Here is a 72,089-nt window from a genome sequence, read left to right as displayed (position 1 = left end):
TGGAATTTTTAACACTTAGCAACTTACCAAGACCTAACCCATAGATCACATAATTCGGGCTAAAGGAATTTAGCCACTCGTAATGTAATAATCGATGCAACAAGTTAAATTCATAATTTGAAAGATGAACTTACAGAAAGATGAATAGCAATGAGTGTTTCTCAGATTAGATCAAAGTAGAAATTCCAAAATATTGATGATAATCTCTTCAAAGTTAATTGTTTTCTTCAAGCCAAGAAACTAAAGAGAAAATAACAAAATACCTGTGTTTCAAAATAGGTTCAGAATGTTGAGTACCAGTCCCCAAGAAAACCCTAAACAATACTTTAAATACTTCAGCCTAATTATTGAAACAAAATCACAAAGTGCAGTGTTTTTCTCAGATCAGGTTACGACATGTGTGATGCTTTATCAGGAGGCTGACGACTTATCACGTATGTCGTCAGCTCCTCTTCAATTTTGACAATTTCTATTTAAGGATAACGGTGAATCCTGACTGCTTATCAAAACTATGATGACATATCAGACAATGTCGTCACTTCTCCACCTCAGCTTCCATGTTTTGTCTAAGGCTGACGGCGACTCTGACGGCTTATCACAAGGCTGATGGCTTATCATATGTCATCGTCACTTCTTCCAGCTGAATCCCATTCTCTTTTTAAGGCTGACGATAAAGCTGATAACCTATCTGAGTGCTGGTGACTTATCAGGAATGTCGTCAGCCACGCTTCTCTTCTATTTTCTTTAGATTTCAACTCTTTTACTTCCATCATTGTTGGCTCTCTTTCCTCTTGACTTCAACTGCAAAATCAAAGATAAAACAATTAAAAACAACAAAAGTTGCTTAATACTTTGTAATTATTCTCAGTTAAAAGCCTCAAATAAGTTAGCATCTGCTCACACATCATATACTAAAACACCTATACGTCTCCTATTCTTCAAAATTATTCAATACTTAAAAATTTTAGAGAGAAAAAGAGGTAATTTTCCTCTCCAAGCAGGAAATTGGGCTTTTTAACTTTCAACTTCAAAACTAAAGATTTCATGAAGGTGTAAGTCTCAGGTATGTGGGATTCATCAATGGGTTTCCTTCCACCAATTGAGTCCCAAATAATACTCAATTTCTCAAGTTTAATTCACCCTTACAGCTTAGGGTTTCTATGGGAAGCATTAATTTCTTAAGATTTTAGTTTATTTCTTTAACTAAACCCTGAATAAATATTTATCCATAAATTTAAGCATCTTCACATACTCAAAATTATAAAATCTCATTATATTGATAAATTCTTGATTTTCAGGCTTGACTTATGAAATTCGTTATGATCAGATTTTAATATTGCCATATTTAGTTGCATTCTTTAGAGATAGTGGGTTATGTATACCCGATGATCTAGGATTTCATGCATACACTTATGAATACTATTTTCTCCAGCCTACATGTTATTGAGCACTTTCAGATTATGCATTTTTAATCGATTTTTAGAATATCATTATTGAGCATTTTCAGTTATCAGTGTCATTCAGTCGAGAGTAGTCTTAGCACCTAGCTAATGCAGGGATGGGGGCTCACCCATCAGTTAGTTTGAGAGTTTTTTTAGAAGAACCTAAGTTCAAGAACTCTGACGACACCATAGGTTATAAATGGTCACTTGTTAGCCCAAGATTGACACCTTAGTCTTTTTGGACATTAGTTTAGTGGATCCACACCAGTTAGTGTTCGTACCCTTAGCAAGGTACTGAACACCTATACAAATAGGATTACAGGTTGAACCCCGATTAGCTTATATTGGGTATGTCGATTAATGATAGCTACCACAGTCTAGAGTTCATAGTTTAACTTCAAATTTTTGTATGAACTTGTATTCAGTTGTTCATCATATCATACATTACATGTTCATTACTTGGTCTTGCATTAGTTAAATATGTTACATGCATGATGTTCAGCCTATATTGGTTATTTCCCATCTCACATACTTTGTACATTCAAAGTACTGACTACATACTATCTTTGCTCCTCTATATTGTCTTATAATAAAAGTTTTGACACTTAACATCTAGATCACGCTTAGTATGATTCCGCACCGTATCAGCAACAGTGTTTGGTGAGTACTTATTCTTCTAGGACCAGTTATCAATATTTTTTTTTCAATACTTTTTTTCTAGTTTCAGATAGTTGGAGTTAGTTGACGGATTGTCCCAACAACTTATATGACTTAGAGGCTTTAAGACAGATAGTTATGTTTCAAGCATGTTGATTATGCCAGACAGTCTTAGTTGTGATATCCAGTACTGATTTAGATTTTATTATAATTAGGTCATTTCAATTTAGTTTCCATTTAGTATCATATTATTTCCTTAGTATTCTTAGTGTTTTTCTAGGTCATGGGTTAGCTTGGGGTCACTTATGACTCTTAGCACCGTGTTACGACTAGGGGTAGTCTCGGGTCATGACAACTAACATATGCCAACACCGTAATCTTGAAAACTAAGATAAATAAAGGTATAATACAACTATAAGGATTTAATCTGGAAATTACAATCTTTGTCACTAATTAGTATGATTATTTATATATTAAAGGGTCATTCATGTCAATCCATGGTCAAGCAAGTCCATCATATAGTGTAATAGGGTCCTACAATCTTAACAAGTATTTTAGGTTAAGGTGTGGGTCACTTTTCTATTCTTAGTTCTCTAAATAAGACAATTCACTATATTTTTAGGTACAAGTTTATCCTATAATCCCTACCTAGCATGCAACCTATACAGTTTAAAATCTCATAGAGAAAAGTCGGCCGAAGCCAACCTAATAGTTGAACCACAATCTTGAACATCCATTTATCACTCATCTTTGCGCCATGATTTCAAAAATAACATCGCACTATCTAAAGCATAATCTACACGTTAATAGGAGCAAAGAAATACCCATAATGCTATATAAGGTTCCAAACCAAAAATCAGATATAAAATGATCTCGTGGGACTCAATCATGGAATCTCAAAATTGAACCCAACAGTAGATCCCTCATGACTCAAGCAACTTGTGCCCAAAATTTGAGAACAATTCTAGCTTAATAGCTCACTCAAATTAGCCCCAACACTTAGGGAAATCAAGAAATTAAAAATGAGAAATTATGGGACGATTAGCCCAAAATGTATGGGATTCACATGAGATAAAAGTCACCTTGACATCCCCGTAATGTCCTCATCCTTATACTTGTGATTCCAAGCTAATTTTAGAGCTCAAATGGCGTCCAAGGTATTTTGAAAATGGAGAAATATGGGTTTGGGTCTAAGGGGTCAAGCCTATAAAGGAATCAGAACCATCGCCTAGGAGGCACTTGGTATCTCAAAGTCGACATCACAATGCCAGCTAGGACCTCACTAAGGTGATGGCATGCCAAGGTAATCTCAGCTCCAAGGTGGCACAAGGCTAGCCCAAGTGGCCCAGACTAGGCAGCCAAGTCGTCGCTTGGACGATGTCCATGCCAAGGTAGCCTACTCACCTAGATACGAAAGACACACTAATGCAGCATTAGCAAAGCGGACAAGGTATCATCAGGGTGATAGTACCAGCAACAATAAGCATCAACACTTGGCCAAGATGCAATGTATATGATCAACCCCTTAGAGATCAATCAAAATCCTGTGAGTGCGAACGCACACTGGCACCATACTAAATTTGATATTTTAGACCCAATAATGCCATTAAAATTTCAATCTGAGGTCTTTTCAATCAAATGTAGGGCCCATATCACAAAGGACTTTTTAACCAACTTTCGATCAATTTAAAAAAATGAGCTTGGAAGCCTCGAGACTTAGACCAAGGATTCCACTAGACTAAAATCTATGTTCTAGAGTAGTTAGCACTGTTAGAATTTCCATCGGAGTCTATTTATTAGGAGTTTTTATTCTAGACTAATTTCTTAATAATGAATGATCCAAAACAGGATACTATGCCAAATATTCAATCGAACTGACCGATAACTAAACCGATAGTTCTGGCAAGTCATAAGTGACATGTAGCCACTATGAGAAGGTTTGAAATACTAGAAACACGTGGAAATCAAAAAAAATAATGAGGAGGGTCTTTACAATATTTGTATCTATTGTAGTTCCAAATCATTATATGTGCTTAGCTAAAAAATAATGTTGTCCCCCTTCTGCTACATTTAGACTTGCACCTTTTATCTTGGTAATCAGTGATAAATTCAGTAAATAAAAATTAATATAAAATAAAGAAACATAAGACAACAAAATTTCACCATAAATTAATTGAGAAGGCATACCTATGTAGTACCTTTGTGGATCCTTGTCACGCCCCAAGCCGAGGCCCTGGACGTGACATGCATCCGATAACATTGCTAGTATGAGTGAACGCTCTAACATAACACATGTGAATACAACCAACATGAAAATATATACTAAAACAATATGGGATTGAAATAAGATTTCTTAAAGGAGAAAAATTAACATCAAGGTTTATTAACACCATTTAATTTTATACAATACTAATAGTCACGATAAATACTAGCTATTAATAAGTCTGTTTGACAAGTACATCACTCTATAAAACCAATAATAAGTACCAATACTGACAGGAAAGAAAATATAAATATGACATCATATCTCATCCGGCCTCTTGGTAGGAAAGAGGCTCACTAATGGCAAAAGATAAAGATCTTATGAGGTGCCTAACCGCAGAGTTGAGAGCCAAAACCTACATCATGAAATGATGTAGCGCCAAAGGCGGTCAATACATAGAATGTTGTCATGACCCAAACTATGGCCTTGGTCGCGACGAGAATACCGAGCTATGAAAGCCTGAGAGACCTCTCTAACTGGCAATCATACACATAATTCATATATTATCAAAATGCGTAAAATAAATTAAAAACATGGTCATCTTATCATTTCATTTAAACAATACAAAAATAAGTTCATAAAGACCCAAAACCATCTAACACAAGTCTGTGAAATCTCTACTAAACTGAAAATAACACTATTTTGAATCCGGGAAAAGGCCCCCGATCAGACTATGAACTAAAACCAAATGAAACATCATATAAACAAGGACTTCTCAAATAAGGGAGGCTCACCAACTCAAAACTTCTGACAATGATCTACTTCTTAGCGGGAGAAATATAGGGGGTCAATACAAAATGTACTGGTATGCAGAACAATCCCAAAAAAATAAAATATACTTTTATACGACATAGGTGAGAGCATTTCATAAAATATGTCGGCATAAAACACTTGAAAACACATGGGCATAACTTGATAAGCTTCAAAACATTTCTTTCAACTATTGTACAATTTGCTTCTGCATTACTAAACTAGATGGTACAACTTACAAGTTCATACTTCCACAGGCTACATGGAATCCTCCCTTAACTCGGGGACCAAGTCCCCAATCCAGGTTTGTTGTCAGGATTGGAGTGTCAATAAGGGGGACACGCAAGATCACAAAGTAGGGTGTCAAAATACCCAATCAAATAAACATGTCTTGGTAAGGCAGAAGATCACAAAACAGGGCTACTAACCATAGTCCCAATTTGGGAGGACATGAAACAAGGTACACAAGATCACAAAGCATGTTACCATAACCCCGTGTCGGCAAATCACAGTTTCAGCGTAAAGCCTTTCAACCCGTGCTTTCTTTGGGTAACCATCTAACCCTCTTTAAGACCATTTTTAATATTGTATAAGAAAACATGAATCATGCTTACTAACTATTATTTTCTTATTTTAGTCAAGGAAATTCACAACGGGGTATCGTCATACCCCGACTTGCAAGTCATTCATATTGCATCTTTCCACAGCCCTTCTCATCCAAACCCCTTTATATGATCATCAACAGAATTCCATTCATTCAATACATTTATAATGGTTATTGAAAACTTTAATACTCAAGAAATTTTCATCATTTATAAACTAGCCCCAAGATTGATTAAACGCAATTCTTATTTATAAAAAAAAAGGGCTCTTAAATCATGCTCTTAACAATTTACAATTCATTCCATACAAAGTTCATAAATATCATTATGGGATAAAAAGTGGTTCACAATTCACATTCAAAATCATCCTTCGAGTTCAAATCACATATTTATGAAATTATAAACAAAGGTTATGAAAAGAAACCCTATAATCATCAAATACTTTCATCAAATTGTATTTCTCCCTGCATGCTTTTAAAATGAATTTATCAAAATTCATAGGATATACGTGCGTATATGTATACATTTAAGACTTGTTGAAACTATAGAACCAATGACCATGTAGTTTAGGATAGCCCCACATACCTTGAAAGTATGTGCCTTGGAGCCTTGGAAGAAACCCTAATTTTTTTTCTTTTTCTTGAGAGTGGAGAGGGTTATCAGATATTTAAAACTGATTAGGGATGAATAATAACGCTTATGGTATGATTAAATTTGTGGGGGTAGGGTTTTGGGGTGAGGAAAAGACCAAAATGCCCCTCTGAAGTTGAATAATTTTTTTTGAAATTTTCCTTAGTTGATGACTTGGCTGATGGCTTATCAACTTGGTTGATAGCCTATCAGTCTAATCGTCAACTCCCTTTCATTTTCTACTTAAGGTTGACAACTTGTATGATGGGTCATCAACTAGTTGATAACCTATCAGCCTAGTCATCACCCCTTTCAGTGTTTCTTCCTACGATTGACGACTTGGATGATGAGTAGTCAACTTGTTGATAACCTATCAACCTAGTTGTCACCTTGATGACAGAAGGATATGCTTGAGGTAAAATGGTCATAACTTCCCACTCTAATATAAGATTAAGGTGAAAATAGATGCATTGGAAATAGGACTCAAATATCTTTCTTTTAGTATATAGTAGGCCACATAACTCATTATATACATGGAGTAATGGTCATTGAAATTTGTCCCAAGCTAAAACGTTCACTAAAGCTTAATCAATAGAAACATTCTCAACTTGTCTTTGAGTAATGAGATATTTATGTCCTTAATTCATATTCGAAAGTATTCTCACACTATAGAATTTTTCAGCACACATATATTAGCATGGAATCTTTGGGTTTGAGTCTATATGTATAGGAATGATGGTTTGAATTCTAGCTCGAAAAATGCAGGTTGTTACATTATATCCCCCCTTGGAATCATTCGTCCTAGAATGATGGGTAAGATTTTGTTCAAGGTATAGAATTATGGAATAAATGACGTAACCTCACACTAGGAATTCTATTTTCCACAACGAAACATATATAGGCATTCAAGAAGAGATTCATGGCATCACCAGGTAAATTGTGTAAGCACATATCATGAGATAATGAGACTTGACAAAGATAGGATCTTGGCATGTGTTCTATGGCACATGATCATAAAATTGTAAGGAATGAATTTTTCCTAAGAATCCTCAACTTGATTAAGATTGGTGCAAGACATTTGGTGAGGTTCTCGTGGAACATAAGAATAGATTAGAAACATTGTCTACCTCAAATGACACGTCTAACAGCCTTTAAATTTATTTGCAACGCTTCTCCACTATGATTTCAACTATGAATACCATATTTCAACATCTCAATCTTATAATTTCCCCACTAATTACATAATGACAAGCGCTTGAGTCTAACTGTATTGTACTTCCATGTTGAAGCCTAATGTGGAGTAAAAAAATGCTAGCTTAAGCAATGGGACCCCATATTCTACATCTTTTAAGAATACTTCTCTATCTTATCACTATAATCGAACAACCTCATGCCTAAAATCGAGGAGTACTAACCACATAGTGCATTGATTTTCATTTTCATTAATCACAACATCCAAGCCTATCATTACTACATCCACTTCATGGATCTCTTCACTAAGACCAGTAAATTCAATCACTCTTACAAAGATTTTTGCTACATATTTCTTTCCTAACTATTTCATGTTACGAAAGTTCATCTCTTTCTTCCCCCTTCTCCTATAACCTTAGCTAGAGAAATCACATCAAAATTTTTACCTTCAAGAACATCTACTGCCCTACCTAAAACATTACTATGCTTCTACAATCACCATCATACTAACATATGGAGGGTCATTGAGGGACTTGAGCATAAGCATCATGAATGGGAGTAACACTACTCAATTTTAACCTATATTTTTTGATCTACTCAAGGCGGGAGATACGGTGAATATACAATACAATAGACACGAAGTGCTTCATACATCATATGTCTAGATCATAAATAGAGAGTCGTTCAGGAATATACATAAAACAACATGAGTTCTTAGGATAGACCACAGTGGGAAACATGAGTGCATATATCATGAGTTGTATAATATGCATCATACTAAACATAAAATAATATGAGTTCTTAGGATAGACCACAGTGGAATTCATGAAGTTAATGATTGAGACAGTGATTGCTACTTGGAGCTATTGCTTCTCATTTTCAAAGTTGAGATAGTCATGAGTTTGCATGTACCTTATCACTTTGGGCTAGACCCAACATAAAATGGATTGGTAACATATTTAAAGCATAGTTTCTTAGAACCAAGCATTATGTGAGACATCGATTATATGGATCATGAGCAATATAACATAGAGCTTGGATAATTGGAACATTGGATCACTGAGGGACATTATTACTTCTTTTTTTTAGGTTGGAACATGACATAAGTCACATAGAGAACTCAGACCTTAGGCATAGGAAGAACTTGAATACATAAAACATTAGTAGAATGAATTCTTAAATTGAAGTAGGAGAAATATGTTTGAATTCGAATAGGTTTATCATGACTTCTCCCCGCAACCTGCCACACTAAGAAAAAATTGGGAACTACCTTTATTCACCATCTCCCCCTTAGATCAAAGACACAATCCTAGGCTTGAGACATAAGCTCACATTAAATCTACAAGCACAACACTCAACACAATGGGGTATCACCATACACATAAAGCTAAAATTCTCTTGCTAAACTATACTTTGAAGGCATTGCTTTTTGGGAATCCTACTCTTAACTTTCGCTAGCCTCTGTATCCATCACCCTACAACTCATGCTCTTATGAGCATACACATCAACACTTCTTATCACACAATGATCCATTTTCCACTACTCAACACACTAACCTTAGATCTCTAATCATATATCATACAACAGAACAAAATTTGTAAAACTATACCAAAGGCATATATTGCCTACCTATATTACCTCAATTTAACTCTAACTAACACCGTACAAAAACTCACTAGACTTATCCATACTACAAATTTCAAGAACACAATCTAGGTATGCAAAACACTTATAAAACTTTATCTAACAACATACTACCTGGGGGTTCAACTCATTCTTATATACCCATGCACTTATCTGCTTAATGACTCAACCACGATTCATCGTTCTAACATTAGTCTCATGTATATATATATATATATATATATATATATATATATATATATCATAATTATCCATTCCCTTTTCCATAAGTTGACAACCTAGGATATTACATAAATCAAATCAAGCCTACTACTTTCTCCCACAAAATATGCATCACCAATCTCAAGCTACTATTCTTACCATCACAATCCACATCTAAAGTTCAAGCCTATTGTCTAGAACTAACCATGTACCATAGATGAGGCATGAAATATATTGTACTAGTCTATCAAATTGGGATAGCAACCCAAATACCATATTTCACGTAACTACGACTTACAATCACATCCCCTCCAAGACATTACTACTACACCCCCCAAATGTACTACATACCTTCTCACGTCAGTACTAGTTTACAACCACTAGAGAAAAGATTCAAAGGGGGTAAGGTAACATAATAAGTATATTCGATCTTAATCTTATAATATAACCCATTACGATCTTACCAACATGTTCCACTTTCCCACATCATATTTACTTACCCATGCATACATTTAGACTACCTTCAAATTCCAATTACACTACTGAGTCCCTACCCATAACTTATTGACTAATCTACCCCTTTCTACTTATAGCCTATAAATGACCATAACTTTCAATTCTGAGATCCTTCCTTATAGTGAATAAAGAATAATCATAACCTGTCACTTCATTCATAGACTACCACACAACCTACAAATATTGTTACCATATTAGTGTATCACTATAAAATGGCAAACCATCCCTTAATAAATGGTTATATAACTAAAACTAGCTTATTAATGCAAAAGTCATCCTCATACTCTGACTCCTAAAATTGAGACTCTATATCACTAGCTTTTGGACCATTTTACTATTAATAGGTTATGACACACCATCATATACTACTCGGGAGGAAATAATGTTCCAACATTCTACCACACATATTACCCTTAAGCATGACATCTGCCATAAGGATTTTATAAAAGGAACTAGATATATTCCTTACCTCAGGCTTAAATGCACGACTAATGCAGATAGGGGTAAAAGATTAAATCAATACACTTTAAAGAACTCATGGACTCCTCTCAAGTCCTTATGCAATTTCATAATCATTTATGACTCAATTAGAAAGGACCATATTATTTAGACTCTAAGCTTATGCACTTTAATCCCCTCGACAATCAGACATATCTAATAATATTAGAGTAAGGAAAGAACCAGGATAACTTTCGTATCGATGACACTATAGCATGAACTAGAGTATGAAAGAGAAATATTCAGGCTCCATAGCACAAACTAGAACATGAAGAAAGAGAAACATTCCTAAATACCTAGTAGCTTCCTCCTTAAAAATGTGGCATGCTACACACCATAAAAAGGACTCTACCCGATGCGACTTTGCACACACCCTAGGACCATGAATCGTGCTCTAATACTAAGTTTGTCATGATCCAAACCAAGGCCTTGGCTAGACAAGTATCCCAAGCTATGAAAGCTAGAGAACCCTTTTTAATTGGCAATCATAGATATAATTCATATATTATCAAAATACAGAAAATAAACCGAAAACATGATCATCTTATCATTTCATTTAAATAATATGAACATAAGTTTATAAAGACTCAAAACCATCTAACACAAGTCTGAAAAATCACTACTAAAATAAAAATAACATCTGTTCTGAAACTGAGACATGGCCCCCAGTTGAACCATGAACTAAAACCAAATGAAACATCACATGAACAAGGCCTTCCAAAATAAGGAAGGCTCACCAACTCAAAACTTCTGACAATGACCTACTGCTTAGCGGGACTCTGGGACTAAGCCTCAAATCCTAAAATATTAGGGGTCAATACAAAATGTAATGGTACGCAGAACAATCCCAAAAAAACAACAATAATAAAACCAACAAACCCGGTATATTCCCACCTAGTGGGCTATGGGGAGGATAAAATAATGCAGTCTATACCACTACCTCTGGAGAAGTAGAGAGGCTATTTTTGACAGACCCACGACTCAAGAAAAAAGGAGAAAGGACAAAAACATCAAAAGCATGCAACAAGAATAAAATAACACAATAATAAAGTGCACAAATAGATAATAGACCCCCATCCCCAACCCCTAGACCTACCAACCAAGCTACATAAAACCCTCCTAACTACAAACTATGACTCGACCACCCACCTTAGCCCTCTACCCTAATGCTTTTTCTCCATACTTTCCTATCAAGGGTCATGTCCTCAGAAAGCTGTAACTGCTCCATGTCACGTCTAATTACTTTTCTCCAGTATTTCTTTAGTATACCCCTCCCCCGCTTGAAACCATCTAAGGCCAACCTCTCACACCTACAAATAGGGGCATTCGTGCCCCTTTTCATCACATGACCAAACCATCTCAACCTAATTTCTCGTATCTTATTTTCCACCGACGCTACTCCCACCTTCTTTTGAATAATCTCATTCCTAAATCTGTCAGCCCTCGTAAATCTACACATCTAATGGAATATCCTCATTTCTACCACCTTCAACTTTTAGACGTGAGATTTCTTAATAGGCCAACACTTTGCCCCATACAACATAGCTGGTCAAATCACAACTTTATAGAATTTACTTTTGAGCTTGAGGGCCACCTTCTTATCATATAAAATTCCCAAGGAAAGCCACTATTTAATCCAACCTGCCCTAATACGGTGAGAGATATCCACATTAATCACTTTATCCCCCTGAATCATAGACCTAAGATACCTAAAACTATCCCTCTTACAAACCACCTGTGAATCCAAATTTACTACTTTCTTTTCTTTGCACCTCGAGTCACTAAAGTTGCACTCCAAGTACTTTATCTTGGTCCTACTCAATCTGAATCCTTTAGATTCTAGGGTTTGTCTCAAAACCTCCAACTTATCATTAACACCTTGACGTGACTCATCAATCAACACTACTTCATCTACAAAAAGCATACACCAAGGCACCTCTCCTTGAATACTCCATGTTAACACATCCATTACCAAGACAAATAAAAACGAACAAAGAGTCGATCCCTAGTGTAACCCTGTCAAGATCAAGAAATGCTTGGAATCTCCTCCCACCATCCTTACTCGGGTCTTCTCCCCCTCATACTTTTCCTTAATTGATCGTATATACGCCATTGGTACCCCCTTTGCCTCCAAGCATTTCCAAAGAACCTCTCTAGGGACTTTGTCATATGCCTTCTCCCAGTCGATAAACACCATGTGAAGATCCCTCTTTCTCTCTTAATACTGCTCTACCAGCCTCTGCACAAGATGAATTACCTCTGTCATTGAGTGACCAAGCATAAATCCAGATTGATTCTCTAAAATAGATACTACCTTTCTCAACCTCTATTCCACCACCCTCTCTTAAATCATTATCGTGTGACTCAATCACTTAATACCACAGTAGTTGTTGTAACTCTGAATGTTACCCTTGTTTTTATATAAAGGAATCATCATTCTCTATCACCACACCTCAGGCATCTTAGCAGACTTGAAAATGTTGTTAAACAAATTGGTGAGCCACCTTAACCCTGCCCCACTCATAAACTTACAAAAGTCCACCGTAATCTTATCAAGACCCGTCACCCTACCCCTTCACATCTTATGAATAGCCTCACATACCTTATCTACCCTAACACTAATAAAAGATGAAATTATGATATTCCTCGGTATGCTTAAACTCTCCTAACACAATGCCTCTGTCCCCCTCATTATTCAAAAGCTTATAAAAATACGACTGTCGCCTCTTCTTAATAAGCACATCCTCCATCAATACTCTACCATCCTTTTCCTTGATATACTTCCCTTGGTCTAGATCCCGACCCTTATGCTCCCTAGATTTAGCAAGCCTAAACAACCTTCTTTCCCCACCCTTCTCCGCTAATCTTAAATACAATCTCTCAAAAACTACTATCTTAGCTACTGTAACTGCTAACTTATCCTCCTTCCTAGCTAACTTATACTTCTCCCCATTCACCCATTGCTCCTTTTCATCCTTACTCTCAACCAACTTGGTGTAAGCCATCTTCTTTCTCTCCACCTTATTCTTAACTTCTTCATTCTATCACCAATCCCTCTGATTGGTGAGAGCATTTCATAAAACATGCCAGCATAAAATATTAGAAAACACATAGGCATAACTTAATGAGATTCAAAATATTTCTTTCAATTATGGTATAATTTGCTTCTACATTACTGAGCTAGATAGTACACCCTACAAGTTCATACTTCTACCGACTACATGGGATCCACCCTTTAATCGATAGCTAAGCCCCCAATCTAGGTTTGTCATCAGGATTGGAGTATCGGTAAAAGGGAGATGCAAGATCACAAAGTAGGGTGTCAAAATCCCCAATCAAATCAACGTGTCTTGGTAGGGCACAAGATCACAAAGCAGGGCTCCTAACCATAGTCCTAATTTGAGAGAACATAAAACAAGGTACACAAGATCACAAATCCTAGTACCATAACTCTATATCGGTAAATCATAGTTTCAACATAAAGTCTTTCAACTCGTGCTTTCTTTGGGTAACCATCTAACCCTCTTTAAGCCAGTTTTAATCTCTTATAAGAATACCTGCATCATGCTTACAAACCATTCTTTTCTTATTGTATTAGGGGAAATTCACAATGGGGTATCGTTATACCTCGACTTACAAGTCATTCATATCGTATCTTTCCGAAATACGTCTCATTCAAACCCCTTTATATGACCATCAAAAGAATTTCATTCATTCAACACATGTATAATGGTTATTGTAAACTTTAATAATCGAGAAATTTTCATCATTTATAAACTAGCCCCAACATTGGTTAAACACAATTCTTATTGATAAAAAAGAGGGCTCTTAAATTATTCTCTCAACAATTTATGATTCATGCCATACAAAGTTCATAAATATCATTATGGGATAAAAAGAGGTTCACAATTCACATTTGAAATCATCCTTCAAGATCAAATCAAATATACACAAAATTATAAACCAAGGTTATGAAAAGAAACCCTATGATCATCAAATTGTTTTTCTCCAAGCATGTGTTTAAAATGAATTTATCAAAATTCATAGCATATGCGTGTGTATATATATACATTTAAGACTAGTAGAAATTATAGAACCTATGCCCATGTAGTTTAGGATAACCCCATGTACCTTTTTGATGAAAAATAATTTGAATTAGCTTATCTAGCCTTGAAAGTATGAGCCTTAGAGCCTTAGAAGAAACCCTAATTTTTTTATTGTTCTTGAGATTAGAGAGGGTTATGAGATGTTTAAAACTGATTAGGGATAAATAATAATGCCTATGGTATGATTAAATTTGTGGGGTTAGAGTTTTGGGGAAAGAAAAATACAAAAATGCCCCTCCAAAGTTGAATAAATTTTTTTGAAATTTGCCTTAGTTGATGACTTGGCTGATGGCTTATCAACTTGGTTGATGGCCTATAATCCCATTCGTCAACTTTTTTTTATGTTCTGCTCAAGGTTGACGACTTGTCTGATGAGTTGTCAACTTATTGATAACCTATCAGACTAGTCATCACCCCCTTCAGTGTTTCTGCCTAAGGTTGACAACTTGGCTGATGGGTTGTTAACTTATTGATAACCTATCAGCCTAGTCGTCACCTTGATGACGGAAGGATATGCTAAGGTAAAATAGGTATAACTTCCCACTCTGATATCAGATTACGGTGAAAACAGATGCATTGGAAAGAGGACTTGAATATATTTATTTTGGTATATAGTAGGCCATATAACTCATTATTTATAAGGAGTAATGGTCATTGAAAGTTGAAACAAGCTGAAATGCTCACTAAAACTTAATCGATAGAAGTATTTTCAACTTGTTTTTGAGTGAGGATTTATTTCTTACCTCAATTCAAATTCAAAGGTGTTCTCACACTATAGAATTGGTCATCACACATATATGAACAAGGAATCATTGGGTTCAGGTCTATACACGTAGGGATGGCGGTTTGAATTCTAGCCCAAAAAATGTTGAGTGTTACAAGTGTATTGGTTTACGAAACCATTTCCAGAGGCTAGTTTATCAAGTTATTAGAAATGAAAATAAAATTCAAATGTAAGTGAAGACAATTAGAAAGGAACAAGAATATAAACTAAATTCAAAATTGACCAAGGTAGAATTAATTCCTGTTGATTATTTGTCGGAGAAAGTAATGAACAATCATAAAATACCATGTGAGCGCATGGTGTCTGATCTCGGCCCGATCATCTAGGACTTCCTATACATTGCCGGTAATAGGCCATAACATGACATAATTTTCTAGAATGTATCCTTGGTTAGCCCTTTTTGGGGACACAAGAAAAAAAAGTAATCTGACTTGCAGAATAATCTCTATAATATGTCGGCAAATATAAATTTGGACATTTGTCATTAAAACCTATGTCTTCACGCTCAACTAACTAACTCCCTTAATCTCATAATGTTGTCTTATTATATTCCAAGTTCTTTATCAAAAAGTTAGTCTTATTAGTCTCATGTTCATAGTTTATGTTTTTTAGGCTCGTGCTCATAGTTTAGCCATTTTAGGCTCATTTTCATATTATAGCCTTCTTTTGTCTCATTTTCCCAGAAGCTTATTTCCAGATTTCCTAGAAAATTATAAGAGGACTGATTTAGTTGACAAATATGAAGAAATTTCTTCAACCCCCGACATATTGAATGCAATTTAAACTGAAAGAAATAGTAAAACTTATAGAATATGCGAAGGGACAGTTCTACATACCTCTAAACATTGAACTAACTTGAGACTGGAAGAAGAGATTTAGACTTGCTTTCTTGAATTAATTTTCTTGAAATTGTTGAGGGCAGAATTTTAGAAGAGAACGAAGATAATTTAGTCGTGTATAACTGATGGAGAAAGACGTCTGAAATTAATGGGGGAAAGATTTTAAAATCGTGTAAATATGAGGGAAAGATAAAGGATTTATAACAAGTAAAACTGATGGGGAAAACGTGATAAAAGCTGATGGAGAAAGTAAGGTTTTTAATGTGTAAACTTAAGGAAGACATGGGGACATTTAACGTAGAAAACTGATGGAAGAAATAGGGATTAAAATGTATTAAAGGTTATGGGAAAAGGAAAGGACGAAATCACCCTCCAAGAATATGAAAAGCAAAAAATAGAAAATTTTCGACTGGTATATGGCCATTCCGACTACTATTAGTAAACTAGATAGAACTTTTCTCTCGGGAGCCGGATTGATGAGTCGTTGGTGGCATTGGAAAGAAGATTCAAAAACCTTTAATTTGATAGGAAATGGGTAATGTAAATCTAATAATTCTAGGAGATATGCTTATTTAAACTTTATCCTTGTATGAACGTGTACGAAAACTTAATCATTAATGGACCTTTCAAATCAAATTTATTTTAGAGATTTCCCATTCCCTTAATTCATATACAATACTCCAATGATACTTTAGACATGAACTTTACACTTAGATACAATAAATTTTTTAGATTCAGATCTAAGTACATATGAAGAGTGGTTTAATTTATTTTTTTAGTTTGAAAGTTTAGGGTTTTACAATATTTCCCCCTTAGGATCATTTGTCATTGAATAATGGTTGGGGATAGAAGGAGTACCTTACATGGGAATACTATCATAGTCTATTCTCTCTTGGAGTATTTCTCAATGAAATGAACTTTCCCAACACGTGGACCTTTGTAACCAACCATGGAAGAAACATAGAGGCATAGGTTGAAGAATGCCCGAGACTTGACATAGATATGTCATAGGACTTGGGTTTCATGGGAAATGAACATAACAAGGTATGACTTGAATTTTGGTAGGAGATATATAGTTATCTGAGTAGGTTTTATAGAGCATGAATGACATGACAAAAACTTTGACGAAAGTCGCATTTGATCTGAAGTTACATAACATGAAACAGGGGTGCATTAAGTGAAGGAATACATGTATTTTCACCTTTAATGCTGGTAGTATTAGATCTTAGCAACACCTTTCAAAACTACTTTTTCCTCTTTGAATTTATCACTTCAATATTTCTTAATTACAATTATCACATGGGCACCTATAAGTACAAAAGTCTGATTCTAATGACGCAGTCTTATCATGTCCAAGCCTACTCAGAGGTACAAGGTGCCACACAAAAAATAATCATGTTAGTCAGAATTTTAGGACCACATAATCAATTTCCCTTTAGGAATCCTAATTTTGATTGTTGACTTGATATTAGGTTAGATCTAAACCTCAACAAGGTCTCTCTTGCATCTATAATTACACCCAAGGAAACTACTTTTTCTCATCATAAAAACAACCATCCTAGAACTCTAATAAAAAAGTCACAAATTGCATAGTGTATTTAGCCACATAGGTATCAATGTGATATCCAAACTTACCACTATAACAACTTTATGGTTTCTTCCCAGTTAATACTATATAAAAAGAAAAATCTTCTCCGCCCACCTTAGAACCTCTATCACCCGCAATTTTATGTACTCCTACTAGGGGACACACCATATAAATTCAAGTTTATTCCATGTACTCCTACCACCGGACAAACTATATGAATTCATATAACTATTACATATACTTAATTGTCATCTCACACTTCATCCATGTTTATAATCTTAGATAAATCGGTACACTACAATCATCACAACAAGGAACATCTACTCACTCCTATCCAACTATTACTCAACTAATATCACACCACTATAATGTCATAAGGAATACCACTAAAGGACTAGAATATAAGCATCAGGAATAGAAGGGATACTACTCAATCACTACTAATACATATCGTGACCTTGCTAATAAAGTTTGGTGTTGGAATAAATCATAATAGGCATGAATATTTCATCTATGAAATACAAAAACCCTGAATAGAGAGTCATTCTAGGCATAGGAATGACATAGAACAAGCTAGGAACATATCATAAAGTATGTTTTCTTAGGACTGAAACATAACGTAAATCATGGGTTCATGGCTCAGAAATATAGTAAGATTAGGATCATGGTGTGAAGCTATTGTTTTATATTCAAGTGTTAGAGCATGGGCATGAGTTTTCATATAAGATTTGTATCTTAGTCATATGTATGGAAGGAGTGCATAAGACATGACTAGAGTGTGATCGTGGTTGAATTACATGGAATATGCTAGAATAAAAATGGATCCCAATGGAACTCGCCATATCTTTTTTTTGGCCCCTTACTATCTTTATATCAAGTCCCAATTTGGTTCTTTACCTTATCATATCCTCCTTAGGTAAAATGTGATATGTAAAGTTAACGGACCTATTTTCATATCTGAGATATCAGCACCTTACTTCCACTAATAAACCATATAAATAGGTACACAACCCTTGCTAAGACTTTCACTTGGGGTACTTTCTTATCTTATTGTAGCTTCTGCAATCATCATTCTATAACTTATGGTCTCATTATTTTACATAACCACATATGTTACACTCGATCTTCTCTTCTTAGTCTGTTAACATCACACCTATAGATTCATACCCATCCAATTCAATGAAAATTAAAATTGTACTAAGAGGCTCCACATTGTCTATTTATAGTCCTCTCAATTCATCTCTCAAGAACATCATATATGATAAAAACATAACCTTCTCCACACTTAAAAAACTCAAGGGTACTAACTAGGTATATGTAGAACATAATAATTTAGAATATCATATAGCAACATATTATATTGGGTACCCTTTTGTTATAAAATATAGGGCTCTTCTTTATCTAAGGACTCAGCAAGAATTCAATGTCTCATCCTTATTCCACATATATATCATGTTTGATAGCTCACACTTTTCCTAAATTATCAAACATAAGCTCCTCTACATAATTAATGAAGTCTTCTATATCTATTTCCTAAAACTAGTGTTATCACTATTATACTGCCCTTCTTTAATAATTGTGGTTGTCTAAAGTTAAATCTCAGTGTGTAGTGATAAACATAGATGTAAACATTATCCAATTATATTAACCTGAATTATAGCATATAAATTAAATCAAGAACCAGTATTCCATCGAAAGTTCATGAAAAAATAGTCTTCCTAAATCGCACCATCTATTTCATTGCAAGCTACAAATACCTTCTCTGTTAAAAGTTGCTTTAAGGAATAATGCACGTGATTTATTTTTCATTTTTCTCCAACTTTTTTACTACAACTACTAGTCAAATTAGGATATTTAATTTTGGTAGGAAACTGATTAGTTATTATTTTTAGTAGCAAATAGGTTTTTTTATGGTCAGTTTAATATATTTTTTGTTGTAATAGCTCTATTTAAGGAGGAGTTGATGATGAATAATATCCAGTTTCACTAGAAAATATCATCTCTATTTTTAGTTTTTAAGAGTATTAAAACCAACAATTGGTATCAAAGCTATTTTTCTTAAGGGACCTATGAGTGAAGAGATGGATTCTAAAAATAATTTTTTCACAAATGGCTCCATCCATTTTTTATGGTGAAAATTATCAAATATGGGCCATGAGAATGGAAACTTACTTGGAGGCTCTAGATCTATGGGAAGATGTGGAAAATGGTTATGAAATTATTCCGCTGCCAAATAATCCCACCACAACCCAAATCAAGAGTCACAAAGAAAAGAAAACCACGAAATCTATGGGAAAGGCAACTCTATTTGCTTCTGTTTCAACAACTATTTTTACAAGAATTATGTCTCTCACATCACCAAAAGAAATTTGGGATTATATGAAAAAAATAATATGCTGGATATGAAAGAATCTGTGGAATACAAGTACTGAATTTAATAAGAGAGTTTGAGTTACAGAGAGTGAAAGACTATGAGACAGTCAAAGAGTACTCAGATAGATTACTTGGCATTGTTAACAAGGTAAGATTGCTAGGAACTGAATTTAAACATTCAATAATTTTTGAAAAAATTCTTGTTATAGTGCCCGAAAGATATGAAGTATATGTAACTACCTTGGAAAATACACAAGATCAATCCAAGATTACTTTGGTGGAGTTGTTAAATTTTTTTCAGGCACTGGAATAAAGGAAATTTATGAGGCATGATAGTATGGTTGAAGGAGCTTTAATAGCCAATCACAAAACTCAAAGAAGGGGTAAAAATATAAAAAAATTCCTCACCATGTGAGCACTGTGGAAAAATGGGTCATCCGCCATACAGATGTTGGAAAAGGCCAGACGCAAAGTGCATTAAGTGCAATCAACTTGGCCATGAAGTAGTGATTCACAAAAGCAAATTCAAAAACCATGAAGCAGATGTATGTGTGGTCAATGAAGAAGAAGAAAATCATCTTTCTATTGCAACATGTATCTCAAGTAAGGTTTCAAAAAAAATTTTGTTGATTGATAGAAGTTTCACCAACCACATAACTTATAATAGAAGTTTTCTTAAAGAATTAAAGCTTACTGAAATATCCAAAGTTAGGATCAAAAATGGTGACCAAATTCTTGTTGAAGGAAAAGGAACTGTTGTCATCAAAGAGAGTTCAGGTAATAAAGCAATTTCAGATGTTCTTTAAGTACCTGATATTGATAAAAAATTGTTGAGTATTTGTTAGTTGGTATAAAAAGGATACAAAGTATCCTTTGAGGATAAACATTGCTTTATCAATCATGGTGCTGGAAAAGAATTTTTAAACACTAAGATTGTCATACCACTTTTTAACAAAAAAGATTGATTTTAAGTTTGAAAAGAATTTTTATTATTAAGTAACAAAAGAAAAAAAATTGTTCCGAAAAAGGACCCTCAACAATCCAAATTTAGAGATGCTACTTGGCATAATCTGGTGGGCTAAGTCACCTTTGGAATATCCTTTCCAAAGTGGTTTTTGACTCTTTCAAAACTGGTCTACGAACAGAGATTCCAGTTAAGGAATTATGTTGATCGAGGGGAAGGTGTTAGGCACCCCTCGATCCCGTGGTTCAACCACGGTTGCTTCGTATAGTATATCGGCTAGAATTATGCTATTAAGTTAATAGACCAACAAAACACATAAAAAAAAGCAAACAAACAAATCAAACAAAATTCAAAACCAAAATTACATCCAGTCCAAATTATACAATCACAAAAATAGAAAAATGTGGAAATGTAAATCCTATTCTAAACTAATCCTAGACTATGATCTACCCGACGCCTCGGGCCTTCATTACGAACATCCTCTAGGTATAAGATACTTTGAGAAATTCCCCGGTGACTAAATACAAATGGCCTCGGGGCATTCTCCGACTAAATAAATATATTTTTTAATGCGAGAAGACCAAAACCATTCAACAATATTTCAACTATTCAATAATTCACAAGTTCTAAATTTGCCTACCCGAGCCTACTATTTTCCTACCCAACTCAACCTATAATAGTACTATCATGTTCAACGGCGTCAAAATTATTCAACTAATAAATTAGATATTCCAAATAAAATTATGAATTAGCAAATGTTCAACATCATCTCCACAATTAAGATTTATCCTCCAAATTGACCCAACTTCTTTGATTATCCAATTTACATCATCAGTAGATATCAACAATAAACCGCGATGATATAAAACATATCAAAATCAACAAAAAATATTCACATTCTAATAAATTTACCACCAAGAGTGTCAAACAATTAAGATTAATTGTGAATGAAATGAAGAATGGACCTTAATGTCGTTTTTATTCAAGTATTACTCAATTAAATGAGATGGAGTTCACATCGAGAACCTCAAATAGAAACTCGATGATGAAACTCAGAGTCCAACTCACAGTAACACCAAAATCTGCACTAATTTAAATCAACCCTCTTCTAACTTGGTCATTTTTCAATGGGACTTAATCAGAAAAACTGTAAAGGGCTAAAGTTTTGTTGATTTGGTCAGAACGGAGCTAGACTTCCTGGTTTTCACTTTGCTTGAGCTCCCGAGAGCTCGGTAATAATGAAAAATTAGAGAAAATGGCAGGCTGAAACCTTTTTCGGTGAGGTCTCATCGACAAACTTTCCTTCTCGCCTGATCTTCCTCAATTCTCTCTTTCACTGGTTTTCACTCTTCCCTTGTGCACAATTTCCTCAATGATTTCTCTCTAAACACTCAAACTCTCCCTCTATCTCTCTCTCCATATATGTATATGTCCTTTTTAGTGAGGAGTACACCTGTGTGTAAAGTTTATCTAGTGATTTTATATGTGTACCTCCTTTCTCTGTGTGTGAATTATGAATGGAAATCCCCCCACCTGCATATGGTGTGATGTGTGTGTATGTGAATTTTTTGGCGAAGGTATGTGTGCTCTCTTGTTGTTGAAAAATAAAAACAATAGAGGATTATCTATGTGTGTTGGTTTGTGTGTGATGTGTATGTTGTATGACCCTTCTGTGAGTGATGGTGTGTGAATATGTATGAGTAAAAAAACGTGGTGTAGAGGGTATGTGGGGTTGGGTAGTTAGGGTGGTTAGGATGAGATTAAATTTTTAAGGGTGAGGTGTCAAAAAATGGCTATGGATTTGTTTATTTGGCTTTTAGTAGGGGGATTATCACATGATTGAGGGTGCATGGTAAGATGGGGTAAATGGTGAAATTCAAATTTCGGGAGGGACAAAATTAGGTGTTTACATTATGCCTCTCTTTGGATGTAAACACAAAGTGTTTCCAGATATAGAAGTAGACTATGAGACCAAATTTTGATTTGACCATTATTTAGAGGTAGGAAACAGAATGAAGGAACGCAATCGATTCTTGATTTTAGATTTCCTACTTACCTAGATTATGAGGGGATTGAGTCATAGGTATTTTGAAAGGTTGGAAGGAAAAAGACCATACCGAGTTGGAGAGTTGAGTGAGTCCCTATCGAGGTTCTAATCTGTGGCTCTGTTATTACTTCAAAATAAAAATTACAAGTGAAAAATATAAATGAAAACACAGAAGTCCTATCTATGCAGCTTTCCTTTTCCCTTGACTTGCTATTTCATCACCTTATTCTCCAGGTGCTACCAAACTACCCAAGAACAAAACAACACAAACACTAAAATCAATCCACTAGTTCAAGAACGATGGACACTTTTGATGACCTCTCTCGAATTCGCAAGAAGAACAAGAAGGGAAGTGATATCAATAGTAAAACATACGAAAACAACAACAATACTTGATGAACAAGATGCAATAACAATAACACATGATTACAAGACAAGAACACAAACGGATTACATAGATATAGACAAACGATTACAAGAAAGTAAAGATAGATAGATAGACAAAGGGATGGTATAATATTAACAACCCAAAATATTATTCCACTTTTGGACCTTTAATATCACACATAACCTAAACCTATCTCTTACGTGAACTTAAGGGAACCGGAATCCCCAAACAATCTCCGTTTCCAAGCGATTCATCAACATAAGGATTCCACCTTGCCCAAGGATTCCACCTTGCTAAGAGGCTCTCAATAGAGGCTAAAAATATCATCAAAAATCTCCCAAAAATAACCTAATGAGGTTCTATTTATACCTAGGTTAACTTATTATAGATGACTAAAAAACCATTGCAAAGAGCAGCTGAACAGTGAATGCGGATGAACAGTGAAATAGTTTTGGAGCTTGTGGGACTTGTTCTCTACACTTCAAAGATTTTTCTTTAGATAGGAAGCCCCCCGAGCTCAAGTATTGATGCATTGGACCCCGATCATAATCGTGTCCGTATCATCCTCCCCTCCTTAGAAAGGATTCGTCCTCGAATCTGAACCTTGCAAAGCAATAAGAAGGAAAAGCAAACAAAAGTTCCTCAAGGTATGAGGGTTAGGATTAGTGTAATCAATCTTAGCATCATGCCAAGGTGGCTCAAACTTCACATATACCCAAACATCCCTCTTACCCAAATACCCTACCAAGGGAGAATCAACTAGTTTATCCACATAAGTGTGACAAGAAACAAGGAACAAGCATCACTTATTAAGTGGAAAACATAGACTCTTCTTGGAACAACAATTAGACTTGAAAGCCGAGAGAGAAAAGCCATACACTCCATGCACATTCAAGTCCTTCCAAAAGACATCCTCATCACCATACTTCAAATGATTACCGAAATCAAATGGGTAGAGTGTCCATGGGCACGGGTTGGGAATACACTTCCTTACCCCAATACTACTACAATAATGATCAAATGTCCCCTATATACTATCATGTTCAATAACAAAAATAACTAGAGGGTCATCCTTAGTCATTCGTCCAACATGTTCAACATCATTATTTTCACACACAAGTTGTTCTTCATGACTTCCATAAGACAATGTACTACCACTTTCCACAATGAATTCAACACTAGGTGAATCAACTAGTGTATCCACAATCTCAAGTTGTACATTACCATCACAAAATGAAGGCACATTCGGCTCACTTAAAGACAAACTATCATTCACACTTAGTTGGCTATTATCCTCATTCACTAAAGTGCAAAAGTTAGTTTAATTACCTTGTAGCTCATGTGGAGCATGGCCACTCACGGGAATTTGATTAGGAAGGCTTGGATGCTCCATTTAGTAGTCCAACTTCTTGCACAGAGAGCCTTCAGTCCCTTCCAATCTTCCTTCCATTCTGTCCATTATTCTCTTATCAAATGGCATTAAGCCTTGCCATGATGGATTTAACCCAACTAGGCATTATAGCTTCATTTGCCATTGTACCCATCAAGAGCTACTAAGAAAACAACATGAAAACAACAAACACATTAAAGATTATCAAAAATGAGTCCACAATTCATCACAAAATATTCCACAATCCCTCACTTTCACACTTTGGATTTTTCACTCTATTGGCCTTACAAGTGTTGATAACTCAATTATACTCCAATTACTTGGTTACAATTGTGACTCGAGGTCGGAGTAGATTCTTGTTTGAAATGACTCAAATAAGTAATGTACGAACTTGAACCAAAAAAGATACTACGACTAAAAAATGAGAAAAGCACACAACAAACAACGTTAACATGAAGAACGTACATAAAACTAACTTACAAGCTAGTAGGGTATTACTAGGTTGTCAATTAGTGTCGAGGAAACAAACGAAACTAGAAAACAATAAAATGAAACTAAGAAATCTAAAATTTGAACTCAAAAATTTTGCGTGAATAGTATTTTTGTGACATGGCAGTCCACTATTGGACTCAAGTTTTATCAAAATTTTATTTTCCAATTTCAAGTCTTGATCAATATACAATTTGGAATTGGTGGATTTGGTTAATGGAGGGAAAAGTGGTCTTGGAGCCTTTTTGTTCAAATTTCAAAAGCAAAACTTGACTTCTTTGAAATTTCTCCTTGAAACAAGGTCCTTAAATCAAGGAAAAGTAGATAAGTCTTTGAAGTGATAGGGACAAGTCTTTCACTAACAGCTACTAATTCACCTTTTTAGATCTAGTTTGCACTTTAAGGATTAACAAGATGATGAAAGGGTGAAGAACCTTAAGAACACAAAAACAACTCCAAGAACAACAACAATTTCAGTTTCCAACTCCACTACAACAAAACCATCAAATCGGCCTAGGTTTTGGTAATAACAATATCCAACTCGACCACACCTTGTTCACATCAACAACTTCAATAAGTTCAAGTTCAATCTTAGATTCTGACACTTTTTAGTGTTGATGAGAAAGAAAGCAACACTAGAAACACTCTAAACAAACAAAAGACTACAAGTTCTAGACACACAACAAAAAAATCTTGGCCAAGATAACAACAACACAATTTTTGGCCAAGAACACAAAATGGACAGATTTGTACTTTGGAATTTTTTTTTCAGTTTTCAACTTTTTTTGTTTTTTTTGAATTTTCGTCCAAGAGAACCCAAGATTGGTAGTGTAGGAACACAATCGGCCTTTATTTGATACCAAATGATACCAAACTCCCCAATAACATAACAACACAAACACCAAAATCAGTCCACTAGTTCAAGAACTATGGACACTTTTGATGATCTCTTTTGGATTCGCAAGAAGAACAAGAAGGGAAGTGATATTAGGAGTAAAACACACTAAAACAGCAACAAAACTTGATGAACAAGATGCAATAACAACAACACACGGTTACAAGACAAGAACACAAACGGATTACATAGATATAGACAAACGATTACAAGAAAGTAAAGATAGATAGATAGACAAAGGGATGGTATAATATTAACAACCCAAAAAATTATTCCACTTTTGGACCTTTAATATCACACATAACCTAAACCTATCTCTTATGTGACCTTAAGGGAACCAGAATCCCCAAAGAATCTCTATTTCTAAGCGATTCATCAACACAAGGATTCCACCTTGCCCAAGTATTCCACCTTGCTAAGAGACTTTGAAAAGAGGCTACAACTATCATAAAAACTCTTCCAATAATGACCTAGTGAGATTTTATTTATACCTAGGTTAACTTATTATAAATGACTAAAAAACCCTTGCAAAGGGCGGATGAACAGTGAACATAGATGAATAGTGAAATAGTTTTGAAGCTTGTGGGACTTGTTCTCTACATTTCAAAGCTTGTTCCTTGGATGGGAAGCCCCCCGAGCTAGAGTCTTGATGCATTGGACCCCGATCATGATTGTATGCATATTACCAGGTGAGCTCCTGACTTGTGATTTCCTTACTTTGTTCTCCGAGCGCGCTCCCAACTTGTAATTTCATCACCTTGTTGCTTACCTTCAATTTCTTCACCTTGTTCTCCAGAGGGCTACTAACTTCCTATTTCTTCAATCTGCTGACTTTCAATTTCTTCACCTTGTTGCTTGACTTTCAACTTCTTTACCTTATTACTTGACTTTCCATTTATTCACCCTGCTCTTCTGGCGGGCTCATGAAATCACATCAAAACTAGAAAGAAAGTTATCCCAAACAAAGGATATAATAGAAATCTCACTTTTCAAAAAATAAAGTCTCATTTTTAAAGAGGGTCATGCTTTCATTAACATGAATTAAATTATTTTCCCTAGTTTATCATCAAAAAACATTAGTGAAAGTCACATCATAACTACTTGAAAAACCCAAACAAGGAAATGCATCTTCTATGGGTTAATTGGAATGATTCTACTAGAAAGTTCATTTTCTAGGAGTCAAATGGAATGACTCAACAAGAAGGTACTTTTAGGAATCAAGAGGAATGACTCAACTAAAAGGTACATCTTCTAGGATTCAAGGGGAATGACTCGACTAGAAAGTACATTTTTTACGAGTCAAAGGGAATGACTCAAGTAGAAGGTACGTCTTTTAGGAGTCAACGGGAATGACCTAACTCAAAAGTACATATTCTAGGAGTTACGTGGAATGACTCGACTAGAAAGTACATCTTATAGGAGTCAAGGGGAATGACTCTACTAGAAGGTATATCTTCTAGGATTCAAGTGGAATGACTCAACTAGAAGGTATATCTTCTAGTAGTCAAGGGGAATGACTCGACTAGAAAGTACATTTTCTAGGAGTCAAGGGGAATGACTCAACTAGAAGGTACATCTTCTAGGAGTCAAGGGGAATGACTCAACTAGGAAGTACATTTTCTAGGAGTCAAGGGGAATGACTCAACTAGAAAGTACATATTCTAGGATTCTAGGAGAATCACTCTACTAGAAGGTACATCTTTTAAGAGTTAAGCTAGAAGGTACATCTTCTAGGAGTGAAGAGAAATGACTCGACTAGGAGGTACATTTTCTAGGAGTTAAGGGGTATGACTCGACTAGGAGGTACATCTTCTAGGATTCAAGGGGAATGAGTCGACTAAAAAGTACATTTTTTAGGTATCAAGGGGAATGAATCGACTAGAAACTACATCTTATAGGAGTCAAGGGGAATGACTCGACTTGAAGGTACATCTTCTAGGACTCAAGGGGAATGACTCAACAAGAAGGTACATTTTCTAGGAGTCCAGGGGAATGACTCAACTAGAAAGTACATCTTCTAGGAGTAAAGGGGAATGACTCTTCTAGAAGGTACATCTTCTAGGAGTAGGAGGTACATCTTTTAGGAGTCAAGGCGAATGACTCGACTAGAAGGTACATCTTCTAGAATCCAAGGGGAATGACTCACCTTGAAGGTATATCTTCTAGGAGCTAAGGGAAATGACTCGATTAGAAGGTACATCTTCTAGGAGTGAAGGGGAATGACTTGACTAAAAGGTACATCTTCTAGGAGTCAAGGGGAATGACTCGACTAAAAGGTACATCTTCTAGGAGTCAAAGGGAATTTAAGAAATGTATCACCTAACAATTGAAAACTAAAATACTTGGACAAAGAAGTGTGTCTCCGAGGGATATAGCATGATGCATTTTTACCATGATTTGATTATCACACTTGTGCAACAAAATTACTTCCTACATTTGTAGAAGTGAGGCAAGTCAGCCCTTGAGATTCATGCTCTGAAGTCCTTCATTTGAAGGTAATATGTTTCCTGTTTCATCAAAGAAAACTTGAGAGTTTAAAAATAAGGTGGTTGATTTGTGGCTTTAGCTTTTGTGGCAGTCACTTTTGCCCTCGTCTCATTTAATCTTGCTTACAACCATTAGCATATGTCATTGACTTGCTGCGCCATTGATCTAAAATCAGATTATTAGGAGTGACTGTGAAACAAGCAGAGATACTATGAAACAAACACAGTATCTATTCTTTTCCATGCTCTTCAGATAAACCCTTTGAACCTTGGTATTTTCATGTGTTCCCAGACTTGTCTGTTAACAATACTTTCTGCATGCCTTATTTCAGCTCACAATCATCTCTTTTATATGCTGGCCTTTAGTCTTGCTTTGTGCAATTGAAGAGGCTGGTATCCAGTTTTGAAATATTTTCTCACTTGCTTTAACACTTATTTGACTCACAGACACAAGAAAAATAACAATGATTTTTTTTATCTATTTTTAATTTGGATAAGTGACTCGAAAAATAAAAATAAAACTATATAGAAGAAAGAAAAGACAATGAATGTCTCCATTGAAAAAGAGAAAAGAAAAATTTATTTGAAAATGATAGTCAACTTTAATGATTATGACATGCATTTTAAATTAAATTGCTTGATCTTTCCATCCAAACTTTCACCAATTGTTGTTAAGTTAATGACCCTAAAATTGAGTTACTTTATTGGGCCAATTCGCATTTAGAGAACTCATTTGGCTAGTGACGCCTTGAAAGGATTTTACCAACAAGCCTCTCTTATTTTCTTTCTCTTAGATCATCATTGCCCTATGGTGTTTGTGAGGGTTTTCACCTATGAGACTCTCTTAATTTTATTTTTCTCAACTCATAGTCGTCTTACGGTGTCTGTGAGGGTCTTCACCAATAAGACTCTCTCATTTTTACCTCTCTCAACTTACCATCCCCTTACAGTGCCCATGAGGGTTTTCGTCAATAAGACTCTCTCATTTTTTTCCTCTCATGATTCCTTATGCTGAGGAAGACGAGTATTTCCCAAAATGTGTCATCATATACATTGCATGCTTAGGCTTAACATTTTTAAAGATTGATCTGAAGGTCTTTCTTTGATTGTAACTTGGATTTTGGATAAGGTTAGAAAGAAAGAATGACATAAGGCCCAAACAACACTTGAAGTGGGGTAGGACTTACAACTTTTGGAATCGACTTAAAAAATGAGGATTAACTCATGCCACAGTTTCTTTTGGTTGGGTGATTCTAAAATGTTTATTTGATTGGACCAATCTCAGAGTAGGGCAACATATGTATCTCACTCGCGAGAGAGAAGAATCAGGTTACACATACTTCCGGCAACTTGTTCTTTTGCTTGATTTTGATTTCTTCTTTTTTCTCTTTTATTGACTTTTTTTCTCTTTGAAACTTTTTTTGACTCTATTTTTCCTAACACTCTTCTTTTTCTTTCTTTTGAGATACATTTTTACCTTTTTTTTCCTTTTGAAGCTTTTCTGAACTCTATTGCTTTGCTTGACACCTTTTCTTTTGAACTTTGTTGATTCTATCTTGATTCCAAAAGAGACGCATGAAATAAAATAACACTAAAGATAAAATGGGATAAACAAAGTATAACATAATGTTTGGATGGTAGAATAAAATGCCTTCGTCATATCAATCCTTGAAAATGGAAGTACACATCATGCAATATGAAAGTGAAAGATGAAGATCATTTGTGATAGTTTTACAACACTAACTCTAACTAAGCTATGCATCACTACTTCTTCTGCAAACTCCACCTCTATTGTACATTCCTCATATCGAATGGCTAATGTATTTGTAGAGCTAATTTTCTTTCTATTCCTTTTGATATAGGATCACATATCTACTATTTGACCTAATTGAGACATGTCTTTTAATTGATGGCTAAGTTTTTCTTGTGATTCTCAAAATAATTTCCTTACTTTTCAAAGAAGACTTCAACTTGGTCACCAAATGTCTCAGCACTTTACCTATTTTCTCAGATATTTTCTAACTTTAGCCCTCTTATTCAAAGTTCATGTATAAACTGGATTTTAAGATTTAGCAGAAAATTCTGCCAGTATTTCATATCACTAAAACCAACATAAAATGTACTATGTAAAGAAAACAAACAAATAATCTTAAAATAAGACAAAACAACAAGGGACACCATATCTTATTGAAAGGAAAAATAAAAGGGTTTAATTAAAGATGATAGAGAAACAAAACAAGATAGATTTCAAACTACAACCCTGAAATAAAAATTAAAAAATAGGAAGGAAAAAAAAGACAAACTACAAACAATCCTTCCAATTAAGGGGAGGAGTAACTTCCTAATTTTTGAGCTTGACATCTTAGCCACCATCATGACTAGAGCTTTCACAGCTACAGACACATTCTATGTAATATTATCCTTTGACTTCCTTCTTTTTGAAAACTCTGGCCTTGATTGAAACTTGGACTTATAAGTTCCTTGATAAATATGTGGGGGTAGAGGAAGATATTGAGGTATCGGTGTAAACCATTGTGGATAAGAAGACGAATGAGTATACCGTTGTGCATTGTTCAAAGGATACTGAGGAACTGAAATAAAATATCTTGGATTTTGCAAAGAGGAACCTTGTTTCAGGTGAGCATGTGGATAAGCTTAGGATTGAGACTAACAATATTGCTTAGTTAGACCTCTTGAGCTCTGATTTCCCCTTGTAACAACAATAGCTACATTCTCCTTCTTCTTTTCTTCAGTCCCCCTTAATTGATTGCATTATTGTCCCAAGTGTTTCACGACATCTTCATGTCCATCATGATCCTCAAATTTTGATATCTCAAAGCTTGGAGGAAGGTTGACACTTAAAAAAGTGCCCCAGTTTTTATATAAAACATCCTCTTTACCCACAAGTCCTAGGGAACTTTTTATAGTATTTTATGCACTCTTCATTTTTTCAACCATTTTCTCTTGCTCTTCAAGCATGCCAGGCCTCTTAGTAAGAAATTTTGGCAGTTCAGTTAATATAGATGTGGGATCAGGAGTATAATAGTGATCATCAAGAGTATTGAACATTGATTTACTAGAAGATTGAGGAAGCACAATTATTGGATAAAAAGTCAAGGTAAAATCCGCAGTAAGGGGTTGAACAACAGAAGTAGAGATGATATATGGTGCTATTAATGTGGTAGATTTACACTGAAGAGCTAGAGAATGAGTGATGGAAGCATTGGGTTGCTTTTGGCTTGGAGTGAATTCCGAGGCATGTTGTGGTGCATCAACAACAATAGAAAACTAGCTTTGCAATTGTGATGGAAATCTCAAGGTATTTGTGGGATCAATACTGTGGAATGGAGGAGGAGGTAGCCCACTAGCCCAAGCTCGATACATTTCCATCATTTGTTGCCTTAATCTCACAATCTCTTACTTTAAATACTCATTTTCCTGACTCTTTGTTTGATCCATGAGATCACTCTCTATATTCTTGTTGGACATGACGAACTATCCCTTAGACTTGGTGTGATGTGAAGGACCAGCCAGGATGCCACAAACCAACCACCTTAAACTAAATAAACAAGAGATAACAAATATGTTAGAGTTTAACACTTTTTTTCAAAACCTCTTATTTCCTTTTTGAAAATATCACTGACCTCTAGAAGGGCGCCTATGTATCTCACTCTAAAGAAAGGAGAATCAAATGTGCGTAGTTCATGAAGTTTGGCTACAAAAAGGCCAATAAAGCTCTCTTTATTTTTCTTGAAACTTTAGAAGAAAAGGAAGTAACAAAGAGTTAATAGAATTGATGAAAATCTTTTTACATTTTTCAAGTTTAAATCCCTATACAAAATGAAATCTATAATTACCAAAGAAAAATCTTTTTGGGTTTTTGATTTTTAATTTCATGCGAAAATGAAAATTGAAGCTATTAAAGGAAAATCTTTTTGTGGTTTTCTTTTAAAGATGTATATGAAACACCTAGTCTAAATAAAGAGTGAAGAAAATATTTTTTTGGATTTTTTTAAATAAGAACATCGAACCCAGGGTTGCCTAGTATCTCACCCCCAAAAGAGGAGAACCAGGTGTAAGTAGTTCGTCCAGCTTGGACAATTAAAGATTAAAGAACAAACTAAACCCTAAATTGAGAAACACAACCACAAACAACATAAAAAAAGGTCAATAAAATCTTTTTTTGAGTTTTCAATTTGACACCTCAAATAAAAATGACACTAACAACTAGGAAAGATAAATCTTTTGGTATTTTCATTATACGAAATGTAAAAAACTTCTATCATTTTTTTTTAATTTTCTTTTATAAAAATATCCTATTGAAAAATCTTTTTGGAATTTTCAAATTATAAATGCATGCTAAAGGAGACAAAAGAAAAATCTTTTTGATGATTTATTTTTTGAGTAAATGAGTGTAAAAGGTAAAAAAATCTTTTTGAATTTTTGAATTATGAAAAACAAAAACCATAAAGAGCACTAAAACTACGAAACTCTTTTTTTTGACTTGCTTTTTATTTTTTCCCCCTTTTTTTTTGAATTCTTCCTTACCTACGCACTTTCCTTTAATTCTAGCATATGTTTTTCCCCAAATCAATTCGTCAAATGACAATGTTACCCTAAAAGATGCAACAATTAGCACGTTAGGATGCTTAGAGGGGAGTCTTCTACAGAGGACCAATCAAGTCCCGCTAGGTCTCAATATGATGCATATAAGAATGACCTAAAGGCTAACCTACGTTGGAGTCCACTAATAAGGCTATTCGGGAGAGAGTATTATTGATAGTGGTTGTGATAGCTTTTCACCTACTTCATGCCAGCCGACGACTCCCCCTCCTAAAATAAGGGTGACTCAACTAGAGGTCGTGTACACAGCATGTACTATAGGGATTTTTGTGAAACAAAGGACTCAAGTTATGCAAATGATGACAGATATATAGTGGTAACACATAAGAAAAAAATTGTAAATACGTAGTACGTAGGCACTCAATAATGATAAAACAATAACACAAACAATAACATAAATAAGGCGTTTGTACACCAATAGTGTTACACTAAGCCGATACAACTCAAAACAAAGCTTGAATTCTAAAAGTCCCAAGTAGAGTCACCAGAGTTGTCACGCCTCTTTTTTGATAAAAAGATTGATTTTAAGTTTGAAAAGGGTTTTTATTATTAAGTGACAAAAGAAAAGAATATGTTCTGAAAATGACCTTTAACAATCAAAATTCAGAGTCGTCACTTGGCATAATCTAGTGTGCCAAGTCAGCTTAGGAAAATCCATTTCAAAACGGTTTTTGACTCTTTCAAAACTAGTCCACGAATAGGTATTCCGATTAAGAAATTCTATTGATCGAGGGCAAGGTGTTAGGCACCCCTCGATCCCATGGATTTGCCTCGGTTGCTTCGTGGAGTATATCGGTTAGTATGATGCTATGAAGTGAACAGACCAAAAAAACACATAAAATAAGAAAAAAAACAAATCAAACAAAATTCAAAACTAAAATAACATCCAGTCCGAATTAAACAATCCCAAAAATATAAAAATGCGAAAATGTAAATCGTATTCTAAACTAATCCTAGACTATACTCTACCCGACCCCTCAGAACATCATCACGAATGTCCTCCAGGTAAAAGATACTTCGGAGAATTCCCTGATGAGTAAATACAAATGTCCTCGGGGCAATTCCCAGCTAAATGAATACATTTTTTAATGCGAGAAGACCAAAACCACTTAACAATATTTCAACCATTCAATAATTTATAAGTTCTAATTTTTCTTCCCGAGCCTACCATTTGCCTTCCCAACTCTACCTATCATTTACTATTATGTTCAACGACATCAAAATTATTCAACTAACAAATTAGATATTCCAAATAAAACTAACTTTCAACATCATTCCCACAATTAAGATTTACCCTCCAAATTGAGCCTAACTTTTTTTATTATCCAATTCAGACCAGCAATCAATATCAACAATCAATCGTGATGATATAAAACATATTGAAATCAACACAAACAATTTAAATTAATTGAGAATAAGATGAAGAATGGATCTTACTACCGCTTTTATTCGAGTATTACTCAATTAAATAAGATAGAGTCCATACTGGGAACCTCGAATCGAACCTCAATGATAAAAATCCAAATCAAACTTGCAATAATACCAAAATCTTCAATAATTTGAGTTGACCCGACTGACCTATTTCCAACTTGGTTGTTTTCCGATGGGACTTAGTCGAAATTGACTAAAAAGGGGTTGAGTTTTGTTGATTTGTTCGGAACGGTGCTACTCTTCCTAGTTTTCACTTTGCTGGAGCTTTGGTGAGCTCGAAAATGATGAAAATTAGAGAAAATGGAAGGTTAAAACCTTTCCAGTGAGGTCTCACCGATAAACTATCCTTCTCGCCTGATCTCCATCCATTCTCTCTTTCACTGGTTTTCTCTCCTCTCTTGTGCATAATTTCCTTAGTGGTTTCTCTCTAATCACTTAAACTGTCATTCTATATCTCTCTTCGTATGTGTATGTGTCTTTTTCAGTAAAGAGTGTGTCTGTGTGTAAAGTTTCTCCAGTGATTTTGTATGTGTACCTCCTTTCTCTGTGTGTTAATTATGAATGGAAATCCCCCCACTTATGTATTACGTTATGTGTGTGTACAAATTTTTTGGTGAAGGTATGTGTGATGTCTTATTGTTGAAAAATGAAAAAATAGAGGATTATTTGTGTGTGTCAGTTTGTGTGTGATGTGTATATATTGTGTTCCCCTTCTGTGAGTGATAGTGTGTAAATCCGTATGAGTGAAAAAAAATATAGGGTAGGGGGTATATGGGGTAGAGTGGTTAGGATAAGATTAAATTTGTTAGGGTAAGGTGTCAAAAAATGGTTATGAATTTGTTTAATTGGCCTTTAGTAGGGAGATTATCACATGATTGAGGGGGCATGGTAAGATAGGGTAAATGGTGAAATTCAGCTTTCGGAAGGGACAAAATTAGGTGTCTACAAAGATAAGAGTTAAACATTTCTTGTTTGATCCAATGGAAGATGTTTCTGTAGAACATGAAAAAAATCATAGACTGTAAAAATTAAAAGATGATCCTCTAACTGAAAAAACACAAGTAATATGTGAACCTCCTAGGTTTAAAGGAGATTTCAACGTTCCTAAAGGAATTGAAGCAATGGAGGAGTTATCTATGTTTTGGAATAATAAAATGGGTAACTTCAAATTCAAGATACAAACGAAGCAAGAAGACATGCCAAAAGGATTTAATAGTCAAGGGTTGCATTCAAGACATGAAGTGAATTTTGTTCATTACAAGCCAAAAGATGAATCTAAAGATTTATTCGCAAGGTCACTTCGGTTATCGAGTGTGGAGATCCCAAGATAGAAGACCACAATTTTCCAGTTCCTAAAAAAAAGAGTGTTAAAAGTTGCTTTAAGGAATAATACATGTGATTTATTTTTTATGTTTCTCCAACTTTTTGACATACAACTCCTTGTCAAATTAGGATTTTTAGTTTTGGTAGGAAAGTGATTAGTTAGTATTTTGGTAGAAAATAGGGTTTTCTTTTATGGTAAGTTTAATCTATTTTTAGTTGAAATAGCACTATTTAAGGAGGAGTTGATGATCAATAAGATCTAGTTTAACTAGAAAAGAAAAATGAACTTCTCTGTGTCTCTTCTCTTCTAACTCATCTCTATTTTTAGTTTTTAAGAGTATTAAAACCAACATTCTCCTTCAAAAAATTACAACCGCTCCCTACAGACATAATGATGAACCTTAATAAATTACTTCCCTAGAATGACTATTCTTCTATGTTATTTTATCCAACAATCCTTTCTTCAGTTACAACCTTCAGATTTAGACCAAACTTATTACACCTTAGCCAATATCTAAGGACCTATCACCCTATTTCTTAATGGATATATCACCCTAGCTACATAATTCGATTAATTTACCGTCTCCGCCTTTAGTCCACTATGCTTTTGAATTCATATTTCTAGCTCTAGAATATATTCTTCTACTTATGACTTATAACCCCTAAATCACACCATCTCTCGGGTGAAAATACTATCCAAGCACTGAAATACATAACTTCTTGATAAAGGTGTCATTTGTAACAGGGTTTACAAAATGGTGTGAGAGTATATCTTACTTTGGCACAGACGTACAATTAATATGAAAAAGTGTGCATTCTTTTGAATCCATGGGTTTAAAAAAACTAATGGTTTCTTCTTAAACCCTCGTGTAGTCTTTTAACTTTTTGTTAGATCTGTATTAGAGAACTCTATCGATAGGAATCTGACCTTAATCTGACCTTTAATTCTTCTACCACCTCAAAGCTGAGGCATAGTAAGAGGAATTGGAACAATGTACAAATTCACATCAGTTTCTAGCGCAACCCTATATCTAGAGTATGAAAATAGGTACATCTCTTAGATGTCTTATAGTCTCCCAATTATAAGTGTGGCGAGCTTCATACCAAAAAAAAATCTCTTCTAGACACCACTTCACAGATATCCTAGGACGCTTGAACTCTGTGCACTGATACCAAGTTTGTCATGCCCCAAGCCGAGACCCTGGATGTGAAACACACCCAGTACTATTGCTAGTACGAGCGAATGTTCTATCATATCTCATGAAAATAAAACCAACATGAAAGAATATAACTAAAATAATATGAGATTGCACTAAGATTTCTTAAAGGAGAAATATTTTCATCAAGGTTTATTAACACCACTTAATATTATACAATATTAATAGTCATGATAAAGACTAAAAATTATGAAGTTTGTTTGACAAGTACACCAGTCTTTGAAGCCTCTAATAAGTACAAATACTAAAAGAAAAAGAAAATATTAAGATGTCATCATATCTCGTCTGGCCTCATGGTAGGAAAGAGGCTTACCAATAGTAGAAGATAGTGATCCTAATAAGGCACCTAACAGTGGACCTGAGAGACAGAACCTACATCATGAAATGATGTAGCACCAAAGACAGTCAATACGTGGAATGTATTGGTATGCAAAACCATTTCAGAAGGGTAGTACATTAAGAGATTATAAATGACAATAAAATTCAAATGTAAGTGAAGACAACTAGAAAGGAACAAGAACATAAACCAAATTTTTAATTGACCAAGTAAGGTATATTTAATTCCTTTTGATTATTTGTGGGAGAAAGTAGTGAACCATCATAAACCATAGCGTGACCGCATGGAGTCTGATCTCGGATCGATAAGCTAAGCCATCATATACCTTAATAAGCATATGACATATCATGACATAATTTGCTATCAAGTATCCATGGTTAGAACCTTTTTGGGACACATTAAAAAAGAGTCACTCGAGTTGTGGAAAAATCTGTATCCTATGTTGGCAAACATAGTTTCTGGTATTTAACGTTTAAACCTATGCCTTCAAAGTAAACTAATTAACTCCATTAAGCTCATAATGTTGTCTTATTACCTTCTTAGTTCTTTATCAAAATGTTAGTCTTTTTAGTCTCAAGTTCATAGTTTAGCCTTTTGGGCTCGTGCTCATAGTTTATCCATTTTAGGATCATTTTCATATTTTAGCCTTTTTTTGGATCATGATAAGAAGTTTACCCTTTAAGACTCATTCTAGGAGATCAACTTCTTTTAATTCATACCTTGTAAATTTTTACTGTTTTACTAAGAATTTTTGGAGAGTTCATGAAAATTAAAGTGTGGCTACTTTATAAAAATATTTAATGTCACAGTACCCATCGCACATAATGAAACTAAGGAACAATTTGACATATTCTAGTACGGACTCCTAGTTCACCTTTAAAAATTGAAGCTTACAGTTATGATGCCTTAGAAAACACATAAAAACTTATATCCTTTAGTGGTAAGGAAATCAAAAGAGATTTCATGATAAGAATTATAAATTGAAACAATCCATTAACCAACAAGCTCCTAGGGTAAAAGAATAAAAGAAAATTCGATAGAATGTATAGTTCATGCTACAATTCCAATCCATTAATCAGTTCTCCCAAGTTTCATGGATTCCACTGGTTTAATGATATAAAAATAAAAAAGGTTCAAAAATCTCGCAATAATTTATAGGATTTAATGAGTTTATTGCAAACTGAATAGTATTCATGAACTATAGTGATTTTCCAGATTTCACAGAAGCTTATTTCCAGAAATACCAGAAACTTATTAGAGAACTGATTTAATTGACAAATATGAAGAAATTTCTTCAACCCGAAAAATCTTGAGTGTAATTTAAATTGAGAGTAATAATAAAACTTACATAATATATGAAGGGACAATTCTCACACCTCTAAACGTTAAACTAACTTGCGATTGAAAGAAGAGATTTAAACTTGATTTATTGAATCAATTCTCTTGAGATTGTTTAGGGAAGCATTTTAGAAGAGAAAGAAGATATTTTCGTCATGTATAACATATGAAGAAAGTCGTCTGAAATTGATGGGAAAATGGTTTTAAATAGTGTAAAGCTAAGGGAAAGATAAAGTATTTATAGCGTGTAAAACTGATAGGGAAAATATGATAAAAGCTGATGGAGAAAGTGAGGTTTATAACATGTAAACTTTAGGAAAACAGGGGGCTTTTAACGTAGAAAACTGATGGAAAAAATAGGGATTATTTAAATTCAAGGGGACTTTTAGTGTAGAAAATTGATGAAAAAAGTTGAAGCCTTGGTTTCTATTTTGTAGAGGTTCAAATGGGCCATTGGACTATCCATTCCTGGCATTATTGGAATTCCACATGGAATTTGCACCCACAAAATCCAACTCAACCAAGATATTATACCTAGAATTGGTCAATAATGTATTTTGAATCTACCCTTGCAAGAGGTTTTAGAGAAAGAGATACTTAAGTGGTTGGATGCAGGCATGATTTATTTAATTAGTGACAGCAAGTGGGTTAGCCTAGTCCAGTGTATGCCAAAAAAGGGTATAATCATTTTGGTTCCTAATGAAAAGAATTAACTTATTCTCATGAGGCCATTCAATCTTAGACCATCTTGCTTGTAGAGGAAGGTATTTTTATCTTGATGTCTATTTGGGGTATAATTAGATTTTTATCACCCATGAAGAACAATCGAAGAACACCTTCACTTGTTCATATGGGGCATTTGTATTAAGGAGGATGTTGTTTGGTCTATGTAATTCTATCGCTACTTTTCAGTATTTTATGATATTCATATTTTATGAAATGGAAGAGGACAGTATTGAGGTTTTCGTGGATAACTTTTAAGGTGTGGGTGACTCAATTGATGATTGTTTGGCACATCTCTCAAATGTTTTGAGGATATGCAAGGAATGTAACTTGGTGTTGAATTGGGAGAATTACCATTTCATGGTTAAAGAAGGAATAATGCATGGTCTTAATATTTCAAACAAGGGGCTTGAGGTTGAACAGGCAAAGATTGAGGTAGTGAACATTGCCTTCACCAATTTCTATGAAGGAGATTCGTAGCTTTTTAGGGCATGCAAGTTTCTATCAAAGATTCATCAAGGACGTCTATAAAATTGCAAATTAATTGTGAAAATTGTTGGAGAAGGATGTAAATTTGTGTTTGATGAGGTGTGTCTTAATACATTTGAGTGTCTAAAAGAGACGTTGATTTTAGCCCTTATTATTATGTCTCCCAATTGGACCTTTTCATTTGAGGTTATGTTAGATGTTAGTGGCATGGCACTAGGTGCAGTACTAGGCTAATGGTGAGAGAAGAAATTACATCCCATCTACTATGCTGGCAAAGCACTTAATCCTACCCAAATTAATTACACTGTGACTAAACAAGAGTTCTTTGCTATCGTGTTTGCACTCAAGAAATTTTGGTCTTACTTACTTTGCAGTAAAGTGATTGTGCATACTGACTATGCAACTCTTAGATATCTCATGGTGAATAAATATGCAAGGCCAAGGTTTATCAGATGGGTACTCCTGATATAGGAATTTGATTTTGAGGTCAAGGATCGAAAGGGTATTGAGAATCAAGTGGCCGACCACTTACCATGCCATGAGGATGAGGCAATATTGAAACTAGGGGATGACCTTAAAATTGATGATACTTTTCCAAACAGTTAATTATTGGTTGAATCACAAGACTTAATTCCTTGGTTTGCAAATTTTGCAAACTAATTGGCAAGTAATCGAGTTTTGGAAGATATGATGTTTTAACAGCGAAAAAGGTTCATACATGAGATAAGAAAATTATTTTGAGATGAGTCATATGTGTTCCTCATTTGTGCAGATGGGGTGCTATGGAAATACATTTTTGAGTTTAAGATGATGAGCATATTAGAGGCGTGTCACTTATTAATAGTTGGGGGTCATAACAGAGTTGCATGGATTGGCATAAGATCTTGCTATGTGGATATTACTGGCCCACCATTCACAATGATGCACATGGTTATGCAATAGCCTATGACCAATGACAAAGGCAAGGGAACATAACGCGAAGCCATGAACTTCTAATGACTGTTATCCTTAAGCTTGAGTTATTTGATGTCTGGGCTATTGACTTTATGGGCCCGCTTTTGAGATCACATTACATAAAGTATATATTGGTGGCCTTCGACTATGTTTTGAACTGGGTGGAGGCAATTTCACTTTCTAACAATTACATTAAGAGCATCACAACTTTCTTGAAAAAAACATATTTTCCAGATTTGGAGCACTTAGGGTTATCATCATTGATGGAGGATCAAATTGTTGCAATTGTCTATAAGGCCATTCTTGAGAAATATGTGGTGAAACACAAGGTGGAAACACCTTACCATTCTCAAAACAAGTGGGCAAGTTGAGGTCTCCAACCAAGATATCAAGTCCATTTTGGAAAAAAATGCGAGTTTCGATAGGACAGATTGGGTTAGGAATCTAGATGATGCACTATGGGTGTACCAGACAACATTCAAAACCCCTATTAGTGTGTCACGCCTCAAATACTATTGGGGCAGACTGGCACACGTAACCGAGGAGGCCTGGGAGAACCAGCTCATAACCTTATACTTCCCATGCATACCTCTATGACAACCCGAAATTCGGACAGCATCATGTCGCATATAAAAGGAAATAATCACCTGTATAAGCTCGATCACACACACACACACACATATATATACAATACTTGGCTATTGGAGCCATCACGTCTATTAACAAAACACCACCTTGACTGTACATTAGGTCTACAAAGCCTCTAGACAATACACAGAGTTTAACTAAGGTCGGGACACACCCCGCCATATGAGTAACTTCTATACAATACCAAAAGTGACTGGATATAACACGGAAAGCCTCGAAGTAAACTGGAGCTCACCAAAAGTAGCTGGATATCCTGGCTCCTACTTGTGCGGTATATGAGCTAAGGTACCTGTGCCTGCAGCATGAAATGCAGGTCCCCCGTCGGGGACGTCATTACGAAATATGTACTGAGTATGTAAAGTTATAGATAATCACATATGATATAGGAGCTCAATAGAAATCAGAAACAAGTGAATAAATCATAATAGGAGTGGACCAAACTTACTAGAACTTGTTACAACCTGTACACTATATTTATTCAATCACTTTACCTTTGTTCTTATCATCTTTGTAATCATTACTAGACTGTACTATGACCATTAGGCTGCCTCCAATACATATCAAATGGGATCGACCCATGATAGGCTTATGCCTCGGGATACCACCCATAAACACATAAATAGGGATCGACCCATGATAGGCTTATGCCCCTGGGATACCACCCGATAAGAGAGAACTTCCATCACTTAGTTCAATTAGATGAAATTTATCTTTCTGAAAAATTTAGGCCATCGGGAGATTTATTAGTATTTTTCATGAATTTTTTACCTTAGTTAGATCTTACTATAATTGTGTTTTATGTCATAAGAATTTTCTTAGAGGAAAGGTTTCCTTTTTAGAAAAGATGTCTTCTTTAATTTTTTAATTCTTTTGGTGAATAATAAGTTTTGGATTTCTATAAAAGGAAGATACTTTATTCTCAAACACAACATAAAAACAATTCACAAAGTAGTAGTTAAAAGTCTTATTTAGGGGGAGATTTCTCTCAAATGGTTTTTATGATTTTTTATATTTGTTTAATACTATGTAATTCACTTGACCAAACCTATCAATAATATGCCTTTTTAGTTTAATTTTATGTGTCCTCTAATTCATCATCATCATAATTTTCAACTATTAGCTTCTGCTTGACGCATTTCAATCCCAACAAAGATATGAGTGTGATATCGGTGATTGACTCCACTACGAGGCCATTGAAGTTACTGTTTATGAGGAAATGGTGGTAGAAACATTGTTGATGGTGTTAATTAATTATGATAGAGATGGCACTAAAAATTGAGAGGAGATGGTCAACATACTTGTTATTTTAGGTTCTACTTGCATTTAACTATGCCCCAAAATTTTGATCTCGATTTGAATCATTGGGTGTCTCTTCCTATAAAACCTTCACTACCGAGCCACCACCTTTGAATCTCAAACCTCTTGCATCACATTTAAGGTATAAATTTCTTCGCACAAAAATTACCTTATACGTGATTGTTTATGGAAAATTGAAGGAAGGGCTAATTGAAGCTTTATTGTCAATATTGAGGATTTACATAGAGGAAATTGGATGGTCAATTATGGATATCATAAGAATATCCTCGTGTATTTGTATGCTCAAGATTCAACTTGTAGATGATTGTATTAGAATTGTTGAGCACCAATGGAGGTTGAACCCTCCATGCATGAGGTTTTGAAGAAAGAGATTTATCATGTGGTTGAATGCCGTGTGGGTTATGTAATTTACGGTAGTACCAATGTATTCTCAAGAAAGAAGTTGATTCCAATACCAAACCAGCTTCTTCTGGACCATTTTTCTCCTCATCAACCAGATTCAAGATTACAACAATTTAATTGTTAGAGATCACATCAAACTTTCATACTTAAAAAATGCCTTCAAGTTAACTAGTATAGTTTTGTTTTGATTTTGGACTTATTGGACTTCACTCTTAGGGTGGCTAATGCATCATATTTGTAGGGCTCATAAGCTAATGAGAATTGCAACCACTGACTTGCGATAATATCAGTACTAGATTTATGACAACTTAGTTGACAGAGCAAATGCCAAAATGCAAGATCCAAACATAAGATGATCACCACTTTTTAGATACACGATGATAAAATTATACAAGCAGACTTCTATCTTTAGTTGATTGGGACTTCTACACACATTACAGCTGTGTATTTAGTTTGCGAACAATGAGTCTACCTCACAGGATGGGGACAATGATGATCTGATAAAAGCTGTCTCATCCTTAGTTAATCTGAAATGACCAGAGTATCAATTCAATGTGAAATGGAGTAGATCCTTTGGTACAGTTCATCTCCATACCCCATAAATAGTAAGAGCTTAGTTTGTAGGCATGTCCCCATTAACGAGTTGGTACAGTAAATAAACATGTGGAGCAATCAGATATTCTTAGTTCAAATTTAAGTGCCTACTATTACACCAAACACTTCCATGTTAGGTCCAAAAAAATACTTTAAATAAGGCGATTGAGATGAGTAAACATTTAGGATTCTCCGAAGTTAATTCTTAGCCCACCTCACCAAAACATAGAAAAAGAACTCATAATCAATATTCATGACGCATCATCATCATCAACTATCAAGAAAATGATCAGGCACGGTTTTATAATTCGATTTACCGTCAAAATTAACGATGCTAGCAATTCTATAATGCAGCAAAAATACAGGCAGAAAAATTAAATCAACAGAAATTCCCACAAGCTAATAATATTATTAGCACTTTCGCAGAAACTGACATCTCAAAGGTTCTAGCTGCTACCTTACTTCATACTAAAAAGGCACCAAACTTTAGTTCATACTAAAAGGGCACCAAAACCGAAAAGGTAAAACAACCATTTTTCATGCTAAAGCTGAAAAATGATTGGTCTGATGACTAATACAGAAAGCAACAAAAGATGACCAAGTAGAAAACAACACCATTATTCAACATAGTCTATCATTTGGAGAATTCAACTCCACCATCGTATACTCTGTCAATTAACAAAACATAGAATAATGAAGTGTGTCCACCATGCCAATCAACCTAAAATAGGACTTGAGAAGTTGGTTGGTCGAAATGAGAACCAGATATTACTATCTTATGGTTGTTAGGAAAGACGGGCTCTCAATCAAAGAGCCCGATAGGGTAGCAGCGGAAAATACCCAAGACTAAACTTTCCCTTTCAACTTGAACCAAGAGGAGACAAATATACCCAAGAAAAATAGAGTAATATACAGAAAACAACTTAACCAAATGAAACAAGACAGGAATAAAGGCAATCACACGAGGCACAAGATTTACGTGGAAAACCCTTCAGTGTGAAGAGTAAAAAACCACGGGACCAAAACCTCCACTATAATCACCAAAGAGTTACAATATTATCCTCCAAAATGGCCACCAAACAAGTGCCAAACAACAAGAAACAATACATAAACCAAAGAACCAAACACTAGAGAAATAAAAGAGTGAAAGCACAAAAATGCAGCTACTGTTTGAGAATGAAGACCAGGAGATAAAAGCCACCAAATCAAGATCCGTCCATTTATAATCAAAGATTGAGATGAGAAGAACAAGCAGTCCAAATTGGACAAGAAACGAAGTGGGACTCGCAATTTGAAGTTGATAGCTATGGCTGAAATTTAGGTGCGAAAATCAACTTTGTTTTTCTCTCTTTGGCTGCTGAAAACTCTCTTTTTGTAATGGTGAATAAGACCTAAAAAGATCATATATATTCCCCATAGTAATGGGCCTATGGGTAAAAGTGGGTTGGTCCAAATTGGGGTTCATTTATCCACATAGAAAGGGAAAAAGACCCAATAATCCAACAATTCTCCCCCTCCCAACTATGTGGAGGAGACTGCCATCCCGGCGATCATGCAACATTCTTCAAACTTTTCTTTTGGAAAAGCTTTAGTCATCATGTCGGAACCATTATCATCCGTACGAATCTTCTCAACTTCAAGCAACTTAGAATCCAATGTATCCCGAATCCAATGGTATCTCACATCAATGTGTTTAGACCGACATGAAATATAGAATTCTTGCTATGATGTATGGCACTTTGACTGTCGCAATAAAGCACATACCTCTCTTGAGCACAACCAAGTTCCTCCAAGAATCTCTTCATCCAAAGTAATTCTTTTCAAGCTTCAATGGCAGCAATAAGCTCAGCTTCTATAGTAGATAGAGCAACACATTTTTGCAACCTAGATTGCCAAAACACAGCCCCCCTACAAAAGTAACGAAATACCCTGAAGTAGACTTGTGAGTATCAACATCACCGACCATATCTGAATCATTATAACCACAAAGAATAGGCTTTCCTGTACCAAAACAAAAACTCATACTAGAAGTGCCACAAAGATATCTATCCACTTTACAACATTCCAATGTTCTCTTCCCGGATTAGAAAGAAAATGACTAACAACCCCAACAGCATGAGCAATATCCGGTTTTGTGCAAACCATTGCATAAATCAAACTACCAACAGATGAAACATAAGGAACTTTCTTTATATCTTCCTTCTCATCATCACTGGAAGGACACTGCTTCGTTCTCAACTTGAAGTGCATAGCTAAAAATGTACTGACAACCTTAGCCTTGTCCATGTTAAACTTTCGAAGTACTTTTTGAATGTACTTCTCTTGTGATAACCACAAATTCTTGGCCTTTCTATCATGGACAATCTGCATGCCAAGAATCTTCTTTGCTAGTCCTAAGTCTTTCATAGAAAAAGACTTACTCAACTCTTGCTTTAACTTTTGAATCCTGCAAGCATTATGACCAACAAAAAGCATGTCATCAACATAAAGCAACACAATAATAAAGTCACCATCAGAGAATTTTTGCACAAAAATGCAATGGTCTGAAGTAGTCTTCTTGAAGCCCTGCTGACTCATAAAGGAACCAAACTTCCTGTACCACTGCCTAGGAACTTGTTTCAAACCATACAAGCTCTTCTTCAATTTGCAAATATAATTGTTTTTCCCTTGACTTCAAAACCTTTGGGTTGCTCCATATAAATTTCTTCATCTAAGTCACCATGGAGAAAAGCAGTTTTAACATCCATTTGCTCAACCTCTAAATCTAGACTTGCAGCTAAGCCTAGAACTATACGAATGGATGACATCTTTACAACCAGAGAAAATATCTCATCAAAATCAACTCTTTTTTTCTGGTTAAATCCCTTTACAACTAATCTATCTTTATACCGTGGAATTGGATTACCATCTTCATGCTTCACCCAAAAAACCCACCTATTTTTCAAAGCTTTTTTGTCTTTAGGCAACTTAACCAAATCAAAGGTATGATTATCTTGCAAAGATTTAATTTCATCTTCCATAGCATCGAACCAATTTTATTTTTCTTTACTTTCCATGGCCTCATTAAGACTCTCAGGTTCTCCCCCATCAGTCAAGAGTACATACTCACTGGGAGAATAGCGAGATGAAGGTATTCTCTCTCTTGTAGATCGTCTGAGAAAACTCTCTAGAGCATCAACAACTGGGTGCTAATCAATCATATCAAATTGCACTGGAGCATCAACAACTTCTTACTGGTCATTCTGAACATGATCACCATCTTCATTATCAACTTAATTTTCATCATCATGAAGATTTTCTTCAGGAGCAGTAGTCAAAGGAACTGGATCAATATCAACTGGGCTCTTACTACTTTGAGAATCAACCTTCTCAGCTTTGTCAAAATCTTTAATTATTTGGTCTTCAAAGAACATAACCTCGTGGCTTCTAACAAGTTTCTTCTCAACTGAATTATAGAAACGATAGCCAAATTTATCTTGACCTTAACCAATGAAGATACACTGTCTAGTTTTAACATCCAACTTTGACCTTTCATCCTTAGGAACATAAACAGAAGATTTACACCCAAAGACTCTATGATGATCATAAGAAATATTCTTACTAGACTAAACTCTATCAGGGACATCACCATTCAAAGGAACAGTAGGAGATAAATTGATAACATAAACACCTGTATTAAGTGCTTTGCCCAAAAGTAATCTGGCAGCTTAGCAACTGAAAGCATACATCTAACTCTCTCAACTAGAGTTCTATTCATCCTCTCTGCTAAACCATTCAACTGAGGAGTTTTTGGAGGAGTTTTCTGATGCCGAATACCCTACTCTCTATAATATCTATCAAATGGACCAATATACTCACCATCATTATCTAAACGGATGTATTTCAATTCCTTCCCTGTCTGTCTTTCAACCAAGGCCTGAAAATTCTTGAACACATCAAGTACTTGATCCTTGGACTTCAAAGGAAATACCTAGAGTTTGCGAGAATGATCATCAATAAAAGTCACCAAGTAAAGTGCACCACCATGAGATCTTTCTTTAAAAGGACCACATAAATCAGAATGCACCAACTACAGCAAATCAATCTTTCTTGAAGGCGGATGACTCTAAAAAGAAACTCTTTTATATTTACCGGCTAAGCAATGAATACACTTCTTCAACTTTGCTTGTTTTACTCCAGAAAGCAAATTTTTCTTAGCAAAACTATCAATCCCCTTCTCACTCATATGACTCAACCTTCTATGTTAGAACTCTGATAAAGTATTATTCTCCACTAAGTTTATCAAGCCTCTAGAAGTAAATCCCTGAAATACATACAAGTTAGACAACTTGTCATCTCAAGCCACAATCATCGAACCTCTAGTAAGCTTCCATTGGCCAGCACCAAGGGTATTAACATAACCCTCATCATCAAGACTTCCTATAGAAATCAAATTCAGGCAAACATCTAGAGCATGTTTGACATTATTGAGAACTAGTTTGGAACCATTATTACTTACCAAACAAATTGTGCCAATGCCAAGTACTTTAACTCCATCATTATTTGCCATTTTCAACATCCCAAAATTACCTGGAGTATAAGAAGAAAATAATTTCTTCTTTGGCGTAACATTAGAAGTAGCACCAGAATCCACAAACCAGTTAGACTAATCGCAAACAAAATTAATGGCATTCTCACCACAAGCAACAAGAAGATTATCATTAGCAACAAAAAAAACACAATTTTCATTATCGCCTTCTTTCTTTTGCCATCTTATATCTCTCTTATGCTTGTAATAATATTTCATGATATGCCCTTTTTTGTTGTAATAGTCCCATGTAACATTCTTGAATTTGGATCTTAACTTGCTTCTACTTTTACCTCTATTATTTGAATCTCTGGACTTGTTTCTCCCTCTCTCTTCAGTAACCAAAACATTAGAGCGTAAAGATGAAGAAGATGAGGCCTGAGATCCTCTTCTCATCTCTTCATTCAACACACCACTCTTAACATATTCCATAGTTACAAACCACCGGGAGCAGAATTATTCAAAGAAACTCAAAGAGTTTCCCAAGAGTCAGGCAGAGTATTAAGAAGCCAAAGTTCTTGAATTTCTTCATCGAAATTTACACCCATTCCGAAAAGCTAGTCAAGGACACCCTAAAAATTATTAATATGATCAGAAATAGGACTGCCCTATTTATACATGATATTTATCAATTGCTTAAGCAGGAAAAACTTGCTATTGCCAGTCTTCAAAGCATAAAGTATCTCGAGCTTGTCCCACAAACTTCTAGCATGTGTCTCATTCATAATATGATTTCTAATATTATCTTCAACTCATTGTCTGATATAGCCACAAACCTGTAAGTGCTTAAATTCTCAATCCTCATCTGTCATGGATTCAGGTTTAGCATATGCAAACACAAGTAGATGCATTTTCTTGATATATAGAAGATCTTTTATCTTGCCTTTTGAAGTATAATAGTTACTACCATTCAAACACACCATCTTGCTCATATTTTTCTCCATCATTTAAATCGACAATCAACAACAACCAACACTTTGATACCATTTGTTAGGAAAGACGGACACACAATCAAAGAGCCCAATAGGGTAGCAGCGGAAAATACCCAAGTCTAAACTTTTTCTTTCAACTTGAACCAATAGGAGACAAATAAACCCAAGTAAAATAGAGTAATATACAACAAACAACTCAACCAAATGAAACAAGACAAGAATAAAGGCAATCACAAGTGTCACCAAAGATTTACACTATTGTTCTCCAAAATGGACACTAAAAAAGTGTCAAAAAACAAGAAATAATACATAAACCACAACACCAAACACTAGAGAAATAAAGGAGTGAAAGCTAAAAAAATGCAGCTACTGTTCGGAAATGAAGAACAGGAGCTATAGGCTACCAAATCAAGATCTGTCAGTTCCTAATCAAATATTGAGATGATAGGAATAATCAGTCCAAAAATCAGCTCAATCAGACAAGAAACGAAGCGGAAAACCCAATTTGAAGTTGACAGCTGTGGCTGAAATTTAGGTGCAAAAATCAGCTTTGTTTTTCTCTCTTTGACTGCTAAAAACTCTCTTTTTGTGATGGTGAATAAGACCTAAAAAGATCAATATATATTCCCCATAGTAATGGGTCTATGGGCAAAAGTGGGTTGGTCCAAATTGGGCTTCATTTATCCACATAGGAAGGGAAAAAGACCCAATAACCCAACAATGGTGTCAAAGCAGTCCTTTTACAAATAGGACAAGAATTCTTGATCTTCAGCCACTTCCTGATGCAATGATAATGGAACTCATGACCACAATAAACATTTCCTAGTTCCTCTCCAACGTCATAAGATCCCTATACACACCCGGACAGGAAAGAAAATAATTGAATTAGGTTGCAAACAAACATAAAAGTGAAGGAGATCTCCACCAAAGTTTCTTGCTCCTTACCAAGCAAATGCAGTAGGAGTCACTGCAATCATTCATCTTGGTCAACTGATACTTGTGCTGCATCAAAAGTGTAGAAATAAATTTCTTCTTCAATCCGGTTTCTACATCACCTATACGCTCTTGGAGTGCTAGCAATGCCTAAAACACAGACCATCCATAATTTGAGAAAATATTTGATTGGTTAATCTAATCATATCACATGTTTATATATTGTGTTTTAGTGTATTACCTCATATGACATATCCTCATCATAGAAAATAAAACGATGTTGAGCATCATCATCTTCATCATCCTGTAACTTTAAATTCTCAGTAGAAATGGTCGAATTTTGCTAACCATTGGCACCATAAATTGCATGAATTGTATATATGATAAGAAGAATAGTATATTTCACTTTGTGTTACACCAAATAAGTAGCATATCCAATATTCCAATATTAGCATTGCCAACCATAATTTTTCTTGAATTGTCAACTAAAAGTAAAGATTAACACAGTGAATAAACATATCTTTACCTAGTTAGACAAAGCAATCCAAGATATCATGCAAACATAATATTAATGGGACCAATGATTTAGGAAAACGTGAAGATCATAGCTCTACATATTAGTATTAAAAAAGTCAAATAACGATAAAATTTGAAGAGGTCGAACAGGCAACTGAAATCATAATAAGTAAAGTATGTAGAATGCTGACCTCAATAAGAATAGGATCATCCCTATGACCTGGCTCCCTATAACTGACACTCTACATGTCCAAGTTTATTAAAGAAACACCCATAATTATAAGAAAACAAAAATAGTAGGATTCAAATAGGCCCAAGGAGAAGACCGATGATTTAGTTAACAAAAAGAATCTTATCAACATAGGCCGCATTTATGTTATGATAGAGACACTAACCGTGGACAGTTGCCTCTCTCTGCTATCCGCAACAACAGTACTTTCCCTAATTACAAGGGGAAGAAGTGGAAGATCAATATTATTTGCTCTCAAATATCTTTCTGGACCACTTGGAGGCTGGATAACAACATTCTATTGATCCCATAAAGCAGATGAACTACAACCAGAGAAGTTGGTATATTGGTCAACAAACATTTGATATGTACTATTTTTCACAAGATTTATCCTTGAATTTCCAGGAAAATGCATAGTATGAGAAGATGAAGTTGTTGGAACATTCCATAAGGTTTGCATTTGAAGAGAACTTCTAGCATTATTTGGAAAAGTTCCTGAGAGTATGAAACCAGTATCTCTAACACTAATTACATTGTCACTCACTGTACGAGAATTTCTATTATTTTCAATATTTATCCTTGAAGCACCAAGAAAGTGAGTCTGAGAAGATGAAGCTACTGGAGCATGCCATAAGTTTTGCATTTGAAGAGAGCTTACATTATTTATGACACCAGTTACAAAGTCATTAACTGTTTGAGAATTTTCATACATTGAAATCCCTCCATTTGTGTAATTGCTCAGTTTATTTAGATATAATCCCCCTTCCTCAGTGTCGTCATAATATATGGAACATTTAAGTCTATCATAGATAATGTCCCATTTATAGGCATATTAGCTAGATTTAAGTTGCTACCGTTAAGAGTTTGGTTGGAAGGTCCATTTATAGCATTAGAGCTATATCTTCTCATCCACGAATCCATCAAAAATTATGCTTACCTAGAAGAGTTTAACAATTCTGTCGCAGCTAAATTCAGAAATTGCTCAATGAACCTGAAATTGCACCATGAAAAGCAGTGTTAGAGTTAATAAATTCAATCAAACACTACTTTGCAAATGAAAATAATCACATCTTCATATCATAGTTTCCAGAATAGGAGGGTTATGCACGAATAGAAAAAAATAAAAAGGTCTTAAGCATGTGACATTTATGAGTATACTTAAAACACACAACAGTTCTATATATGTCTTATACAAGGATGTAAGATGTTTTAAATTTCAATTTAACACAACCAATAATCATGAAATATCATGTTTTAAATATTAATAGTAGTTCATTAGAAGTGGGAAGTATGATAGGACAAGGTGTTAGAGTTCATCAATCTCAAGTAAGGTAGTATGAGTGTGAAAGAGTATTTCCTTAAGTTTACTCAATTATCCAGGTATGTTTCCCATGTAGTAGCAGACAATAGGTCGAGAATGAGAAAGTTTGTGTTTGGGGTGTCAGATAGTATGGGTAAGGAGTGTAAAACTGTGATGTTAATCGAGGAGATGGACATCTCTAGGCTTATGCATAACAGATTAAGGAGCAGAAGCTTAAGAAGAAGAATAGAGAGAACAAGAGAGCTAGAACAGCTAGTTTCAATTTCAACTAGCCTAAGTCAGAGAGCGGTAATTGTTCCTAGTTTTATCAAAAATCTTTAGTTCTAGCTCCGTCCTCAGCTAGTGCACCAGTTCTAAAGTTCAGGAATGGCAGTCATAAAGGGGCGCCAGGCTTCAAAACCCAGAGTAGTGTGAGTAGTGGTCATACCCATCCACTTTATGAATAATTTGGTAGACATCACCTAGGTGTGTATAGAGCTGGCAGTGATGTATGTTTTGGATGTGGAATGCCAGGCCACAGGATATAAGAGTGTAGAGTAATGGCTCAGAGGGGAAGGGATTTGCGCCAACAAGGTCAGTCCAACCGTTCTTCAACTCAGTTCGGTCGCCAGAACCAGTGGGGTGCCACCTCCAATGCCACCAATGGGCAACGCTAAAATAGGCTTTATGCCCTTCAGTTCAGACAAGATCAGGAAATTTTTCCTGACGTGGTCATCGGTACATTACAGATCTTCTATTTACACATTTATGTCTTATAGATCTAGGAGATTCTCTATTTCTTGTAATCGTTGCATAGCAGTCAACTATAAAGTTTGACTGGAAATCTTAATAGAACCTTTCTTAGTGCTTACCTCAGTGGGAAAATCTATTCCAGCCAGAAGAGTATACAGGAATTGCTCGGTTACAATATTTCAGAAAATCCCTTCAGTTAATTTTAGTAATATAGTCGTTCTATTTTAGTATCTTAATGAACCAGCCCTTGGATGAAGGGGTAGTGCCTCAGTTTTAGATGATTTAAGTTTGAATCTTTTAAGATTGAGCTAGTAGAAAGAAGAGTTGAGAATTCTAAGATATTTAGTGTTGAAGTTGTTATATGATGATTGTTGGGGCAATAAAAAGCTAAGAATTTTATGTTAGAAGGAAGTACTAGCAGTGGACCTTATATTATCAGGTGTAGCCCTTCGGATGAGTTCAGTGTTTATGAGTATTATTGTATCTCGGGCTCTAGAGTAAATTGGTTTCAGTTCGATTTAGAATTTATTAAGAGGTTCACAGGCTTAGAATAACGGTTTTAAGCTAAGGGGGAGATGGTATAACAAGTAACCAAGTAAGACTTTTAGATTTTAGTAGTAACGTCAGCATATGTAGAGAAGTAGTGAGAGATCTTGATGCCTAACCCATCCTTACCTCACTGCAAAGTTTTGCACTTCAACTATCACGATATCTACTCATGACTTACATGTCATCTCTATGATCATAGTTCCTATTCGTGCACATTGTTGAAAATCATGTACGTCTACAAGTTCTAGTATAAGGAGTTCCATTTTCCTCAGTATTACGAATCATGTTCCATGAATGTAAAAATTCCAAACTCAAGTCATGCAGCTCATGACTCATGTACTCATGCCTTATAGTGTGCTCAATTTCCATGACTTATGTTATACTCTTAATGATCAGTTCAATTCAGATTTATATCATGTATATCCTCAGTTTAGATCTCTCGATAAATCCATGAGGTTAATATTCTATTCCTCAGGCCTCAGTTAAGTGTCAAGTTCAGTATAGTGTCCATTTATGCTTCAGGTCCTCATGTTTAACCTTCAGTGAATTCTCCTTATTAAATAATGTAGTGATAAGCAATTGCTTAAAATGGAGAGAGTCGATGTTTCATGTTAAGAAAATACTGTTACATGCTAGTTTTACACGAGGATGTAGTTTTGAAGATAGGCTTGAATATCATGTTGATGTGTAAGTGGATAAATGCATTTCGGAGATTTGAGTAGGGTTGAACATAGTGGGAGAATTCAGTCCAGCTCAGACCTCAGTAGGTAGATTTATTAGTGCCCATATTATAAAATTTTACCCATGTTGTGATTTCTTATTCAAATGCCTCATTCAGACCTTGCCAACATTTCCTTGCTCACTAAAGTTAGTAGAACTTTATAGAAAGAGTGTCAAGAAATGCTCTAGTTGAGTATAAGTTTTCAATATAAGTTAGTCCGTAAAGCCAGGAATTCATTTTAGCAGTCGGGCAGACAAGTTCATATGGTTTCCCATCTTTCCGCCTAGTCACCCTATTCGAAGTCTCCTGAATATGCCCATTCCAAGATGGAGCATCTTAGTAGTTACGAATTCACCCCAGTTCATGTATCATGCCCCAGTTTCATATTCCAGATATTCAGTCATGATTCAGTTTGTAGGTTTCCCTTGATCGTCTCAGTTTTTCCTCAGTATCTTAGCCAAGTCAGCATTCTTCAAGGGACATAATGTTTCAAGAGGGAGATGTACTGTAACCCCCAAGCTTTTATGTCATAAACCTTCCATTTTATCTTCACCTGACAAGATCCAGTTTGATGTAATGGGTACTCATAAGTTAACTCTCTCATTCCAATCTCAGCCATATGACCATTCCATGGTATGACATGTATTTAATAAATTAGTTCAGTTCATGATATTCAGTTCATATATCATGTTTCAAACTCAGTCATGATCACATGTTCCCGTTCATACATGTTCACTAAGTGATCTCAGGCTCATTAGTATTTTTAGCTTAAGGTGACAGTCTTTTTTAGATTTACTTGATTCCATGTCCAATTACAGTTATAAACTTGGTATTCTTTACCGTTACATATCATCTTCACGCTAGTCATGCATTCACAAATTAGTTTTGTCATGTATTCATGCATAAGATATGCGTGTTCAGTATGAAAACTCAGCTCATCAGTAGCTTCAGTCATGTATTCCATGCATCAGATATGCACATACAATGTAAGAACTGAGTTTGTCAATAGTTTAGTCATGTAGTTTTGTTTCAGCGTGCATGTTCAGTGTGTAAACTTAGTCTACCAGTGTTCCTCAGCTTAATCAGACTTATTCGAGGATAAATGTCCCCAAGGGAGAAATATTGTAATACCCCATATTTCCCTAGAAAAATTAACTCTTATTCCATGAGTTATCTAATGTAAAAATTTTGAAATACTTAGTATTTTTAAATATTCGATCTCGCCAATACGTAGGAAATTCAGCCAGCTTTTCAACAATATAAAATTTACCCAAATCCGATACCTAGGTAAAGAGTTGGAGCCTTTTTTGTGAAATAGTATACCACCTAGTACTTCAGCGCGTCGTGGAGGCAGCCCAAATTGTAATTGTCATTTTCCATTGAGCCAACGTGATACCACTGCATTGTGCCACCAGCCATTTTCTCGATTGTCTCTTTTCTAGTGTTTCTCTGCAATAATGGTGCATTGCGCCAAGGCTCAGTTTCCCATCCAGTGAGACGCAGCGATGGTATTCATTTCCAATAGAGTTCCCAGTAAAAGCCCAATAATTGACCTCTTCAAGGCCAATAAGCACAATGATATGTGAGCATATGCTAAAAAATTTGAGGCTTTTAACTGAGAATAATTGCAAAGTCTTAAGAAACTTTTTTCATTTTTGATTTTGTAATGGAAGTCAAGAGGCAAGATAACCAACAATGATGGATGTAAAAGAGCTGAAAATTGAAGCAAATAGAAGAGAAGTGTGGCTGATGGCATTCCTAATATATCGTCAGCACTCTGATAGGTTATCAATTTTATCGTCAGCCTTAAATAGAGAATGGGATTTAGTTAGAAGAAGTGACGATGACATGTGATAAGCCGTCAGTCTTGTGATAAGCCATTAGATTTGTCGTCAGCATTAGATAGAATATGGAAGCTGAGGTGGAGAAGTGACGACATTTTCTGATATGTTATCACAGTTTTGATAAGCCATCAAGATTCACCATCAGATTTAAGCAGAAATTGTCAAAATTGAATAGGAGCTGACGACATCCTTGATAAGTCGTCTACCTCCTAACAAGGCATCACGCATGTCGTCGCCTAAGCCAAGAAGAACACTGAACTCTGTGATTTAGTTTTCATAATTAGGCTGAAGTATTTAAAACATAGTTTAGGGTTTTCTAAGGAGAATTCTGAACCTATTTTTGAATACATGTATTTCGTTATTTTCTCTCTAGTTTCTTGGCTTGAACAAAACAATTAACTTTGAAGGGATTATCATTAATAGTTGGGGATTTCTACTTTGATCTAATATGAGAAACACTCGTTGCTATTCATCTTGCTGTAAGTTCATCTTTCAAATTATGAATTCAACTTGTTGTATCGATTATTACATTATGAGTGGCTAAATCCCTTTAACCGGTATTATGGGATCTATGGGTTAGGTCTTGGTAAGTTGCTAAGTGTTCAAGATTCTAAAGGTAATCAGACTCCTTGTTAATTCTGAGGTTTTAATTATTGTCTATTGGTTGCAAATGACAGATAGCACCTGCTTTGATTTGCTTAAGATAAGAAATCAACTATAGTAAAAAGTGAATTATTGGCAGGGACTTGGAAGCTACCAACCTTCCATTTAATAATTGATGTTGTAACAAGGTTAATTAACCTGAGGTAAAGTCTGGTAAATAAATATAAATTCCAAAGTCCGAAAGGATTAGGTAATTAAATGCTTAAGTAGGTCAAGAGACATTTAGGCATAGCTTCGATAAAGACAACCTGTTGTTCCTACCTATCGTGAGAATCTTGAATCACTATTAGCATCTGTAAAGTACCAAAACCCATAGAGAACATAATTCTAGTTATCCATAAACTCTTGAACACAATTATTTACTAAATTCTCATAACCCCCAATTTATCGGAAACTACTAACTATCAGTTGATTAACTCGCATACAACTCAAATTCATACCATATTCCCTGTGGGATTTGACCCCAACCTAGTTGGGTTATATATTGACAACAATCGCTTACATTCTTATTAGAGAGGGGTAGTTTAAGTTTTATCAAAAATGGCACCATTGCCAGGAAATACGGTGTAAATTAAAGTTTGTGTGCACTAATTGACTATTAGTCAAGTTTCCTAGTTTTACGTTTATTTATTGTTTTTGTTTATTACAGGATGTTTGTATTGTATGCCAAGATCCAGAAGTTTTGTAGAATTATTATTACCGTAACCGCAAAGAATTAAAAGAATGGCAGACCAACATAAGGCTAACAGGTTTGTAGCCTTAGCTCGAGCTCAGGTGAATGTATAGATGTCGGTCAATAAGTATGATATCCAAATCCTGAGGATGAAGATTTAGGAGACAAGGAGGTTCTAAACCCTGGTAACCCAAGGCGTGCAGAGCAAGTAGCTATACCAGTACTACATAATGCTAATAAAACCGTTCGTTCCAAGGAAGGCAAGACTACCAGCGGTTCTAGTATGACCTCAATGATGATGATGATAGAATGGATGGAGTACGTACATCGGGTTAAATTATTCCTCCACTATTGTCACCTGGGGAAAATTCAACATTAAGAATACTATGAATCAACTCCTCAATCTTAAGGGGTTGTTTGGTAGCCTTCCTGGGGATGAACCGAACTTGCATCTGGTGAACTTTATCACCATCTGTAAATTTTTTGATAACCCAGGAGTGGGTCAGAATGCTATCCGTTTGAGATCGTTTTCGTTGTCTCTGTCTAGGGAGGCAACATTATGGCTTAATGAGCTAACACCCAATTCTATAACCAACTAGAGGCAGTTGAAAGGAGCTTTCTTAGAAAGTTTCTTTCCACCTTCCATGAGGGTACAGTTGAGGTATGAGATCAGCAACTTTAGACACCTCCCAACTGAAGCCTTGTGTGAAACCTGGGAGAGATTTAAAAAGAAGCTGACGTAGTGTCCAAACCACAATATGACAGACATACACTTGATGGAGACTTTGCACAGGGCTCTTAACTCTGTAACAAAACCAATTATAGATAATACTGTTGGTGGTTCATTTGTTGATCTGACATTCCCAGAGGCTTTAGAAATGCTAGAGAGAATGACCAAACAGAGTCGGGCATGGCATACCAGAGACTCTGTGGTAGCAAACCCCACTATTTCTATGGGTATGACTGTAAAACAACGCATAAGAGATGAGAAGCGTGACCAATATATGGCTCACCCAAAAACGCAGATGGACTTGCTAACCAAGTATTTTCTATCAGGCAAGACTGAGGAGGTGAAAGATGTGGGATCTTAAGATAGAGTTGATGCTAATCCAGAAGAAGAGGTGAATTATGTTAATAATTAGGGGGTTCTGAGGAAATAACCAAGTGAATCAAGGTCAGAATTATTATGATAAGCCTGGATATAATAATCAGGGGCAAGGAAATTAGAGGAGCAATAATAATAGGAGCGATCTAGATATCCCTCCTGGAAATCATGAGGCTGCTACAACAAGTTCTAAAAAGATGTCCATAGAGGACATGATGGCTAAATTTTTAAAGGGAGTGGAGGCTACCAACTCAGGAGTAACTACCATAAAGATCGATCTGTCATCTATTAGTCAATTGGTAAACTCGCACTCTGCTTCGATCAAGAAACTAGAACAATAAATGAGCCAACTCTCTATAGCACTGAATCAGGGAAAGAGTGGAACTTTACGTAGTGATATAATCCAAAATCCGTAGAATGAAGGCTCGTATACGGTGATTACCACTAGAAGTGGTAAGATATTACCTGTCCCTTCTGTGGGCAAAAATGTAGTTGATGATAAACTGAAAGAAAGTGTTCTAGTGGTATCTAAGAAGATGGATGGTTTTGATGATGTTCTGAAAAAAAGGAAAGAGAAGAAGAAGAAGGTATTGGTAAAAACTCTCCCAAGACCACCACCTCCCTTTCCTTAATGATTGCAGAAAAAACCTGATGATACAAAGTTTAGCAAGTTCATGATGATGTTAAAGCAGTTAACAATAAATGTGCCTTTGGTGGAGGCACTTGAGCAAATGCCAGGATATGCTAAGTTTATGAAAGACCTTGTCATGAAGAAACGGAAGATTATCCATGAACCGGAGGAAAATCTCCATCGTTTTGGTGCTATCTCCACAAGGTCTTTAGTGCAAAAAAAGGCAGACCCAGGAGCATTTACCATCCCATGTACTATTGGGCCCCTGAATTTTACAAAAGCTCTATGCGATTTGGGAGATAGTATAAACCTAATGCCACTTGTTGTGTACAAGAAGCTGGGTTTGGGAGATTTTACCTCGATAAACATATAGTTGGTGATGGCGGATAGGTCTGTAAAGTGGCTAGTGGACATATTACATGATGTATTGCTAAAGGTGGCCAACTTTATACAGCCTACTGATTTTGTAGTCCTAGAATGTAAGGTGGACTTTGAAGTACCCATCATCCTAGGTAGACCATTCCTTGCAATTGGGAGAGTAATAGTAGAAATAGAGCTAAATGAGCTGAAGTTCAGGCTCAATAACAAAGAAGTAAGATTCAAAATATACTCATCCATGACCCAACAAAAGAAAATGGGTTTTTTCTCAATCATGGATGTATTCTATGAAGATGGTAAAGAGATATCTGTAGGTTTTCTGGATGAAGTCTAAGTAGTCAAGATAACCAAGTCGTTCCGCGACATTAAATCAGGCGCTATTGGGAGGCAACCCAAAATTTTTATGTTCCAGTAAAATATTTATTTTTGTAGTTAGGTTCTAGTTCAAAGTAGGTGAAATTGATGTATCCAGCTAAGTATTCCTGACGACATATTTAACGGGCTATCATAATTGTGATAAGCCATCAGATTCATCATTAGAGAAATCAAACCTGAGGCATATTTTGTTAAGGATGACTACATTCATGATAGGCTATCACAAGTGTGGTAAGTCGTCAGCCTTTGTCATCAGAAAGCCTAAAAGAGTAGCTGAAATTTTGGGCCAAATTAAAAAGATCTGAGCCAGCCCACAACTTTGTCTTTCCACCTTCCCGCATATTTCTTTTCTTTTCTTTAAGTTTTAATTCCTTCCATATTTAGTTTACTTTCTTCCCTTTCTAAAGTATTTCCAAGTAAAACAAAAGAAAACTTCCTTCCTTATGAGTGTGGATTAAAGTCAAAATCAAGAGTTCTTCTTTCATCTACTTCCTCTTACTCGGGTAACCAAGTTGAAGGCACTTATCAAGTATGCTCAAAGCCTAACTCTTCTCTTTAGTTGGTAATTAATAAACTAATGTGAACCAAGGTTCCCAAGAAGATTGAGTTAAGTTTAGCTTGCCAATGTATGAAAATTGGGAACTAGGGTTTGCTGTACAAGCTTGGGACTTAAAGCTCAACTCAAAAATGCGAATCAATGGGATTTTAAGAAAAAATTGGATTACAAATCAAGTTAAAGTCGAGTTGGGGTTTTGTCCTGAGCCAACGACATGGATGATAAGTTATCACATTTGTGACGGCTTATTAGACACGTCATCAGAAGTTGATAAAATTTTGTGAGTTTTGTTTAGAGCTGATGACATTCATGATAAGCTATCACAACTGTGATGGTTTATCAGACATGTCGTCACACCTTTGACCTGAAGCATTAATAAACCCTTTCAAGGGGTGTGAAACTTCAAAGACTGATGTGTTTGTGTATATACTCTGGAGTGTCGACTAATGGTTTTCCTCTTGCTATAGGTCTTATAATGGCACCCAAAGGAAAGAACCCAAAATCTACAAAGAAAGAGACTAAGAGAAGTGTACCACACAGACTCTTTGATGAGGGCTCCGATTATAAGGAGGAGGAGCCACTGCTCAGGAAGCAAAATAAAAAGAAAATCCCAAAAAATCCTTCAACACCTCTACCAGCTAAGGTGGAAGAGAGTGAAGAGAGTGATACTGAGCCAACAATATCTGAACATATAACTTCTGAGCAGACAGCCTCTAAGCAATAAGAGTCTGAACATGCTGAATCTGAAGAGGATTAAGGTCACACTGGAACCCTTCTGAACCTTGCCCGATCGAATTGATGAATTAGAAAATAATTTTAATACATGGATGTAAAAGAGTTGAAATCTGAAGCAAATAGAAGAGAAGTTTGGCTGACGACATTCCTGATAAGTCGTCAGCAGCTTCATTGTCAGTCTTAAATAGAGAATGGGATTCAGTTGAAAGAAATGATGACGACATTTGATAAGCCGTCAACCTTGTGATAAGCCATCAGAGTCACTGTCAGCCTTAGACAGAACATGGGAGCTGAGGTGATGAAGTGACGAAATTGTCTGATATGTCATCACAGTTTTGATAAGCCGTCAAGATTCACCGTCAGCCTTATGCAGAAATTTTCAAAATTGAAGATGAGCTTACGACATCCGTGATAAGTCGTCAGCCTCCTGATAAGGCGTCATGCATGTCGTCTCCTAATCTGAGAAGAACACTGAACTCTGTGATTTTGTTTCCATAATTAGGCTAAAGTATTTAAAGCATAGTTTAGAGTTGGAGGATTCTAAACCTATTTTGGAATGCACGTATTTTGTTATTTTCTCTCTAGTTTCTTGGCTTGAACAAAAAAATTAACTCTGAAGAGATTATCATCAATATTTTGGGATTTCTACTTTGATCTAATCTGAGAAACACTCGTTGCTATTCATCTTGTTGTAAGTTTATCTTTCAAATTATGAATTCAATTTGTTGTATCTATTATTACATTATGAGTGGCTAAATCCCTTTAACCCGAATTATGGGATCTATGGGTTAGGTCTTGGTAAGTTGCTAAGTGTTCAAGTTTCTAAAGGTAATCGGACTCCTTGATAATTCCGAGGTTTTAATTATTTTCTATTGGTTGCAAACGATAGATAACACCTGCTTTCATTTGCTTGAGATAAGAAATCAACTATAGTAGGAAGTGAATTATTGACAGGGACTTGGAAGCTACCAACCTTCTGTTTAATAATTGACGTTGTAACAAGGTTAATTAACCTAAGGTAAAGTCTGGTCAATGAATATAAATTCCCTAAGTCCGAGAGGATTAGGAAATTAAATGCTTAAGTAGGTCGAGAGACATTTAGGCATAACTTCGATAAAGATGATCTGTTGTTCCTACGTATCGTGAGAATCTTGAATCACTATTAGCATATGTCAAGTACAAAAACCCATAGTGAACATAATTCTTGTTTTTCATAAACTCTTGATTACAAACACTGAAACTAAAGTGACCAACAATTATTTGCTAAATTTTCATAACCCCCAATTTACCGGAAACTACTAACTATCAATTGATTAACTCGCATACAACTCAGATTCATACCATATTTCCTGTGGGATTCGACCCCAACCTAGTTGGGTTATATATTGACAACGATCGCTTACATTCTCATTAGAGAGGTATAGTTTGAGCGTTATCACACAACCTGTTGAATCTTTCCCATTTAGCATATTGTTGTTTCTTTTTCTTGCTACTATCCCCTATTGTTATTGGATATGGCTCTTTTAGGATAGCCATATTCATGGCAACAAGTTCAAAAGCAAATTCCACATAATGTTTTCAGTTTATATAATTTATAAATTTCAACAACATTGATGATTTTTGTAAAGGAGCAAAAAATAATTGTAACTCAATTAATTAAGGCAATATTTTTTTACCAAAATATTTGCTAGTAGTTATATAATTATTGAATTTCATTCGTACAGAGAAAATAAACACACCACTAATCACGCACCCCTTCGTGAAGGTTTATTTTTAAAAAATTGAGATACAATGACTTTCGTAAAATAAATCTCCTTTGGGTGGATAAACTTTCCTATGTCACACATTCTCATGATACATAATGATATAAGAAATTGGGCGAAAAATTTTCTTCAATTAAAACTCAACAAAATTACTCTATGAATAATTAATTAACTCACAACATTACCCTCTCTAGGAAGACAACTTCATAAATTGATTAAAAAAGCTCATCAAGATTATAAAATTGACATTCATGTAAACCACTAAAGTGTATCACACCAAGTCGTAATTTGAACAACAATTTGAGTATGAAATGCTTTTTCTCTAATTTCTAAATAAAGTAACCTTAGAATACTTCAAAATTAGAGAATAATTATTTCAATTTCATAAGAGATGTGTGATTCCTTCCATTAAATTCATATAGCTCCAAATAATTTTCAACATAATTTAAGATAGAATTATTTTTCGTAATATCTTAAAGTACCAAAAGTTACAAATTGGAAACAAATACTTACGGAAATAAAAAATAATAATAAAAATGCTAGAAAATCTTAAATAATTTGAGGAATCTATATTAAATAATTAAATAAGCAGCCAAGCGAAGATAGGCGCATGAGTCCCACTCTCTTCTGTCCACTTATATATTCTGAATAATTACTAATTAAAGATGCTTTAATTTTTCTAAAAATTTTTCTATTTTTAAATGATTTTTGCATAATTAATTTAATAATTATAGGTAAATTCTAATAACTCTAACATATATCTGCAGTCTATTACATGTTCTTTTTGGCATACTACATAATATTCATCCTTTTTTCTAGTAAAAATATTTTTTATTGTTGGTATTTTAAATATTTTTTCTACACTTAAATCTAATTCTTTTCCTTTTATTTCATCAAATATGTTACTGTCAAATATTATTTTTTGTTCCGTTCCTTCATCATTTAAATATTCTTCCTTTGTTATTATTTTTATATCTTCTTCAGTCATTTGATTCATCTGTTTCACTACCTATTTCATTATTTGTTTCGTTTTCTGAAATTTCATATATACTATCCTCACTTTCTAATTCATAATCTATATAATCTATCTGCATATATTCTGTATTATCTATTTTTATTTCTGATATTTGTTTATTTTTTGGATTTTTAGGTAATTTACAATCTCTAGCTAAATGGCCTATCTTTCCACAATTATAACAAGTACATTCTTTTATAGATTTCTTCTTTCTATATGGTCTTTTGTATTTATGATTTTTTACATAATATCTTTTTCTTGGTTTCTTATATTTATATTTTGATTTTTTATATTTTTTATATTTCTTATGTCTTTTTCTTTTCTTATAATATCTTTCTTCACATCTAAATTGGGTGCTATTTTGTTTTTGCAACATGCTAAATTTCTTATTAATGCTTTTTCCATTTTTAATTCTTCTCTATATTTTTCACATAAGTTTCTATACCATTGTTGTAAAAATTTTATTCTTGCTCCTAACATATCTACTATTTTTGTTTCTTCCCAACTTTTTATTATTTTTGAACTAAATGGCTCGGGTAATTTATTAAAATATAATTTTCTTATCTCTTTACTTTCTTCTATACTATATGCTCCTTTATAATAATATTCTTTAAATGCGCAAGTATATTCATCTTTATAACACATATTACATATTGCTAATTTTAACATTAAATTTCTATTTGTATCTTTTTCTTCATCTTGTTCTTCTTCTATTGTTGTCGTACTACCAAATTCATCTTTTATAGCTGTTTCATATTTTTTTAATAATTCTATCGGTGTTAGTTTAGTTGTTGTCGATGATGTTCCTTCTATAGGTTTATTAGTTCTTAATACTTTCTTGCTATTTTCGGTTAAATTTGAAAACCATAGTTTTACTGATCCTATCAGTGTTTTTTCTATATATTCTGGTGGATTGGTTATGTTTATATTATTATCTAATAATTATTTTGTCATATATCCTATCCATAATTGTATTATTTTTTCTGTATCTATTACACAGTCTAGGTCTAAAAAATTATAATTTTTATTAATTATTTGTTTTGGTGTCCATTTGTCATATTCATTATATTTTTTAAACTTATTCTTATAATATATAGGTTTTCTTATTTCTGTTGTTTTAGGTATTATATTTTCATCTTCTTTTTTATCAAGAGTATTTATTTCTGTGTGGGTACTTTCTAAGTTTTCCTCATTAATTTCTTTTTGTTTTTTATTTATTTCTAAATTTTTTGTATTTGCTAATATTTCTGTATATGTTTCACTATCTTCAGAATCATAATTATCTGTTTCTGTCTCTTCAACATCTATATTATTTATTTCTAATTCTTTGTTTTTTATTTCTAATTTTTCTTTAAATTGATTTATCTCGTTCAGTAATTTTTGTTCTCTATCTTTTTCTTCTTTTTCTTTTTTTCTTTGTTCATACAACTCTTTTAACATTTGTAGTTCTTTTTCTAATTCAGCAATCCTACTATTTTTAGTTTCTTCTATTTTTCGTATTTCTTCCGTAGTTTGTTGTTTTATTTTTTCTATTTCCTTTTTCCTATCTATTTCTTCATTTTCTTTTTCTATTCTTACCATTGCTGTCAATTTATCTTCTAATTTTAATTCTTCTTTTTCTAACATTAGATATAAATGTTCACCTATTTTCTTATATCTTCTTCCTAGATTAGAAAATACTATTTTTATTTTTGATCCTTCGTGGTTTTCATATATTTTTTCATTTATTATAAATTCTCCTTTGTTCATTTTATTGTGAATAGTTCATGTTGATATATATATATTCTAAACTATCTATTTGTGATTCTAATTTTGATATTTCATCTTTTTGTGTATCTATTGAGTTTTTACTAACTCCGGCAAATATATTATAATGTAGTCTTTTTATTCTTATTTTTAATTCTTTACGTTTTTCAGAAATAATTTGTTTTAATTCTTTGTATTGTTGTACTTTATTCATTTTAAATTATATTTATAATATCTTTGGCGGATATCTAAATCTAATTTTATCATAATTAGGTGGTATGTGTTTCATTCTTCTAGATTTTAAATGGATTATTAATTTTGATTCAATACTAGATATTAATGTAATTAAGTAGGCTAATCTTTGTGGGTTTTCTTTTGTTTTATTTAGACTTATATATTCTGAATAATTACTAATTAAAGATTCTTTCGAATAATATGGAGCTATTATTCCAGAGATCATCAAATGATTTACTCTAATTCAAAAGAGCTACGACAAGCAGATATGGAAGATGTCAGACAATGGATAATGACATTACTTAACCCAGAAAAATAATCTACCACAAGAGCAATTAAAAAAGGATTTATTTCAGACGGACTACTGACAAGATATTGTAAAATAATTGGACACAAATATCCAGATCACCAATGTTCAAGATGTAATAGAGAAGATAACATTATTCCAGAAGTACATCTAGAATAAAAATCAAGAAGACAAAATGCCAGCCGAAAATATAAGATAAGAAGCAATAATGGAGATATAACAGATACGATAAAATCAACGGATAACAAGAATTATATATTGTATAGATTCTTTACGAAAAAGAATTGTAATTATTGTAAGTTACTATTCTTATGTAGACTTTTTAGACTTTTTAGGTACCTAGGGAATAGTCTTTTTGACTTTTTTAGTAGCTTTTGTTTTTTTTTGCATTAATGTAAAGTTGTTTCTTTCGTTCTATAAATAAAGAAAGCCGAAGGCATTGCAAGGCAAGCCTTCATGCGTTGAAACAAATACTCTCTCCATTCCACAACAAATATTTTACTCAGTTAATTAAATAAACCTATTTCAATGGAAAAAGCTATGGAGGAACAAACTTCAGAAATATCAAAACTACCCGAACAGGTATATTTATTTATGATTATGAATAGCTAAATTCAAAATTCCCAACAATCATGATATGATAAAATAAATTCATATTAGTTTCTTTATAGTAGAATTATTTGAAGAATAATATGTTAAGAAGTTTATTAACAAAGTGGAAACGGAGAAAAATCCCTAAGAACTATGTCATCCTAAAGGTGAAACCAATGAGGCAAGAAGCCGTGGCGGGGAGTAACCAGAGTAGAGGCGATGTTTAAGGGAAAAAGTATCCGGATTACCATGTTAATAGTGACCGAAGAACATATTATTTAAGAATAATCTAGTATATAGTAAGCTAAGATGACCATATTTTGTTATGTACATGGTTGAAGGGAATATTTTGAAAAAAGCAATTTTATGAAAATAAATAATTATTTATCTGATGTGATGGTAGATAAATTTAAAATACTTATTTTGTATGCACTTCGAGATATAAAAATAGTAGATATAAGAAAAATCATATTAGAAAAAGCATTTGGTAAATATTACATGACTAGAGTAAATTATATACCATACCTACCTAACTACTCTTTCAAATACTTACCATCATAAATTACATAGGATTTTTAGAAAAAGATATGAAAAACATACAGTTACTAGAAAAACAGATAAAAATAAATATAGACAAATATATGAAAAATAAAGACATAAAATACATGGAATTTCTTAATAAAAATATGCAAGAATCACTAAGGCTAAAACAAACAACTACAAAATATTATAATAAAACCAATTTTAAAAGATAGATTATCTAGATTATCTTAAAGTTTTAATCTTATATATACTTAAAGATATAGCAATAATAGATATTAAAAAAATAATATTAGAAAAAGTAATAGACTATGAAATTGAAACCATAAATTGGCTAGAACAGTTATACGAAGAAATTTACCCAGAAGGATATTATACAGATTAAGAGATATTAGAATATATTAGAAAAACTAGAGAAAATCAAGAAAATCTAAATAATGAAATTAATTATAGAAACCGAATTAGGAAAATAATGGAAAATCTAAAAAAGAATTAATATGGATAGAAAAAACCTTAGAAAATTTAGAAAAAAGTACATGTGATAGTTTATATAATTTTAAAAACTCACTACGAGAAGAACAACACAAAATAATAAATAATATTGAAAATCTAGAATTAGATATACATTACAGTACAGATAGGATAAATTATTATACAGAAATTTGTAACTCTGCAATTACTACAGGATAAAATAATAAACCAAACAAATTAATGAATATATCTTATGAAAAAAGTAAATCATTAAAAGAGATTGAAACAAAATTTAAGAAATATCCACGCACAAAGAAAAATAGATTCATTAGAAATATAATAAATCTATTTTATAAGTTAGTTAATCGCTTATGTCCGCACCCTACAAATGGTATCATTTTTCTTCAGTTTGTTTTAAATTAATCAATGGAAAAAGAAGTAAAAATATATCTAGACAAATTTGTGACATTTTAATGCTCAAAAAATGATTTCAACTAATCATATTTAAGAATATCTAATTTCAAGTTAAATTGCTATTAAAGAATATGAAAATTGAATTTCCATAGTTTATTCGTTTAAAAAATAACATGCAAGTATATATTTGCATCAACTAATGGATTAACCAGATTTTATAAACAAAAGTTAAAGATTTAAATTTTTAATCCTTTGAATTTCCATCACCGAAAAAGATCAATATTTCAACTGATTTAATTTATCGGCAACCCAATTTTTTTATTACTACTGTTAATCAGAATTTTATGAGCAACAAGATTCCCTAACCAATTTCATTTGAAAATCTTAAAAAACCCATTTGAGAATTCATTTTTTTAGCAATCAATATTTTAGTCCTAAAACCTAGAAATAACCTTGAAGCTATTTCTTGAATACATCTGAAATTTGAGTCATTATTTGAGCAAATTTCCTACAAATGAATTGATATTTTAGGCATCAAGTACAACAACAAAATATCTATAACAAGATTTTTACAGATTCCACCAATAAATTAACAATTAAAGAAGAATTTGAATGGTTTCCTTCATCTAAACCATAAATCTTTAAAATGCAATTATTCCCTCAATATTTTGAAGTTAGAAAATGAGTTACCTATCAAATCAAAGGTTTGCAGAACATGAAAAAAAATCTCTAAGGTCCCATTTTAAATTTTGCAAAAATTTAAATATGATATTACAGCAACAAAATTGGGGATTACGAAAATCCTAATCTCTACTAATCATAAAATTTTGATCCTAAATGATGTGTTATAGGATTTGATACAACATATAAAAAGATTAACATGCTCAATCCAAGACTGAACATGGTAATAGGAAATAAAATAAGTAGAGATCAGTAGGATCTAATGACGTACTTGTTTGAGCCCTAGCAAAAATTAGAACGAATTTGGTTTTCCTCTCTATTACCCTTATTTTTAAAGCAATGTCAATGGAAATTAGTTTCACACTCTTATATGTTGTCTCTAGTGATAATATAAAAGATCAAAAGAGGTGTCTTATATAGGTCTAGAGGAAGGGACCTAGTTGCAATTATTAAAATCCTAATGGCCCACCCATTATGGACTCATTAATTAAGCCTATATTTATCGTTTCTAACACCCACTAAGCAAATAAAGTGCACGACCCAATTGCCACGACTAAAAAACTCAGGTCATGATAGTACCTACTTTAACCTACCAGTAGATAAGCTAAAACTAGAGGCTGGAATGCAGAGCAACTGGCTAACAGGTGGAAGAGAGAGAAATAAAGATAAAATAATAATATAGAGCATATACAAGGGAAGATATATATGCGTAGAATACAAAAAGAAGGGAAGGGCCAAGTGCACAAAATGAATCCCCTAAGACCTATCAAGGTTAATATAAGAGCCACTATACATAAGAAGTACTAGACAAATGCAAATATATACAAAGTAGTCTCCGAATATAAAATAAAAGACTAGTAATGAAATATAAGGATATTTTTCAGCTCTAGACACTGAAAGCTCACCCAATGTGCAGTCGGGAGCTTCATTCAAGTCAATCTCAATGGTGATGACTAGTACTAGAATCTGCATTATAGAAAAAAATGCATGTAAGACTCCAAAAAATTCTAAGCTTAACTCCATCCGTTAAATCTTGAAAAGAGATTCCAGACTTAGAAATTTCAGCTAAGTTTTTATACTTAGAATTATTTTAGCCTTCATAAGTTAGAGATCCTATTCTACAACCCTTATAACCTTAAAATATCGATCCTTGGATTAAATCATGATCAGGTGAGTCAATAGGTCACTCTGGGTGAGTTTCAAATTTTTTGGACCTCCTTTGAATCATATTTAGGTGACCAAAACAGTGGGTGGACATGATCTCGACGCGTTGCGTCGCCCATCACTTTGACGAATAATTTTTCCCCAGCTTATAATGCAATTCCAGTGAACCCACGTGAACTCGACGTGGTGCGTTGGTCATTGCATTAATGCCATCGACGCGACACGTCAGTATGCGCGTAGTTGGACAGACTTTTCAGTCATTAAAAGCCCGCATCTAGAGGGGTAATTGGGTTATTTTCCACCTATATTCATCCTCAAAAACATGAGATTAAATCAATCCTATGGCAAAAACACTTACTTTCTCTCAAATTACTCTCAACAACAAACCCTAGGGCTTTTGATTTCAAATTTAGAATTCAAGAACTCACCATCAATATTCACGAATTCAAGCATCAAGGTATGTTAGATGTTCATCCAAGGGATTCCTTCCACCCTTGGAGTTCAAGAACCCTTTTTAAATTACAAGTTGGTTTCTTTCATGGAATTCATGTTGAATGTAATTGTATTCATGATTATGATGTAGTTGGGTTTATAATCCATAATTAATTGCAAGTTTCTTGAGAAACAAATAGCATATGTGTGTGATTTTATATGGTTTTATGTTAAAAGCCCTTCAATTTCTGAGTTTAAGATTTTGATCATGCTGCTTACATATTGTAGTATTGCCATGTCTATAAGTTATGCTCCCCAAGTGTTTGATGAATTATTCATGCAATTTGAGTAATGAAATCATATCATGTTAGCATGTATACAATTTCATGTCATGCAAGTGTTTTGCTAAAATGCCTCAATGAATGAATGGTGACAATGTGTCTAGCTATCATGTCTTCAATATTGTTCTATGTTTTACAATTTATTCTATCGAGTCCTATGGGTATTGAATTCCCGACAATCTAGATGATACCTAGATTTACAGTAGTTTCACAATTATCTCAGTGAGGTCACGCCCAGTAGTACTCAGACAAATAATAGAACTCAGTACATTCAGCCAGTTAATAGAACTCAAAGTACTCAGCTAGTTATCAGAACTCAGTGAACTCAGTCTAGTTTATATAGACAGAATGATTAGTAATGGTTCATTCAAGCCTAGTACAGTCTAGAAATTAATTTAGTGTCTATTTAGTTGGGAGTAGAAATCAGCACCGAGTAAAGCCTGGGATAGGGGTATTCTTATCAGTAAAGGGTTTGACCCTTAGTAGCAATCCCTGCATTAGAAAACTACATAGCCAGCGTAGACTGAGATGTCTTCCTGCCAGTCTAAGGTTGATACATCTCGTATGACTTTTCCTGCCAGCGAGGGTTGATGAAAGAACTTCCTTTCAAAGAGGATTAACTCATAGCCATTGTTAGTATCCCTTGGCAATGTGCAAACACCCATCCAACTAGGGTCACAGGTTGGACCCCAACTTAGTCATACTCGGGGTGTGTCAGTTAGATGAACACTCCCACCGTTTCAATTTTAGATTCAGTATAAAAATACATTAGTTCAATTTCAGAATCAGG

Source organism: Capsicum annuum, chromosome 7 (assembly GCF_002878395.1).
Source record: "Capsicum annuum cultivar UCD-10X-F1 chromosome 7, UCD10Xv1.1, whole genome shotgun sequence".
NCBI lineage: Eukaryota > Viridiplantae > Streptophyta > Magnoliopsida > Solanales > Solanaceae > Capsicum > Capsicum annuum.
The sequence above is the reverse complement of the archived record's forward strand: the minus strand, read 5'-3'. Positions refer to the sequence as shown.